General features: G+C 41.8%; 2 protein-coding genes across 3 annotated transcripts; both read right to left on the bottom strand.

The window, feature by feature from the left end:
* Positions 1–6,986: 6,986 nt before the first annotated feature.
* On the bottom strand, positions 6,987–59,144 carry LOC125459995 (forkhead box protein C2-like). 2 transcript variants are annotated; one of them, XM_048547012.2, is made up of 2 exons: positions 57,640–59,144; positions 6,987–7,064 (listed from the first exon to the last, which is right to left on the bottom strand). In XM_048547012.2, the coding sequence occupies exons 1-2, from the start codon at positions 58,948–58,950 to the stop codon at positions 7,059–7,061; spliced, it is 1,317 nt and encodes a 438-aa protein (XP_048402969.1). In that variant the 5' UTR covers positions 58,951–59,144; the 3' UTR covers positions 6,987–7,058. The 2 variants fall into 2 exon arrangements, with proteins under 2 accessions (XP_048402969.1, XP_048402968.1); XM_048547011.2 differs by lacking the exon at positions 6,987–7,064 and adding an exon at positions 56,294–56,408.
* LOC125459994 (forkhead box protein L1-like) lies at positions 47,712–50,157 on the bottom strand. The gene has a single exon (XM_048547010.1). It carries the CDS (start codon positions 49,764–49,766, stop codon positions 48,303–48,305), a length of 1,464 nt encoding a protein of 487 aa, XP_048402967.1. The 5' UTR covers positions 49,767–50,157; the 3' UTR covers positions 47,712–48,302.
* Positions 59,145–60,948: the final 1,804 nt, after the last annotated feature.

A 60,948-nucleotide genomic window follows, 5' to 3' on the forward strand; every position in this document is an offset into this window, starting at 1 on the left:
CCGAGTGGTAATGACATTGTACGGCTTTTTATTACTTCCAGACATAATTTACATCAGGTACTTTTGAAGCATAACTTATAGAAAATATAATTGGTAGGTTTATACAGATATTCTGCTTTAAAAAATTATAGGTAGGTATTATTTTTAAAAGTTGCAAATCAATCTGTGAAGTATTGGTTAAAACCAGCAGGTATTGGGTGTAATTTTCAAATTGGAGATGAGAGGAAACTTGGTTGTTGTAGATCAACCATTCATTACAAACTTGCCCAGTATTTCTTTCTAAGGAGGAAGTGGGATGTAGAAAAGCAGGGTCAATGATTTCCCCCCTGCCCCGTTATAAGTGAAAATAAACCCTTTTGCATCCTACCCAATTTAACTCGTTTTTCAATCTCTCAGTGGCAGCAAAAATTAGTGTTTTATCTGAAATTTTGGAGACAAAATGGGAGACAGTGAGGATTAGGGAATATTTGTCACAATGTTTGGATACCTCATCAATATTAGAAATGAAAAGAGGAATTAATCCCAAACCCAGCTCTATGCAAACTGACTGCAACAAATAAGCTCTCTCTGATACATTATTTTTCAATGTTAATGTTCGGTGAAGAAGTGTTGAAAATCACTGTTTTATCTACTATCCCAAAACATTTGAAGATGGACAGTGTATTTTCCTTCTTACTCCATGTGTCCTGTTTAAAGATCTATACTTATTTTTGTCTGATACAAGTACTTGTTTTCTAAAGTTGCAGAGATTGGCAAAAGTTGTCAGAAATGTGAAGTATATTAATTAACCAAGTTTCTAATTCAGTCAAAGAGGCTATGTGGGTCGTGATAGCTGCAGGTAGAGTTTGCTGAGTTCAGATTTGGTGAGAGAATCTTTTTGCTGGGCTATCATCCCAGTTGGATGAGTGTTGACTTTGCTGATAATTTTGTAATATATTTGAAGAAACAAAGGCACTTCCACTGCCCAATATTGGGAACACTGAACTTTAATAAGAAAAATACACCAACAGATGTTCTAAACAGCCTGGCATCTATTCAGCAATGAAAGAGTAGTCTTAAGCATTATTGCTATAAGGACATTCATCACTTATGCAGAATATAATGGTATGATTTATGAAGCATTAGATTTGTCGGTACGATGCCAACAAGCAAGAAATAGATTTTTAAAAATCTTTCAGGATAATTTTCATTTCACTGTAATTTTCCACAAAATTACATTGCATTAGGTGTGGTCAAATATATAATTTAGTTTGTTTTCATAACTTAGTCAAGAATAACAGCAAAAGAATTGAAATAATTGAAATAAGTTTCAGTGAAATATTTTGAATGACTGCGAAAAATGATAGAACGATTACATGCAATTATTTTTTTTAAAAAATCATTGGAATGTAGTCATTTAGGTTTTTGTTACTTTGAGACATGATTATTCCAATTCAGTCCTGGCTGGTCTTCCACATTCTATTCTCTGTAAACTCGAGGTCATTCAGAACTCTCCTGTTCATGTGTTCACTTACACCGAGTCCCATTCACTTCTCACCCCTCCACTCACTGACATAAATTGGTTCCCAGCCAATCAATGTTTTGGTTTTAAAATTCCCATCATTACTTTCAAATCCCTCCATGGCTTTAAATTTTTCAGTCTCTATAATTTCCTCTAATTCCCCCAATCCTCCAAGATATCTACCCTGATTTAATTTCGACCCTTTGCACATCTCCAATTTCAATTACTCCACAAATGGCTCCGTCATTTGCCTTAGTCTAAGCTCTGGAATTTCTCCCCTACATCGTCCATGTCTTCTCTTCACTTTCTTTCTTTAGGACGTAGTTCTTTGGCTGAGTTTTTGCTCACCATGCCAAAAAGCTCCTTACGTGGCTTGGTCTCTCAAATTTTTTTTTATAAAGTCCTGTGAAGCAACTTGGGAAATTTTATTATATTAAAGGTGCGATATAAGTTGATGAAATTGAAGCATGTCTAATGAGCTGGATGCAATGAAGGCCATTTGCGATTTTGTGTGATTGTGTAAAATGGGTAATGGTGAGTTGGGGGCTTGTTTGAATCTCTTCTGGTTATTATTAAAAATTGGGAGAAGTGTAAAATGGATTGCTGATTCTCTATCACTTTCCATCACCATTACATAGCCAAAATTAATCATGATTAATTTGATCACTGAAGGTTTAGTGCTAAAATTAGTGGTGAAGTATAATCAAAACACTTTAATCCTTTGTAACAATGAAAAAAGTTCTGGCAGATCTCTCAACCTGTAGGTGCAGTAGTATCCTTAAATGTGCACCAATGTAAAATGGTTTTGAGTAACTATTCACAGAAAGAGGGAAGAATAGCTCATGGCTCTAAGACTCTATGAAATGATCCTTGACCTCAGTAGGGTCAGCAGTTTTGCAACAGCTTGATTTTATCAAGTGTACAATAGCTCCTGCTTGGAGCTCTTCGTTGGATGTGTGGGTGCGGTTAGCTACCTCAGTTGGCTGGACAGCTGGTTTGTATTGCAGAGTGATGCCAACCCCATGGGTTCCAATTCCCACATTAGCCAAGGTTACCATGAAGGATTCTCCTTCTCAACCTCACTCTTCTCCTGAGGCATCGTGAACGTCAAGATATCTCTCCACCAGTCATCTCTCTCTAATGAGAGTGCAGCCTCTAAAACAGTGGCTACTTTACCAGTAGGTAAGTGCACCTTAAGTGCACTTGCCATATAAATGCAATATTGTGTTTGTGTTTTGATTCCCAGTCTGTCTTATAAGCGTTGCACTGAAATGAAACCTATCACCGAATTTAGTTAAAATACAGTAAAGTCCTACCAATGGCAAAACCATGTAAGCAAATTATATTGGATGCAATGGAGGTCTGCTTAAAACACAGGTGGTAACAGCAGCTCTAAAAATTTCCCACCTTATCACTGGTATATAAAGCATGGTTTTAGAATCAGAGCTGACAGTCAGAGCTATGAGAGAATTACTTTTCATGAGATACTGGGTGAAAATTCTTCATTGATGTTGCTGCTTGTTTAAATTCCCGCCAGGAAGGCTGTTGTAATGGTATATTGCACTCATCTGCTACCTGCCATCCCTTCACATTCACTGCAGTTCTTCGTCACTACCCAGTCATGCAGCTTGGTCAAACCCTTCTACTGCCCTTTAGAAGAGATCTATATTATCAAAGGCAGTTACAATGGATATTTTCTGTTCTGGATGTCACTTAGAGTTTGTTCTGCTTGTATAATTTCCATTACAACTCCATTGATCTTATGATCTGTCTTGGACTTTTGTTTTAGCATATGTCTACACATTTCAGAACCTCTATTTCCTTCTGTAAAGAGTTAAATATTTCTTGAATAATCTTTAAAATAAGAACCAAGGATGTGGAAATGAGAAACAAAAACAGAAACTGTTCTGAAGAAAGAGAGAGTAGGAACTGCAGATGCTGGAGAATCTGAGATAACAAGGTGTAGAGCTGGATGAGCACAGCAGGCCAAGCAGCATCAGAGGAGCAGGAAGGCTGATGTTCCAGGCCTAGACCTTTCTTCAGAAAATTTCTGAAGAAGGATCTAGGTCTGAAACGTCAAGCTTCCTGCTCCTCTGATGCTGCTTGGCCTGCTGTGCTCATCCTGTACTGAAGAAAGATCACTGGGCCTGAATGATTAACTCTACGTTCTTTCCACAGGTGTTGTCAGATCTGCAGAGTTTACCCAGCAATTTCTGTTTTCATTTCTTGAATAATCTACTCAGCAGTGTTTTAGGATTTAGTTTCAAAGGTCTCCATATCAGCTGTTATAGGAATGCTAGAAAAGGGGAGAAATAATGGATATTTCTTTTTCCACTTTTTTGATATTCTTCCCTATCTTTAGAGGTCACTTAAGTTAATGATGGGATAACATTTCTTGCAATTCTTTAAAATGTAGCTTTCAAACTGGAAAATAATTATTTCATTGCACTTCTTAAATCATGGTATTACTGAAAAATAATACAGTTTTAACCCTGTGTTCCGGTAAAGAATCATTGGACTCCAAACATTAATTCTTTCATCCCACAGATGCTGCCAGACCTGTTGAGTTTCCCAGGATTTTCTGTATTTTTTGTTTCATGTCTCCAGCATCTCAGTACTTTGTTTTATATTATAGCTTTACCCTACAGGTTTGGATTCAGTAAGAAAAAAATCTGGAATTAAAAGTCAACCTGTTGCTGATTATTGGAAAAACCCATCTGGCTCACTCATGTCCTTTAGGGAAGTAAGCTGCCAACCTTACCTGGTCTGGCCTACATGTGACTCCAAACCCACAGCAATGTGTTTGACTTTTAACTGCCTTCTAGAAAGTTAAGGATGGGCAAAAATACTGGCCAAGCCTGTGAATGAATGGAAAAAAGTATTGAACAACTTAAACTAAACATTAATTTCTTTATGGAATCGATATACTTCACATACTAATCGCACGTACTAACAAAATTTATTTAAGTGTAAAGCTTTTCAGCAAAATTACTACCTTTGCTATAAAATACGTGAACGCAATGTAATTTTGTGCAATCTCCAGCTATAATAAACATTCAGTGAGCATTTTTAGAATAATTGTAGCCTTATGTATGACCATATTGAAATGATATTTACTGCAATAGAGCTGAATATTTCTCACTATTCAAGATAGGATTCATCTAATTTCTCGAGACAGCAAAAGTGTTTACAATAATCAACCTCCCTACATTTACAGGTGACAATTTTATTCAATTTCTTTTTGAAGTCTTCAGCAACAAGAAGTAGATAAACATTTTAAGTTGTATCAGTTATCATTCTCAGCTGAGAATAATTATCTCTTTACCACTTACCAATCACTGACGACTGGTGTGGAATCCATTATGTGATTAAAAGTATTTATCAATGAATAATAGACTTTCCAAGGATTACTTTAGCACTGAGGGTGTATGGAATGCCTCTGTATTCTGCCTGAGATTCCAAAACCATCCACAGCGCAGTAATGCTATTTTTATTAAAATTAGAGCATTATATGTAATATTAAAACTGTGGTTGAGCTGAGCTTATGCAAGGGTGTAGGTCGCTATTGTCATTTCTATAACAGCACATGCATTGCATTTCATCCCATCCTGGATACAAGTTTTATACTGGTGTTGTTTGTCTGGTTGAGTGTCTGCATTGATTTTTATATAAAATGAATGAATACAATCATGTGACATCTGCAGTAATAAACTATTTGTTGAGAGTTAAGTTTCTCTTGTGGAAGACATTTCAATCATAAGACTCTGTTTAATTGACCTTGCTGTGTTTACTGTGGATAGTTTGTAAAAACACTGTTCATAAAGAAATGAAACATGCTTTTCTTCAACCTAGGATTTCCTCCAAGGAAACAGTACCATAAAATGTCAGAAGCTGGGCTTTACTCCAAGGGTTACTTTTAAGGCCAAAAAATATGATCCCTACTTACTGAGGGTCATTTCTGTCTATAAAATTATAAATACTTATTGCACTCTAAGGCGTAAAACTCAACACATTTTAGTTTTGCATTCATGCAGTTAGCAATTGCTGCCATGAGACAGATGGTCTGTTTTATGTATTCACATTTTTTTTCTGTCTGCTATGGTCTATATGGCACAGTTATACTTATACAGTAACCTTGTTGGAATTTTACTTCAACGCATGGTAGGTGTACCCCTTACTTATGAAAGGAACTGTGCAGTTGTAAACATTCAGCTGAATTGGTTGTTCAGAACATTGTACTTTTATATGCGTATATTAACACTTGAAACACTCAACACTTCATGCAACAGGAGATGCCCATGAGTGGATAACTGATGATAACTGATAACTCTTTTTCAACCTGGCTGTTTTAATATTGTTTAACTGCACTAAGTGTGAAGGAAACAGTTCACATTCAAGTCCTGAAGGTGTATAATTATTCTATTCTTTTAAAATGATCCTTAAAACCCACTTCTTTAATCAAGCTTTGATTACCTGTCTTAGTTTCATTCTTGATGTGCCTTGATATCAAATTTTGCCTGATTAACTCTTTAGTGCCCTGGAATATTTTGCTATGTTTAAGGTGTTAGATAAATGCAATTTTTTCGTAGGAGATAGTTAGGGTGGAATGTGCAATCCCTTCCTTGCACAAATTATATCCCTGCCTTTAATTATGACAAATTTTGATTTACTATGTGCTTTAAAGTAGTATTTTTCATTTTTTGTTGAAAACAACCCTTGTCTTTGCTCCTGCAAGAGATTATTTGTAAGTGTCTTACAACTATCATCAAATGTCCTTTATAGTTGGTGGCTTTGATTCCTGATTACTTCATGCCATTTAAGAAACAATTGCTAATTCAGCACTTTGACGCACAACAATGACTTGTATTGTAAATTCAAGTGAATTGAGAGAAGTCTGTTCAAGACACATTACTGGTTTGCTTTCTTAAGTTTGATTTGAAACACAGAAACATCCAAATATAACAAGGCTAACATTTTTTAGAATTAGATGTTTGGAATCCAAACTGCTGAAGACTGTATTTACATTTCAATCAGAAATCTAAAATAACAGCTTAAGAAATTCAATTGTCAGTTCTAAGCATGATCAAGAGTTAACATAAGTCAAAAATCTGTGGGTGGTGAAAATCTGAAACAAAGCTGAAATTGCTGGAGAAACTCAGCGGGTCTGGCAGTATCTGTCGCGCAAAATCAGGGCTAATATTTCGAGCCCAATGATCCTTCATTTAACAGTCAGATCAAGAGTTTTGCTTATCTGATTCAAATTTAACACACTTCAGCATTAATATTGATATTCTACCTTCATTACACATTAATTTCCTTACATAGATGTGAATGCTATAACACAAATATAACGGACTAACAAAGTGATCAAAGTTAAAATTGGACTTGTTTCACAAACACCTGAGATATATTTTAAAGATAATCTTTTTCTTCTCTCCATTCCTTTGTAAGCTATAGCCTCTGTCTTCTTTGATTATCTCTTCCATAGGTTCAGCACATAGATGTTGAGGAAACAAATTCATTTCCAATTCCACTATTGCTCTTATATTGGGCCCTTTCAGATCTGTGCGACAGAGAGAAAACTCCAGATCAATGCAGTAAAACCATTTTAATAATGAAGGTTCACTTACCTACTGGGCCACTAAGTTTTCATTGAGCAAGAATGAGCCTTTGACTAAAATTTTAAGAGTATACGAAGGACATTACATAGCGTGCAACCAAAAAACACATATATAAGATCCTGAGAGATTATCAAGACCCATAGGGCATAGATTTAGCGTGACTGGAGAAACAAGCAATGACGACAATAGGAAAATCTTACCTCACGCAGTAACTGCTTAGGGTCTGAAATTCAATATCTGGGAGTGTGGTGGTGGTACAATTAATTGAGGTTTTCTAAAAGGAAATAGGAAACATTTGCAGTGTTACAGGGAAATGCAGTAAGTGGGGTGTGGTGAGGGGTGGGCCTTGGGTGAATTGTTCCTTCAGAGGCCAACAGGCCAAATGGTCTCCAGCCATATTGAAACCATTCTATGATTCAACTAGAGGTACAGTATCCAGCTAAAACATAATCTGTTTGCTGCATGCAAGAAAAACAAAGGTAGAATTAGTTTGCTAGAGTACATTAGTATTAGACCATGCAACTATTTACAGGATGCCATTTCCTCTAACTTCGCAATTTACTGCCAGTACTAAGGAAATAGAATATGTAGCATCGATATGCAACGAGAAATGAGTCACTTGATCTTTGCTGAGTGTTGTTGAATTGGTTTCATCATTGCAAGCAATATATTTTCTTGGAACAACAGTTTGAAAGGGAGAAGTGGAAACAACAGGCTCAGAAACATATTTGCCTACATTGAGTCAGACTGCCTGAGTTCAACAGTCTTATAAGAAGACAATCAACTGCAGAAAGAGTCATCATGCCCTAAAAATGGTGGTGAAGTGAATAGAATAGATAAAAATGTGAAACTGTGTGAAATATTACATGAAGCAGATAGGAAATAAGTCTTACTTTTCCAACCTATGAATGAGAACTTAAAATTGTACACATTTCCATGTTCTTGTTAGGTTTTTGTTGTGCCATAAATTACATCATAATTTCATTTTGAATACAATTGTCAACTACTTGAAATGTAGAGTAAATGATTCCAAGCCAAAAAAACAGTTGCATTCCTGAGAGTTTTCTAAGCAAAATACACATCAATGTTTTGCAGAGCTGTCTTTAAGATCTGGGTGAGTGGGTAGCTCCCAGCTCATAAATCATAATTTTTATGTTTATACAGATGATTTGATCATATCCTAATCCATAAAAGGGCCCTAGATGAAGGCTGTATCATCATGCCTGAGAAGAAGAAACAGAATATAAAGGAGAAGTAAGAAATGAGCACACCACCAACATCACAAGCTCATCACTCAACACACATAAAGGCTGGGAACAAAAGCATTCATGATGCCCTCATTTTCATAGGCTCAATTCATAAGATTTTTTTTGACTTAACTGATTACCTATGGCCAGCTTTGTGATCATAGTTGTGTGCAATAGAATGCGAATTGGCTCAACAATTGGTCTTCAAGGTTTATTTTACTTCCATGAAATTTAAGATTATCCTGGTGAAAGGATAGGAGACATGGTTAGTAAGTTTGCAGATGGTGGTGCAATGGGCAGTGAATAACATTATCAAAGTGTACAATGGGTCCTTGATCAACCAGTCCAGTGGGCAGGTGGAGCTTAATGCAGATAAATGTAACATGTTGCATTTTGGTAAGACAAACTAGGGCAAGGCTTACCCAGTCAATGGTAAAGCTCGGGGAAGTGTGGTCAAACAAAGAGACCTAGGGGTGCAGGTACATAGTTCCTTGGCATGGCGTCACAGGTCAACAAGGTGGTGAAGAAGGCATTTGGCATGCTGGCCTTCATTGGTCAGAGCATTGAGTACAAGAGTTTGGACATCATGTTACAGCTGTAGAAGACATTTGTAGGACCACATTTGGTGTACCACATGCAACTCTGCTACAGGAAGGCTGTTATTAAACTGGAAAGAATGCAAAAAGGATTTGCAAGGATTTTACTGAGACTGGAAGGTTTGAGTTATAAGGAAAGGTTGAATTGGTCAAGACATTTTTCCCTGCAGCATGAGAGTCTGAGGGGTGACCATATAGAGGTTTATAAAATCATGAGCACAGATAGGGTGAATAGCTAAGGCCTTTGCCTCAGTGTAGGGGAGTTAAAAACTAGAGGGCATAAGTTTTACTTGAGATGGGAAGGATTTGAAAGGGATCTGAGGGGCAACCTTTTCACACAGAGGGTGGTGCATTTTTGGAATCAGCTGAAAAGAAAGTGGTAAAGGCACATACAATTAGAGCCTTTAAAAGACATTTGGATAGGTGCATGGGAATAGAAAAAGTTTAGAGGGACATGGGTCAAACGCAGGCAAAAGAGACTGTCAATTTAGAAAACCTTGTTGATACGCACGAGTTGGACTAAAGAGCCTATTTCCATGCTGTATACCTCTATTCCTCTGTGACTCTAAAACATTAATCTCAATTTCCTGTGATGGACACTACTATTGTTGGACAGAGTTACAATCATAACACAGTGTGGAGCTGGAGGAATACAACAAGCCGGGCAGCATCTGAGGAGCAGGAAAGCTGATGTTTCAGGTCGGTCCGCTCTTCAGAAATGGGGGAGGGGAAAGGGGCTCTGAAATAAATGGGGTTGGGAATGGTGATAGCAAGCTGATAGTGGAATGGATAGGTGGGAGAGAAGACAGGCAGATCAAGGAGGCCGGGATGAAGCTAGTAAAAGTGAATGTAGCTAGGTAGTGGTGGGGATTGGTCAGTGAGGTGGGAGGAATGGATAGCTAGGACAGAAGATGGACAGGCCAAGGAGGCAGGGATCAGGGTGCTGGTCTTTGAATGAGGTCGGTTCTGGGGAGATTTTGAAGCTCGTAAAGTCCACATTGAGACCAATGAGTTGTAGGGTTCCTCCAGTTTCTGGGTGGCATTGTTGTGACACTGGAGGAGGCCCAGGATGGACATGTCGTCCAAGGAGTGGGAGGGGTTCACTGTTGTTTGTCACTAACCAAGCGTAGGCGCACTACAAAGCAGTCTCAGACCCTCCATTTGTTCTCACCGATGTAGAGGAGGCCAGATCAGAAACAGCAGTAACAATAGACCACACTAGCAGATGTGCAGGTAAACATCTGTTTGATGTGGAAGGTTTTTTTGGGGCCTGGGTTGGAAGGCAGGGGAGAGGTGTCGGGGCAGGTGTAGCACTTCCTGCAGTTGCAGGGAAAGGTGCTGGAGCTAGTGGGGAGTGCGGAGTGGATGAGGGAGTCACAGACAGAGCAGTCCCCCTGGAAGGCAGATGAGGATGGGGAGGGAACTATGTCCTTCGTAGTGGGGTCAGATTGCAGGTGGCGGAAGTGGCGGAGAATGATACTTTGAATCTGGAGGTTATGGGGTGGTACGTGAGGACAAGGGGAATTCTGTCTTTGTTTTTATTGCAGGGAGGGGATGTGAGGGCTGAGGTGTGGGAAACACAAGAGGTGCGGTTGCGGGCATTTTCAACCACAGATTTGGGGGGGATGTTGAGGTCCTTGAAATACGAGGACATCTGGGATGCTCAAGAGTGGACACCTCACCTTGGGAACAGATGCAGGGAAGGCGGAGGAATTGTCAGCAGGGAATTGCATTCTTGCAGGAAGGTGGGTGATAGGAGGTGTAGTCCAGGTAGCTGAGGGAGTCAGTGGGCTTGAAATAGATATCAGTTTCGATTTTTACAATCATGTTGTGGCTGATGCATCTTTCTTCCAATGATGTACATATTTACCATAATATTCTTTATGCTAAAATAATGAATAAATGTGATGTTCATTTTTTTCTGTGTTACCATCCTTTTAATGTGTCACAATGTACATAGCATGTTTTAAATGTCATCTCCCTATAGATCCCAAAACTCCTATGAAAATGTGGCAGGTTAAATGATTAAGAAGTTCTAATAGTTTAATAAATTGCAACATATTATCAAATAAATTTGACAATTTTTGAACTACAAGTTCTCTGGTGAGAATCACAAAACTGTAAAGTCATGATGCTGGAGTATTTTGTGGAATTCACACAACATAAACAGTTGGAAAAATTCCAGATTGTTTGAAAATACTTCCAGCAATGTCAGGAAAACTCAATGCACCGTCCTAACTTAAAAAAAATGTTTTTTCTTATTTTCTTTTAGGTCTACTTCTTGTTGGAAAAAATGACCTCATATTTTTCACATCACAATGCAATCTTTTTGGAACGTCAGTGATGCTAAACTTGTACCTTTCTTTCCTAATTATTCACTCTGACCTCAGGAGGTGAAAAGGCACCAACTATTCTAGATAAACTACAAATAATAATCCCAAAAATATCCAAACGAACTTTCATGACTTGAGCACACTCATTGCAATTTCAAATCTGACCGATAATCTGTATCTCCCAGTCTCAGCCTTCCTGTGAAAACACTGGGAAGAATAAATGCAAAGGATTTTTTTGTGGATATGTTACACCAAGATTTCTCCATATTCTTTCAGGCAGAAATCTCAATATGCAATGGTCAGAGATAAGCCCATAACATTACAGCATTTATTCTTGAACTTTTAACTCTTTTGACTGCCAAGAGTTTTCGGACACTGTATTCTGACATAAATCTCTATTACTTCGAAATACAGCCATATACATAATTATCTAAGATAACAAAGTGTGGAGCTGGATGAACACAGCAGGCCAAGCAGCATCTCAGGAGCACAAAAGCTGGCGTTTCGGGCTTAGACCCTTCATCAGGGAGGGGGAATGGGGAGAGGGTTCTGGAATAAATAGGGAGAGAGGGGGAGGCGGACCGAAGATGGAGAGAAAAGAAGATAGGTGGAGAGGAGAGTATAGGTGGGGAGGTAGGGAGGGGATAGGTCAGTCCAGGGAAGACAGACAGGTCAAGGAGGCGGGATGAGGTTAGTAGGTAGGAAATGGAGGTCCGGCTTGAGGTGGGAGGAAGGGATGGGTGAGAGGAAGAACAGGTTAGGGAGGCGGAGACAGGCTGGGCTGGTTTTGGGCTGCAGTGGGGGGAGGGGACAAGCTGGGCGGGTTGTGTGATGCAGTGGGGGGAGCGGATGAACAGGGCTGGTTTGCAATGCGGTGGGGGAAGGGGAAATTTTGAAGCTTGTGAACCCTGCAGCCCAATGGTATCAACGTGGACTTCACAAGCTTCAAAATTTCCCCTTCCCCCACTGCATCCCAAAACCAGCCCAGCCTGTCTCTGCCTCCCTAACCTGTTCTTCCTCTCACCCACCGCTTCCTCCCACCCCAAGCCGCACCTCCATTTCCTACCTACTAACCTCATCCCACCTCCTTGACATGTCCATCTTCCCTGGACTGACCTATCTCCTCCCTACCTCCCCATCTATACTCTCCTCTCCACCTATCTTCTTTTCTCTCCATCTTCGGTCTGCCTCCCCCTCTCTCCCTATTTATTCCAGAACCCTCACCCCATACCCCTCTCTGATGAAGGGTCTAGGCCCAAAACATCAGCTTTTGTGCTCCTGAGATGCTGCTGGGCCTGCTGTGTTCATCCAGCTTCACACTTTATTATCTTGGATCCTCCAGCATCTGCAGTTCCCATTTTCTCTTATCACATTGGAAACCAGCTGTTGTCAGACTCCTTGATGAGATCTCAGAATAAATTTAGTGAGCCTGGGATTCATTCTGGTACACAGCCCCTAAATTATGTTTTTTTTAGAACCCCTACAATGTGGAAACAGGCCATTCGGCCCAACAAGTCCACACTGACCCTGAGAGCATTCTACACAGACCCAATCCCCCTATAACCCACCTAATCTACTCATTCCTGAACACTATCACCAATTTAGCATGGTCAATCCACCTACTGCACATCTTTGGACTGTAGGAGGAAACTGCAGCACCCAAAGCAAACCCCCGCAGACATGGGAAGAATGCGCAAACTCCTTACAGTCATCTGAGCGTGGAAGTGAACCCCCTCCCCGGCGCTGTGAAGCTGCAGTGTTAACCACTGAACCACAGTGCCACCCCAATATGTTGCCACTATTGCTTTGACCAACAGTTAATCTGACAATATAGGGGTCACTATGATGAGTGATAATGTCACGAGATGAATAATCCAGAAGCCCAAGCTAATGTTAGGGGAATATGAGTGTGAATTAAACCATTCGCAGATGATAAAATTTGAATTCAGTCGGATCTGGAAATAAAAGCTAGTCTAATGACAACTACATAACCACTGTCGATTATCGTAAAAAATGACTCTAAAGTCCTTTGGCAAGGAAATCTGGCACTTTTACCTGATCTGGTCTGGTTGTGAATCCAGACCCACAGCAATGTAGTTGACTCCTAACTGCCCTTTGAAACAGCACAAGCAAGCCACTCTGTCAAATTAACCCATTACAAAGTCTGAAGAAATGAATGAAATAGGAGGCACCCCCAATATCAACCGAGGGATCAGAATTAAGATTGGAAAGCAGTCTTATCAACCTGCAAATTCCTCCTTGCCAATCCCTTACTGAATACATCTAGGCCAAAATCAAGACAGCTCTCCATTAAATAAAAACTGAAAGAACTGGTGGTGCTGTAAACCAGGAACAAAAACAGAAGTCGCTGGAAAAGCTCGGCAGGTCTGGCATTGTTGATGAATTAAAAATCAGAGTGAACGTTTCAGGTCCGGTGACCCTTCCTCAGAGCTGGTGGTTGAGAGTGTGCATGTGACACCACGTGGCACTGAGTGTGGATCTCAATATGCGGTGAGAGCAGCTGTCCATGTAAGATTGAACATCACAGATATAATTGTGATCCTGGGAGGATTCAAAACATGAGTGTTGAAACTTCAGTTGGAATCCACGTGGGATGAGCCTGAGCCGGAGACAGTCGCTGAGGGATATGACATGGCTGTGGAAACAAGTTTTAGCAAATACCTGATCAAACACTAGGAGTGACAGTGAAGTTAATGTCGGTGGGCAAGAAGAAAGATTGGAATGGGAACCCCATTGGAGAGAAGAGCAGAACTTCTTCAAGGTGGGCATGCCTAGAAGAGATGTGGTAGCAAGTTAAATACTAAACAAAAACCGAAAGAATTGCAGATGCTATAAATCAGGAACAAAAACCGAAGTTGCTAGAAAAGCTCAGCAGGTCTGACAGATCTGTGCAGACAAAATCAGAGTTAATGTTTCGAGTCCGGTGACCCTTCCTCAAAAATGGTGGTCTGATTGGAGGGTTGAAAACTGAGGAATCCCAAGCCAGACAAAAAGCGTTTACTCTGATTTTGTCTTCATAAATGTTGCCAGACCTGCTGAGCTTTTCCAGCAACTTCTGTTTTTGTACAGCTCTCCACTGGTCAAGCAACAGTCTGGTGCAGTCATTCTCACCGAATCATGCTTTATGGACAATAATGACAACACTACCACCATCATTCCTGGGCAATCTACCATGGTTAATGGCACAGTGGTACACAGTCTGAAAGGAGTTGGCCAGTGAGCTGTTAGGATTGGCTCCAGAACCCATGAAATCTCATGGCATCAGATCAAACATAAGCGAGGAAATAAGGGCAAGTATGTATTCCATACAGCACATTGATGGGCCCCTTGTTGTTTGTATATACGTTATGGCTTGATGACTTAAAATTGGGAGGCATGATTGGGAAATTTACAGGTGACACAAAAATTAGCCAGTTAGTTGACAGTGAAAATAATTTTGGTCAACTGCTGGAAGATGTGAAAGGCTTTCACGAATGGGTAGAGAAGTGGCAAATGTAATTCAATCTAGAGAATTATAAGGCTATGCATTTCAGGAAGGCCAACAAAGCAGGGGAATGCACAATAAACAGTAGAGTATTGAGAAGGGTAGAGGAAGTGAGAGATCTCAGAGTCATAGGTCTCTGAAGGTGGTAGGGCTGGGAGATAAGGTGGTAAAAGATGCAGATGGAATGTTTTTCTTCATTGGGTGAGGTAGCAAATGCAAGAGCAGGGATTGAATGCTGAAACTATATAAGTCACTGGTGAGGCTAAAACTGTTCTGTTTTTATATAGTTCTGATCATCACATTACAGGAAAGTCATAATTGCTCTAGAGAGAGTACAGAGCTAGTTTGCTAGAGAATGAAAACTGCAGGAATGATTAAAGATTTGATTCACTCAGGTTGTTGCCCATAGCACACAAGAGGCTGAGGAGTGACTTAATCAAGGGGAACAAAATAATGAGCAACCTGGATGAAGCGCACAGTGAAGAACTGTTTCCCCTAGCAGAGAAGTCAATTACAAAGGGGGACACAGATTTCAGCTAATTATTACAAGGAAAAGGGGCAACTTAAGAAAAACCTTTGTTGCTCAGAGGGCCCTGAGTGTCTGGAATTTACTGCCCAGTTTGGTAGTTGAGGCAGGAGCCATCTATTGATTTTAAAGGAACCAGAATGTACATTTGAACTGTGGTAACCTGCAAGCGCACTGACCAAATACCAGTAAACTTGATAAGATTGAAAAGTAAGTTTAATTACCCATGCAGGTATGATTGGCTGAAAGAGCTGTTTCCGTGCTGTAACCTTTCTGCGGTTTTGAGAACCTCTTGATGATTACCATCCACCCCTTGTCTGATGATCAGTAATCCTCCATATGGGAAACAAATTGGAGGAAGCATTTGGATGCCAAGAGTTTAGCTCTCGGACTGTGTTCGTACTGACGACTGAAGAAACTAATCAGAGGGAAAAATCTACTGGGCTTCATCCTTACTAAACTGTCAACCATTGTTGATTCCTTGTTGAGGCAAAGTCTTGATTTTATGTTGAGGATACCTTCCGTCATGTTGTAAGGCATTACCTCCATGCTAAATATGAAGGACTTTGAACAGACCCAGCAGCTAAAAACTGGGCATCCATGAGTTGCAATCTTTAGCGGTAGAATTTTATTCAACTGCAATCTGTAACTTCTGGCATATCCCCAGTTCAGCTATTACCATCAAGGAGACCAAACTTTGTCCAATGAAGAGTGCAAAACAACATGACAGAAGCAGCAGCTGGTGGACTTAACGAATGAGTTGTCAACCTGGTGAAGCTGCAGCACAGAATGCGTGCATGAACTGATGGAAGCAGCACACCATAGACAGGGCTAAGTAATTCTCCAACCATTGGATCAAATCTAAACTCTGCAGTCCTGCCACATTCAATCATGATTGGTGATGGATAATTGAAGTAATAAGAGGAGGCACATGCTCCATAGATGTGCCGTTATCAACAATAGGGTATCCGACATATCTGTGCAAAAAACTAGGCTAAAGTATTTCAGTCCATTATCAGCCTGAAGTACCAAGTGCATAATCTGTCTTGACCTCCTCCCAAGGTCCCCAGTATCACATATGCCAGTTTTCAGCCAGTTCAATTCACTCCCTAAGATATCAAGGAATTATTGAAAGCATTGAATTTTTGGTAAAGACAATGGACTCTGACATCATTCTAGCAATAGCACTGAAGACTTGTGCTCCAGACCTTACATCACCAATAGACAAGTTGTTCCATTACTAACAATGTGAAAATTGCAGTTATGTCTTGCCCACAGAAAGCAGGACAAATCAGCCAAGGCAATTACTACCCCATCAGTCTATTCTCTATTGTCAGAGAAGTAATGAAAAAGGTCATTGATAGAGTTCATAAAGCAATAATCTACTCTTTGATGTTCAGTTTAGGTTCTAAAAGGGCCACTATGCTCCTGACCTCATTACAACCATGGTCCAAACATGAACCATAGAACTGAATTTCAGTGGTGAAGTGAGAATGACTACCCTTGATATCAAGGGAGCTTTTTAACTGAATATGGCATAAAGGAGCCCAAAGAAAACTGGAGTCAATGAGAATCGGAGGAATATTTTCTATTGGTTGGAGTCGTACCTGGAACAAACAAAAGTGGTTGTTGTTTTGGAACGTAAATCATTTCAATCCCAGGACATCTCTGCAGGAGTTCCTCTTGGATAAGTTCAACGTTCTATCATCTTCAGCTGCTCATCAATGATCTTCCCTCCATTATAAGCTCAGAAGTGGAGATGTTCGATGCTGATTGCCCAATGTTCAGCACCATTCAGCTGTTGAAACAGTCTTTGTTCATGTGCAGTAAGACATCAACATTATCCGATCTTGGCTGATAAATGGCAAGTATAATTGGCACCGCACAAGCCAAGAAATGATGATCTCCAACAAGAGACAATTTAAACATCATCCCTTGACATTCAATCACTGACATTATCATCACTGAATCCCCCACTATGAACATCCTGGATGTTACCAATGGTCAGAAACTGAGATGGAAATGTCATGTAAATACTGTGGCTAGGGCAGCATGTCAGAAGCTCAAGATTCCATAAGACCACAAGACTATAAGAAATATTAACAGGAGTAGGGCAATCATCACCTCAAGTCTGCTCCACCATTTGAAAAGATCACGGCTGATCTGACACTTCTCATGTCCACTTTCCTGCTGTTTTACCTTAACAACTGATTCCCCTACTGATCAAGAACTTAGCTAACTCAACCTTAAACATACTCGGACTTTTTCCCCACTGCTCTCTGTGACAAGGACTCACAACCATTTGAGAGAAGAAATTCTTCCGTATCCCAATCTTAAATTGGCACCCCTTTATTCTGAAATCATGCCATCTGCTGCTAGATGTCTCAAACATCCTCCCAGTATTTATATGTTAAGCCCCTGAAGAATCCTATATGTTTCGGTGAGATCGTCTCTGATTCTTCTAAATTCCAGTGAGTAGAGTCCCAACCAGTTTAGCTTTTGCTTATCAGACTTTGGCATGGATCATCCTAATGCAACTTTTCTAATCTGCCTCCGATGAAATGGTGTCTTTCCTCACTTAAGGGATCCAAAACTGCTCATAGTGTTCCAGATGTGGTCTCACCAGCACAGTTGCTATAAGACTTCACTATTGTTACACCTCAACTTCCTTGAAATAACAGTTAACATTCTATTCGCCTTCCTGATTATCTGCTGCTCCTATGTGCAAGCTTTCACAAGTACCCCTTGTGTATGCAGCTTTCTGCAGCTTTTCGGCATGTAAATAATATTTGGTTCTTTTGGTCTCCTCCCCAAAATGACCAACTTCACATTTTTCTACATTATACTCCATTTGCCAACTTTTTGTCCACTTATGTAACCCATCAATATCATTCTGTAAACTGCTTTTATTCCCTTCACAACTTGTACATAATTTTGTGTCATCTCCAAGCTTGGCTACAGTACATTCACTTCCTTCCTCCAAGTCATTAATACATATTGCAAACAATTGTCCAGCACTGATCCCTGTGGAGCCTCACTAGTTGCATGTCGCCAAACTTAAAAAGAATGCCTTATCCCTACTCATTGTTTTCCTGCCAAAGATTCTCTAATAAAAATTCTCTATCCATGCCAAAATACACCATCCAACATGCTGGGCTCTTACCTTGTGACTTAATGTTTTGTGAAGTTTGTTGTCAAATGTTTCTGGAAGCCCAAATACAACACATCTTTAGATTCCCCTTAGGCTCCCCTCTAGTCACTCTTGCCTATATGGGTGAGACTGCCACAAAAAATTCTAATTAGTCAGACACAATTTCCCTTTCACAAAGCTATGCTGACTCTGTTTGATTACATTATGGATTTCCAAATGTGCCGCAATTACTTCCTTATAATTGATTTCAGCAGTTTTCCGATAATAGATGTTAGGCTAATTGCACTATAATTATCTTTCTTTTGCCTCCCTCCCTTTTTGAATAGGTATGTCACATTGGCAATTTTCCAATCCTCTAACACTTCTCCAGATGCCATTAATTTTTGGAAAATTGCAGCCAATACATTCACTGCCTCTGTAGCCATTTCTTTTAGTGTCCTCAGATACAAGTCATCAGGATTAGTGGATGTATCCTTTAGATCCATTAATTTCTACTATTTCTCTAGTCATGGTACTCAATTCTCCCCCTGTATTCTCTAGGATTAATGAGATGCTTGAAGTATTTTTCACTGTGAAGCCTGATGCAAGATGTCTGTTTAATTCCTCTACTATTTCCTTGTTTCCCCATAATTCTGTGGCAAATAACTCAGCCTCTATGTTCCCAAAATCTATCAACATCTATGTGTGGAATTCTCTCCACTTGCCTGGATGGCTGCAGCTATCCAAAACTCAAGAGGCTTGACCACATCCATGACAAAGTAAACCATTTGAGTGCTCTGGATGTGAGTTTGCTCGCTGAGCTGGAAGGTTAGTTTTCAGACGTTTCGTCACCATTCTAGGTAACATCATCAGTGAGCCTCCGATGAAGTGCTGGTGTTATGTCCCACTTTCTATTTATCTGTTTAGGTTTCCTTGGGTTGGTGATGTCATTTCCTGTGTTGGTGATGTCATTTCCTGTTCTTTTTCTCAGGGGATGGTAGATTGGCACCAAATCAATGTGTTTGTTGATGGAGTTCCGGCTGGAATGCCATGCTTCTAGGAATTCTCCTGCGTGTCTCTGTTTGGCTTGTCCTAGGATGGATGTGTTGTCCCAATCAAAGTGGTGTCCTTCCTCATCTGTATGTAAGGATACGAGTGATAGTGGGTCATGTCGTTTTGTGGCTAGTTGATGTTCATGTATCCTGGTGGCTAGCTTTCTGCCAGTTTGCCCAATGTAGTGTTTGTCACAGTTCTTGCAAGGTATTTTGTAGATGACGTCGTTCTGCTTGTTGTCTGTATAGGGTCTTTTAAGTTCATTAGCTGCTGTTTTAGTGTGTTGGTGGGTTTGTGGGCTACCCTGATGCCAAGGGGTCCGAGTAGTCTGGCAGTCATTTCGGAAATGTCTTTGATGTAGGGGAGAGTGGTTATGGTTTCTGGGCCCGTTTTGTCTGTTTGTTTGGGTTTGTTGCTGAGAAATCGGCGGACTGTGTTCATTGGGTACCCGTTCTTTTTGAATAGGTGATTTCTTCTGCTCTTTGTCATTCCTCTGTGCTGCAGTGTGTGGTGGCTCATTGGAATAATGTTCTAATGCAGTTTCGTTTGTGGGTGTTGGGATGGTTGCTCCTGTAGCTCAGTATTTGGTCCATATGCGTTGTTTTCCTGTTGACGCTGGTTTGAAGTTTGAAATGACATCGCCAACACAGGAAATGACATCACCAACCCAAGGAAACCTAAACAGATAAATAGAAAGCAGGACATAACACCAGCGCTTCATCGGAGGCTCACTGATGATGTTACCTAGAATGGTGACGAAACGTCTGAACACTAACCTTCCAGCTCAGCGAGCAAACTCACATCCAGAACCACAACCTGTGCTATAAATCTTCTCAAAACTCGCATTTGAGTCCTGTCACATCTGGCCCTTTCAACATTCACTTTTATCATTGACACAGAATGGCAGCAGTGTGCACCTTCTCCCAGATGTATTGCTGTTACTAACCAAGACATTGTCAACAGCATCTTCCAACAGCACAACTCGACAACTTAGAAGGACAAGGGCAGCAGGTGCATAGAATGACCATCACTTGAAAATCTCCCTCCAAGCCCCACATCATCATGACTTGGAATAGCATTGCCATCACTTCACCGTCAACATCCTGGACTTCCCTTCCTAAAAGCACTGTGGATTCACCTGGAGCCTGAGGGCTGCAGCAAATCAAGACAACAGCTCATCATCGCCTTCTATAGAACGATTAAGGTTAGCCAATAAATCGAAACCTTCACACTGATGCAAGCATCCAATGACTGAAGAAAAAGAAATTGTAAATGTAGACTTACTAACTGTTAAAAAAGACAGTGATCTCATCACAGTTGTAATAGTTATTGAGCTAGAGCACAAATAGTTAAAATAGGAAATCAAATGTTGTGTATGTAGAAGGCATTAATGAATATATTACACTTGACAAACAGAATATCTTTCTTTAGCTCTGTACAACAATAATAATAGACCTGTACTTGAGATAGACATGAGATGACATTTGTTCTCTCAGAGCATCATGAGTCCATGGAACTCCCTTTGTCAGAACATAGTTGAGGCAGTATCATTGAATACATGTAAGGCAGATGTGAGTAGTTCATTTAGTAACAGGGAAGTCAGAGCATAATGGGGGTAGGTAAGAACATGGAACTAAGCTATGCTATTACTAAATAGTAGGGCAGTCTCAAGGGGCCAAATGGCCTCCTCCTGACCTAAGTTGAATGTTTACATGTTTATTTGTTGACAACTTCCCAATATTCCATGGTGCATTAGGGCCATGAGTTCTTCTAATGTAGGAAAATGGTCGTCATTGTGTTTGAAACAAATTCCCATTAAAAGCAACGTGATAATAGCCAGAGGGATATGTAAAAGTAGCTGCCATAGTTCCAGAGCTCCATAGGGCTGCTCTCTCATTTGAGAAAGATGGCTGATGATGAGGTAAACCTAAGGGTCACCATGTTTCAGGCAAAGGGTGAGGTGGAACCTCCATGGTGACCTTAACTAGTATGGAGAGAATTGATCCCAAGCTATTGATGTCACTCTCAAATCAGTTAGAGGTTCAAGTAGGTTACCAGGCAGTAGAACAAACACCTGATTAGACACATTTACAATCAATACACTTATTGTTATTAGATTACGAGTGCAACATTTGTTTTAATTTAGTCATTTAATTAGTCATCGCACTATATCCTGTGACAATGGGTAGATGGAACACAAAGCTTAGATCTTCCACTTCAAGCAGAGGAAAGAACTACTGAGATTATAACTTTTAGATTTTCCAAAAGCCCACATACAAGTGTTAGGAATTTCCCCTGTGAAACAAACTGAGATCAGCATGATAAGTGTGTAATTCTGAGGGAATTTCATCATTTGTGGAGGTGGTAACTCGTGCATTTTTGAGGTGTCAGACAATAATCTGGGACTTGTGACTTGCAAACTGATGCACTTGACATCATGCTCTTAGATTCATACATCGTTCTCCCTAATAAGTCAATGGGAAAAGTTTGACTAATAACACAAAAATGCTACATTTCTTATAGGCACCATCTTTAGACCAGTTTGTGTTGGCTTGCCAAAAAAGTAACTCATCACTTTGAAGTATTTTGATTGATAACTGTGTTGCTATATATAACTCACAGCAGCAGTGAGATCCAAAAGTATTCAGCGGCTGTGGGTATAATGGAAGCAGAGAAATGTTGCATAAAAGCCAGACATGGAAGATGATTTAAACAGTGCCTGTGGCTTAATACTGATTTGATCGTTGTTTTTTTTAAATGAAAAAGACAAATTAGAGTTGATTTGATCTTGAAAATAAGCAAATGCAAACAAAAGGATGAAGTTTAAAAAAAGAACATGCATACATTTACAATCTGTTTCCTTCTATAGTGTTGGTTTTAACAATTGTCAGTAAATATTTTCATTCTGTTGTAAAATAAAAGAGAATTGGTAAATGAACAGGCATCTGTAGGTGTAGCCATTCATGGAACTTTAACTTCTTCATTTTTACTTTGATAATTCTTTCAGTTCTTCAGAGGAAAATGGGCTGCAAAACTTCTCCATCACCCTCAACTCTGGCTCATTACAATCTCTTCTGCTCCAGCCAAGGTGGTGTTCTACTCATGAAAATCCTCTGCAATCATATTTCATCAGCTCTTCTCTAGACAGCCCTGTCTTATTTCTTTATCTGGCAGTGTCCAGTCCACTGCCACTCCAGCGTGGTGTATGTCCAGAAGGCAAAAGATAATGTTTTGCCTGTCTCAGCGATCTTCCTATCAAAATGTCCCTCAGACATCACTGACCAGTCTTGTGGTGGTGCTGCCCTTCCATGTGAGGTCCACGATTTTCTATAGCCAAATCTTGGGCTGAGTCATGTGTTGTGACCATGGATCATACACCTGAATTACCAATCGACAGAGCAATTTTTTAAGTCTAACGTGTTTTTTTAGAACTGAAGACTGATGCAACCAAAATGGCTGTCACTGCAAATTCAGTAACTGTTTGGAAAGGAACACTGAAATGTCACACTGGTATATTCATGGAATTTTCAAATGGAAAGACTGAAAAAGAATAGATAATGAGCAGATGATTACCCAATCCCCTCTCAGCAGGAAGCCATGTCCAGAAGATAAATTTGTGTTTTATTCTTCCAGAGATAAACCCAAAAACCATGGTTTTTAAGACTGGCTTTCAGCTCTAGTCTGTGTGTGATCATGTTCTGACATTCTAGTGTGTGGACTAGCATGTGCGGTGCAGGTAACAGTTGAGAATAGCCATTAAACAACCCTTCATTGCTGATTAATAAAAAGGGAGAGAAACTCTCTCATTCTAAAGTTGCAAGCCAGGATCAGAAGAAAAGAATTTCCATTGACCAGCAAAGCCAAGAATCTTAAAATCAATTGTCAAATCCCAAAGTGAATGCTATAAGTAAAATCCACTGTCATGGCTGCAACATTCCATCACCTACTCACCATAAAAGACCCAGATAGCGACCCAAAAACTTTTTTTCTGACTTATTTCATCTTCCTAATCTGTATATATGTTGCATTATATTTCTTCTTCTGTTTGGTAACTAACAAAGTCACTCTTTCCGTTAGGAGAAAATATCCTGGCTAAATTGATTCCTCTTGAGATGTATCAGAGATAATGGGAACTGCAGATGCTGGAGATTCCAAGATAATAAAATGTGAGGCTGGATGAACACAGCAGGCCAAGCAGCATCTCAGGAGCACAAAAGCTGACGTTTCGGGCCTAGACCCTTCATCAGAGAGGGGGATGGGGGGAGGGAACTGGAATAAATAGGGAGAGAGGGGGAGGCGGACCGAAGATGGAGTGCAATGGGAGAGAGATTCCCTGAGGTTGGTCCGGAGGGAGGAGGGTAACTTCTTCAGGTTAGGCATCCCTGGAAGAGGCTTCGCAGTGAGGTTAAAATAGTATCAGAGATAATGGGAACTGCAGATGCTGGAGATTCCAAGATAATAAAATGTGAGGCTGGATGAACACAGCAGGCCAAGCAGCATCTCAGGAGCACAAAAGCTGACGTTTCGGGCCTAGACCCTTCATCAGAGAGGGGGATGGGGGGAGGGAACTGGAATAAATAGGGAGAGAGGGGGAGGCGGACCGAAGATGGAGTGCAATGGGAGAGAGATTCCCTGAGGTTGGTCCGGAGGGAGGAGGGTAACTTCTTCAGGTTAGGCATCCCTGGAAGAGGCTTCGCAGTGAGGTTAAAATAGTATCAGAGATAATGGGAACTGCAGATGCTGGAGATTCCAAGATAATAAAATGTGAGGCTGGATGAACACAGCAGGCCAAGCAGCATCTCAGGAGCACAAAAGCTGACGTTTCGGGCCTAGACCCTTCATCAGAGAGGGGGATGGGGGGAGGGAACTGGAATAAATAGGGAGAGAGGGGGAGGCGGACCGAAGATGGAGTGCAATGGGAGAGAGATTCCCTGAGGTTGGTCCGGAGGGAGGAGGGTAACTTCTTCAGGTTAGGCATCCCTGGAAGAGGCTTCGCAGTGAGGTTAAAATAGTATCAGAGATAATGGGAACTGCAGATGCTGGAGATTCCAAGATAATAAAATGTGAGGCTGGATGAACACAGCAGGCCAAGCAGCATCTCAGGAGCACAAAAGCTGACGTTTCGGGCCTAGACCCTTCATCAGAGAGGGGGATGGGGGGAGGGAACTGGAATAAATAGGGAGAGAGGGGGAGGCGGACCGAAGATGGAGTGCAATGGGAGAGAGATTCCCTGATCCTCTGATACTATTTTAACCTCACTGCGAAGCCTCTTCCAGGGATGCCTAACCTGAAGAAGTTACCCTCCTCCCTCCGGACCAACCTCAGGGAATCTCTCTCCCATTGCACTCCATCTTCGGTCCGCCTCCCCCTCTCTCCCTATTTATTCCAGTTCCCTCCCCCCATCCCCCTCTCTGATGAAGGGTCTAGGCCCGAAACGTCAGCTTTTGTGCTCCTGAGATGCTGCTTGGCCTGCTGTGTTCATCCAGCCTCACATTTTTTTATCCTCTTGAGATGTAAATGCTTTTGGTCTAGGAGAAACCTATCTAAATGGAAGTGATACTGTTTAAATTGATCTTGATGTCAACCACCAAGGAGGTGGAAGTATAACCGTGGGAGCTAGTTTGTCGCTTCTTGCTAGGAAGTTTGATGATTTTGGGCATCCATCTGGAACTGCAACAAATTAGGAGTCTGACCCGGGGATTGGGGGGTTGTAATAAAAAAAACAGAAGAAGTTGAGAAGTACAGAAGACAATATTGTAAAGAAGAGCTGCTGCAAAAGAAACAAATGAAGATGGGTATGTTAAATGACAGGGAGGCACAAGAAGCAGCAAATCACATTGATTCCAAAGTACGACACAGGATTGAATGGGAAATCATAAGTTGCAAGAAGCAAAGCCACAGTGCAGTCAAGGCATTGAGAGCTGGATGCTATTGATGGTCACAGAACAGGAAGCAAGACGAATGGAACACTTTTGGAAGATCCTCAATCAACCAAATGCATCTCCACATTTGAATTTGGTGATAGCATCTTCTCCACATCACCACTCAATGATTTCTCTTTGGCCGCTGGTTCCTTTTATCTAAATACTAGGTTCACTGGCTGTTGATGGTCCTTCAGATCACTACAACGGGCTGAGATTTCTATTATATTCTAAGTTAGGAAACCTATCAACTTTACCATACCTGGCCTACATGAGTTTCCAGTTCCAAACCTATATTGTTTATTCATAACTTGCCTGCAAATCAGACTAGCAAGCCATTTAGTTACATCAACCTGCTCAATTGCATTGTGAGAGCATCTTGACCATGCAGGCTGCACTTATTAAGGAGGAAGGCCCACCACTTCTCAGAGCAAACTGGACATTCCGCTGCAAATTCTTCAACTCCAGACTCTCCAAGCCCTTTCCATCACCGTCAAGCACAATTGAGAGCTGCGCTGTACTGTCTACTTCCTTTCAAACATATAGCATCGGCAACATTTTAAGAAGCCCAACATAATCTCGATCAAACCATACATGCCTCCAATGATACATGTCAGGATAATTGTATGTACAGTCTATAACATGCACCTCTGGAATTGTCCGAGAATTCTTTGGCAGCCAAGTCCCATCACTTAAAAGGATAAGGTTAACAGGTGCTGGTTTGGAATACTACCACCATTCTTACATCATTCTCCAGTATTTCATTTTGACTGATACCCACATATGCAATGTTCCTACTTCTGGATAACAACCAAGAACAGGAGCACTGACAAGATTTGTTTCCTTCTGCCTTAGGGGTGCTGTAACATTTCTCCTTTCACTATGTGTTTCTGCTCTACCCAATGCAATTTCAAATGCGTCAACCCTGCTGAGTTCAGGCAACTCCATTCAAATGAAGGATTGAAGTAAGAATCTTCCCAGGTAGAAATAACAAAGTGTGGAGCTGGATGAACACAGCAGGCCAAGCAGCATCTTAGGAGCACAAAAGCTGACGTTTCGGGCCCAGACCCTTCATCTGATTAAAGGTCTAGGCCCGAAATGTCAGCTCTCGTGCTCCTAAGATGCTGCTTGGCCTGCTGTGTTCATCCAGCTCCACACTTTGTTATCTTGGATTCTCCAGCATCTGCAGTTCCTATTATCTCTGATCACAATCTTCCTAGTTAGTACGGCCCAGATTCCTATCATGAAGTGCACATAATAGGGAAATTCAAATGGGTTGTATCCACTCTTTCCAGTCATTTCCTTTGGCCAAATTCTCAAATACAATTTCTCATGAGTTGAAGATTTTGATCGGTTCTTGTTTGTATTACTTTGGTAAATGAAAATTATTTAGTTATAATCTTATCAGTTCTTATTTTGGGCCAAAGCAGTAATAAGGTCAGGAGCTGAATAGCCATGATAGAACCCAAACTGAGCATGGTTGAGTAGGATATTGCTGAGTAAATGCTTTTTGATGACAATATTGACGACGCCTCCCATCACTTTCTGATTATCAAGAGTAAGCTAACATCCCAGTTTAGGTTGGCATGGCTTAGTTACATCTGTTCTGCTTTTTGTGAATAGAACATACCTGGATAATTTTCCACACTGTCAGAAAGTGTTATAGTTGGAGTGGAATAGCTTGGCTAGGGGTTAGGCAGTTCTGAAGCATAAATCTTTAATAGTATTGCCAGCGTGCTGTCAGGGCATATAGTCTTCACACTATTCCTAAGCACAATTCTGTTTATTCATTCAAATATATAAAGATTTCTGCTTTCTTTATTCCAAAGTGGGCAAGATGGATGGCATAAACTAGAGTTGATTGTTTAAGTCCACTATGTTTAAGTGTAACTGCAGCAAAGTCAACTACATTTTGCAACCAAAATTAGTGACACTTAATGCAAATGAATGCACTTCAATAGATCTGGCAAGCAATTGTATGATGTTCTGTGGACTTGCCATATGTTTTTGTACTTCGGTACAGAGGTGTTAAAGTCTTTATTTTGAAGGATTTCTAATCCTTTAAAATGCTGCGTATGCAGGAAGGGTGATTTGTGTAAATGCCTGGTGTCTGTTCATGTGTTTGTTTATGTTGTCAGCACTGATTGGAGCAGCAGACCCTGAGATCACTCAATTATCTGCAAGTAACAACAGCAGCTCTGGTGGCCTCTGGAACTAATGCTGTTGATCATTTCAGTAATCCATACAGGCACACACCTCAGATGATTACAAGTACATTTTAAGACAGCAAATAAATCAAGCAAACCTGATGATAACATAAACCCTGAACATAAACTTCATATAGACATCAGAACAAATGTTATGTGGATGCTTTCAGCTTATTCTGTATTATTAGTTGATCCTTATCTAATGTGGACCATATTGAAACAGTGCTGTAGGTACTGAGGGAATGAGAATGATCATGAAAACAAAGAGATAACTACACAACACACAATGGATTGATGCAAAGTGAATTCAGCATTGCATTAATGCAGACTGTTGAGTTATTGAGTTGTGAAGTCAGATTGAATTTGAGCAACTGTGTGAGAAACCAGTCACATGTTGCTCTGAAGATATTCTATGTATGACCAGTTCAAAACAATTTCAGTGAGGATTGGAGGAAAATGAACAATAATTGACTATACAGCTTTTTGTAACTGTCAACAAGTGCCTGGGTTTTGATTGCCAGTGAGTTCTGCCCAGTGTTTAAAATCTCAATGTTTACAGTCAACACCTTAAGACGTCTGACATAATAGCAACTGTTGGTCTTCTTTTCTCCCCTACAATAGAGGTCCATGCAACATGTTTTAAAATACATAGATATACATGGTAGTTTTATTATGTGCAACTAGGGTATCAATAAGACAACATTGTATCCTCACTTAACTTCCAGCAAATCATTTAACACCATGCATCAGGCCATACTCCCTCTGGCTCAAGAGTGACAATACAATTGCCTGACTTCAGAAAACCGTACAGGGATTTGTCTGAGGAATGGCAGATTCCACAACCCTAACAGGCTATGATTTGTTGTAACTATCACCAAATGTGAAAATGACTTAATCACTCAATTTTCAATCAATGCACTGGAATGGATCACATGCAGAAATATATACTTAGAATTCATTACGATTTGAACAAATTGCTTTACCTTTGAACTTGCAATTTCTATGGTATGTATCGTATGAAGTATTGGTTCTGAAGTGGATACTTGTTCATGTTAAATTGGCTCCACCCTTTCTACTGATTTCACACGCAAGACAAAAGAGTTCTACTCTCGCTTTCAGAGGGAGCAGATATATTTGTACCAGCTCCATAAGATCCCGGTGAATAATGCCTGGCCAAATTAGTTTTACATATTGCTTTCATGCAATAAGCCTTCTTGTTATCTAAGAACAATGACTCTTCTGTAGATATTATACAATGGTGTCTTCCACCAATAATCGCTATATAGATCCAAGACAAAGCAAAAATAAAGGTATGTTTGTAGCAGTGAAGTCTCTCGAACAACCTGCGCACTGGTAGAAGTGGTGAATATCACAAGGTCCAGGACAGAAAAACAAATTAACATAAGCCCCTTATAACAAAGTGTGAAGCTGGATGAACACAGCAGGCCCAGCAGCATCTCAGGAGCACAAAAGCTGACGTTTCGGGCCTAGACCCATCATCAGAGAGGGGGATGAGGTGAGGGTTCTGGAATATATAGGGAGAGAGGGGGAGCGGACCGAAGATGGAGAGAAAAGAAGATACGTGGAGAGGAGAGTATAGGTGGGTAAGTAGGGAGGGGATAGGTCAGTCCAGGGAAGACGGACAGGTCAAGGAGGTGGGATGAGGTTAGTAGGTAAGAAATGGAGGTGCGGCTTGGGGTGGGAGGAAGGGATGGGTGAGGGGAAGAACAGGTTAGGGAGGCAGAGACAGGCTGGGCTGGTTTTGGGATGCAGTGGGGGGAGGGGAAGAGCTGGGCTGGTTGTGTGGTGCAGTTGGGGGATGGGACGAACTGGGCTGGTTTTGGGATGCGGTGGGGGGAGATTTTGAAGCTGGTGAAGTCCACATTGATACCATTGGGCTGCAGAGTTCCCAAGCAGAATATGAGTTGCTGTTCCTGCAACCTTCAGGTGGCATCATTGTGGCACTACAGCAGGCCCATGATGGACATGACATCTAAAGAATGGGAGGGCGAGTGGAAATGTTTTGCGACTGGGAGGTGCAGTTGTTTATTGCGAACCGAGTGGAGGTGTTCTGCAAAGTGGTCCCCAAGCCTCCACTTGATTTCCGCAATGTAGAGGAAGCCGCACCGGGTACAATGGATACAGTATACCACATTGGCAGATGTGCATGTGAACCTCTGCTTAATATGGAAAGTCATCTTAGGGCCTGATGGGGGTGATGGAGGAGGTGTGGGGGCAAGTGTAGCATTTCCTGCTGTTGCAGGGGAAGGTGCCGGGTGTGGTGGAGTTGGACGGCAGTGTGGAGCGAACAAGGGAGTCACGGAGAGAGTGGTCTCTCCGGAAAGCAGACAAGGGTGGGGATGGAAAAATGTCTTGGGTGGTGGGGTCGGATTGTAGATGGCAGAAGTGTCAGAGGATGATGCGTTGTATCTGGAGGTTGGTGGGGTGGTGTGAGAACGAGGGGGATCCTCTTTGGGCGGTTGTGGCGGGGGCGGGGTAAGAGGGATGTGATGCCGGAAATGCGGGAGACACGGTCAAGGGCGTTCTCGACCACTGTAGGGGGAAAGTTGCTGTCCTTGAAGAACTTGGACATCCGGGATGTGCGGGAGTGGAATGCCGCATGGGCCCTAGCTATGCCTGCCTCTTTGTAGGTTATGTGGAACAGTCCCTCTTCCGCACCTACACAGGCCCCAAACCCCACGTCTTCTTCCGTTACATTGATGACTGTATCGGTGCCGCCTCTTGCTCCCCAGAGGAGCTTGAACAGTTCATCCACTTCACCAACGCCTTCCACCCCAACCTCAAATTCACCTGGGCCATCTCCAGCACATCCCTCACCTTCCTGGACCTCTCAGTCTCCATCTCAGGCAACCAGCTTGTAACTGATGTCCATTTCAAGCCCACCGACTCCCACAGCTACCTAGAATACATCTCCTCCCACCCACCCTCCTGCAAAAATTCCATCCCCTATTCCCAATTTCTCCGCTTCCGCCGCATCTGCTCCCACGATGAGGCATTCCACTCCCGCACATCCCAGATGTCCACGTACTTCAAGTACCGCAACTTTCCCCCCACAGTGGTCGAGAACGCCCTTGACCGTGTCTCCCGCATTTCCGGCATCACATCCCTCTTACCCCTGCCCCCACCACAACCGCCCAAAGAGGATTCCCCCTCGTTCTCACACACCACCCCACCAACCTCCGGATACAACGCATCATCCTCTGACACTTCTGCCATCTACAATCCGACCCCACCACCCAAGACATTTTTCCATCCCCACCCTTGTCTGCTTTCCGGAGAGACCACTCTCTCCGTGACTCCCTTGTTCGCTCCACACTGCCCTCCAACTCCACCACACCCGGCACCTTCCCCTGCAACCGCAGGAAATGCTACACTTGCCCCCAAACCTCCTCCCGCACACCCATCCCAGGCCCCAAGATGACTTCCCATGTTAAGCAGAGGTTCACCTGCACATCTGCCAATGTGGTATACTGCATCCATTGTACCCGGTGGGGCTTCCTCTACATTGGGGAAACCAAGCGGAGGCTTGGGGACCGCTTTGCAGAATACATCCGCTCGGTTCGCAATAAACAATTGCACCTCCCAGTGGCGAACCATTTCAACTCGCCCTCCCATTCTTTAGATGACATGTCCATCATGGGCCTCCTGCAGTGCCACAATGATGCCACCCAAAGGTTGCAGGAACAGCAACTCATATTCCGCTTGGGAATCCTGCAGCCCAATGGTATCAATGTGGACTTCACCAGCTTCAAAATCTTCCCTTCCCCCACCACATCCCAAAACCAGCCCAGTTTGTCCCCTCCCCCCACTGCACCACACAACCAGCCCAGCTCTTCCCCTCCCTCCACTGCATCCCAAAACCAGCCCAGCCTGTCTCTGCCTCCCTAACCTGTTCTTCCTCTCACCCATCCCTTCCTCCCACCCCAAGCCGCACCTCCATTTCTTACCTACTAACCTCATCCCACCTCCTTGACCAGTCCGTCTTCCCTGGACTGACCTATCCCCTCCCTACCTCCCCACCTATACTCTCCTCTCCACGTATCTTCTTTTCTCTCCATCTTTGGTCTGCCTCCCCCTCTCTCCCTATATATTCCAGAACCCTCACCATATCCCCCTCTCTACTGATGGGTCTAGGCCCGAAACGTCAGCTTTTGTTCTCCTGAGATGCTGCTGGGCCTGCTGTGTTCATCCAGCTCCACGCTTTGTTGTCTTGGATTCTCCAGCATCTGCAGTTCCCATTATCACAGGCCAACACATTCATCCAGCTTCACACTTTGTTATATTGGATTCTCCAGCACCTGCAGTTCACATTACCTCTGAACATAAGCCCCTTAACTGTTTTACAAAATTACAGCAGCTTCCAAGTATAAGTGAACTATTAATTATTTGTCAATGCATTGAACTAAACTATGCACAATATAGGGGACTCATGAACTACTAAATAGGAACTATTGCCTATAATAATAAATGCACAAGTCTGAATTGGACTTCAAGGGATTCCCACAATTCACTGTGGCAACATCATAAGCCAGTGTAATCAGTCAATGGAATGCCCTTATAAAACCTTACTGGAATAAATAAATGCAATTACACATTTCTCGCTAACATTTATTGATGTACCATAGAAAGCATTCTGTCTGCATGCATCATAGTTTGGTGTAGCAACCACTCCACCCAGGACCATTAAAAACTACAGAAAGTTGTGAACACAGTCCAGACCATCATGCAAGCCAACCTTCTGTCCATTGACTCCATTAATACTCATCACTGCCTCGAAAACGCAGTGAATATCATCAAAGATCCCTCCCATCTGGTTAAAAATCACTTCCTACCTCTTCCATCAGGCAAAAGGCACAAAAGTCTAAACACATTTAGCAACAGGTTCAAGAATAGCTTCTTCCACTGATTTGAGACTTCTGAAGAGTGCTCAAATTTCAATTTAATGTTGATTTTGCTTTTTGCCTTTTTTATAGTCTTGTTCATTCAAGCACCCTGTGATCTTTGTACACTGTGCCTGTACTGCGCACAAACTAAAACTTTTCTTTTGCACCTAGGCACAAATGACAATAATAAATCAAATCAAAGCTTTTGGTCAATTTTAATCCCCAGAATTTTGACAGTGGGGGATTTCGTGATGGTATTGCTACTGAATGTCATGCAGCAATGGTTAGATTCTCTCTTATCAGAGATAGTCACTGCTTAGCACTTGTGTGATGTGAATGTTACTCATCTTGCTTACATTGTTACCCAATGTCAAGAACACACACAGTATGTCCTTGGTGATATCGAAAAAAGAATGGTAGGTGGAGCATTTGAGAAACTCATTATCTTTTAAATTAAGCCATAAATCCATTAATCCCTGCAAGAATCATCAGAACAAGCCGGTGGCACCTCAGGTTAATATCTCATTCAAAGTACAGCAGCATTGGAATAGTCAATTTAGTTAACTGAAACATCCATTTAGATTACATTTGTAACTCTTGGATTGGAACTGAGCTCTCAAACTTCCAACTCGAAGGTAAAGGTGTAAAATCCTTTGATAATGGGAACTGCAGATGCTGGAGAATCCAAGATGACAAAGTGTGGAGCTGGATGAACACAGCAGGCCAAGCAGCATCTCAGGAGCACAAAAGCTGACGTTTCAGGCCTAGACCCTTCATCAGAGAGGGGTATAGGCCTGAAACGTCAGCTTTTGTGCTCCTGAGATGCTGCTTGGCCTGCTGTGTTCATCCAGCTCCACACTTTGTCATTGTGTAAAAACCTTTGTTGGGACAATAAATAAATTCAAGAGAATTTACACAATACCTGTAGTTGAATCGAGCTAGTCATTATGTTTCAACCAACCTTTCTTTATCCATTTGCTCATAATACAATATTTCAGCTCCAGAATTGTGTCACTTCCTGATTTTGGGAAAGATTAGAAAAAGCTGTTTCCTGATTGGCAGGTTTAGACCAAGGAAGTGTTACTTTTAAGAAGCAAAAAAGGCAAGTGATTTGATTTGCTTTGATTTATGACTGTCATTTGTACTGAGATACAGTGAAAAGCATTGTCTTACATGCTTTACAGGCAGATCGTTCTATACAAACAGATGAGAGTAACAGAACAATGTGCAGGATACAATCTACAGCTGCCAAGAAGGTGCAGCAAGAGTCAATATTACATTAAAGAGGTACATTCAGAAGTCTGATAACAGCAGGGAAAAAGCTGGTGTTCTTGAACCTCTTCTTTCACGTATACAAACTTTTATATCTTCTGCCTGACAGAAGAGGGTGGAAGAGAGTGTAACCAGGGTGAGAAGGGTGTCTTTAATTATGCTGGTTGCTTTCCCGCTGCAGCAGGAAGTATAGATGAAGTCAATGGATGGGAGACTGGTTTGCGTTCTAGGTATGCAGTTAATGTTTACAACAAGACTTTGAAAGATTGCAGATGGAAAGCTTTGCAGTTTGCATGCATGTGAGGTTTTGATTTTATCCTTTGTAGAAAGTTATGGACATTTCATTCTTTATATATTGCATGCTTGAATTTGTTTTTGAAGTTTGGGTGCTCTGCATTCCTGTGTGCAGAGCTACATATTTTTTCTCTCCATATGTATCAATCTTTTTATAAAAATAGGGCTTTAATTTTTGTTTGTCAGAGTTGCACACTTATAGATGCGTACATCTCAAATTATTTGCATTTGCAGTTCTATGTGATCATGTATCACCCTTTGTGTTATGGTCACCCAGCTCAAAAGGATTGGATACCCTCAAATTACAAAGCCTGCTTTCAGCCTTTGTGCTGAACTTCCTCTGTCCTGTGGAGATGGCATCAGCAATGCAGGAACCTGGAAAATGTGGAGCTACCATGTTAAGTTGGATCTCTGATAAATTCCCAGGTCCAAGAAACTTTCCCAAAGTGGACAGGGAACCAGGTCAGTTAGCTGTGCTGGTTGCTCTGTAAATTGTTAATGATTATAATTAAGGCCCCATTGGTCAGCACTGGCATTTTACAGATATCAGAACAAGCCTCTCTCCACTTCCTCCATTCCCTCCCAAATACATGTATGCACACAACTGCTGTGAGCAAAAATCATCAGCTGTATCAAGGCAGCTTCCTAATTTCATGCCATATTCCACCAAAACAAGGGCTCCATGAACAAATGATGATTGGTGAGGTTGAAAGACCATAACCCCATTTCCGAATAATCCTGTGGGACATTTAGACCTCCAGTTTAACCCTGGTTACACTCTCTTCCACCCTCTTCTGTCAGGCAGAAGATATAAAAATTTGTATACGTGAAAGAAGAGGTTCAAGAACACCAGCTTTTTCCCTGCTGTGATTGAAATTTGCCAACTTCAATCGATCTTTTGTGTGCAGATTACAATGATTGCCTGTCCCATTCAGGCATTCTCTACAATTCCTGCCAGCAATGGTATTGCCCTTTTCTGCCATTGGGCCATCAGCCTGACACCTCTACAGACCTTCTGAGCAGAACAGAGAGCAACCAGAAAGCTGCTTTCCAGACAGTTGATACAGCTGATGATTTTTGCTCACAGCAGTTGTGTGCATACATGTATTTGGGAGGGAATGGAGGAAGTGGAGAGAGGCTTGTTCTGATATCTGTAAAATGCCAGTGCTGACCAATGGGGCCTTAATTATAATCATTAACAATTTACAGAGCAAATCAGGCCAACGGAGATATTGGCCCGCTTGAAATTTCTTATGGGATACCCACCAAAAATTCAGCCATTTGTTGCCACAGAATTTTAGGCAAGATTAAAAATTATTGAAATATTCCATTTCGGGATGTGGAGGAAGTGGCATCTTCTGTTTGCACCACATGTGTTTTTATTCATGATCATTTACTGCAGTAGTTCACTTTGTTGTCAGAGTTACTTTACTCCATATTAAAGGCCTCCTGGGTATACACTGCCAGCATCTCACAGTCTCTTCCTTTTTTTTGAGTTATCTACACCAGCACAAACTACTTGCTCACAGAATATAGTCTGAGAGGTACTGTTAAGGCCAACCAATTCAGGAGAGATGTTAGGCAGCACTTCTACACACAAGCTTGGACCTCTCTTGCAAAACCTGCTGTGGGCATTGGATCATTTGTTGATTTTAAATCTGAGATAAATAAATTTTTGTTCATCAAAGGTATTAAGGGAATATGGGCCAAAAGTAGGTTTACACAGTTAGACCACAGATCAGCCATGATCTCATTGAATGGCAGAACTGGATCAAGGGGCAGATTGGCCTACTGCTGCTCCAATGTAATATTATAATGAGCGAGCGTTTGGTAGGTATTTTCAATTAATTTACCAGCATTCCGTGATGAGATCACTGTCTGTTTCCAAAGCAGCTTTGTCCACAGCTTTATTGTCCAAACCAGACATGCAAAATATAAAATGATTCAAAACTTCCCACAATCAAAATACAAAACCATGACTTGATGTAGAAATCAATTTGTGACCTAACCCATAATCCACTCACTCCAGTGGTACCTTTAAATTATTTTGCCCTGTATAATATATAGTTCTTAGTTTAGTTCTTAGAAACCCACCATCAGTAACTCTTCCAATTCTTCTGAGATCCCACTTTGCAATTTTTCTATTTCTGGGAGGAATGAAGCCAGCCAAACAATTGCTTAAAGACTGGAAGGCATACTCAGAGGAAAAAATTGTCTTTGTCATTTTCATACTAGGTACAGTTCTGAGATTACACTTGAAGTTCACTATCAACTGCAGATGGGTTGATGGATTTTGATTTGAATTGACCAGGAAGAGAAAGAAAAGATAATGTGAAGGGAAAGGTTTGTATCCTGATTTTACAAATTGTAGTAAGTTTAAAATCTTTGGAATTTTCTTACACTTTAATGTCAAAGATGAACATAGATAGCTTTAGGACTCATAGACCCATACAGTCATCGTGTCATACAGAGTGGAAACAGGCCCTTTGGTCCTACACTTGGTTGCTGACCAGGTTTCCCAAACTAAACTAGCCCCATTAGCCTTATTGGCCCATATCTTTCTAATTTTTTTCCAATTCAAATTTGACAAACAATGGTAAAAGTGCTATACTCCTTGTTTCAACTATTTGCAGAACCAAGCTTCTAAATCTGTTTAATTTCACAGTAGGAATAAGCTGAAGAGATAGAAATTCAAACTAGTCTCCAAAGAATCACTTAAAATACATATGCAGCACTCACAGAGCTGGTCTAGGGAACTTGAGAGAAGCCTGCAGCTGTCTAAATGATATTAATGGGGCCAGTAAATAACTAAAACAAAACAAATGACCCACACAAGTGATATGTCACAATAAAGCGTACAGAGCATAAGGGAATTTTATTTTATCTACTGAGTAATCGCTATGATTTTAGAGTTATTTCTGATTTCAGTACAATTCAAATATCTGTGCCAAACAGTTAGAGAAGGACCTTAAGGCATTGATCTTCATGCCCAAGTATTGGATTTTGATGACATAATTTAATTCACCACAGTAGTATATCTAACTCAAAGAATGATAATCTGCAACCAATGACTGCAATTCAAGATCATAATGCTAAAGTATTGTTTGATCTAAAGTTTCAGAGGTGGCTAAAGATGTGTCAGTGTTGAGGCTACTATTGCACTGTGCCATTCCTGTAACCAAAGGGACAACCATTTAACCAATCACTTAAGCTGAACTCAACACATGTTTTATTGCATGCAAGAACATGATTTTTTTAAAGTGACACAGCAAACAGGAATTTATTGACTGAACAGCTTGCAGATGCCATATAAATACTGCGGTTGCAAGAGCAGGTCAGAAGTTAGGAATGCTAAGACCATAAGACCATACAACATAGAAGCTGAAGTAGGCTAATTGGCCCATCGAGTCCAATCTGTCATTCAATGCAATCATGGCTTATCTGGTAATCCTCAATTCCACTTTCCTGCCTTATCACTTTAGCCACTGTTTCCCTTAATGATTAGAAATCTGTCTATCTCAGTCTTAAATACACTTTACCACCCAGCCTTGAGAGCCCTCTGCAGCAAAGGATAACTCACTGTCACAAGTAGCTCACCGCCTGACTCCTCAAAGCTCATCCACCATCTACAACGCACAAATCAACAACATTCAAGAGACTCAACACCATACAGGATAAAGCAGCCCTTTTGATAATCAACACTTATCCACAAGCTTTCATTTCCTTCAGTACCATTGCTCAATGGCAGCAAGATACATCATCTGCAAAATGCACTGCAGAAGTTAGCAAGGGTCCTTCAAAAGCACTTTCCAAATCTGTAACCACTGCAATCGAGAAGGACAAGGGCAACAGATACATTGGAAATCCACCACCTAAACTTCTGTTCAAGCCACTCACTATGCTGAATTGGAAATATAACACTGTTCCTTCAGGGTGCCTGGGTCAAAATCCTAGGTTCTCTTCTTAACGTCATTGTGGGTCTACCTACACCAAATGAACAAAAGCACTTCAACAGGGTGGCTCAACACCACCTCATCAATGTCAGCTAATGATCATAAGTAAATGCTGGTGCAGCCAGCAATGCCACTTCCCATGAATGAATAAAAGGACTCTTAACAACCTGACTCTTCAGAAGAGACTAGAGTTGACACAATTTGGTAAGCACTGTTTCTTCTAGAGATAGAAGTTGAATTCAGAACAGTGTTCTCCAGTGTGCTCATTTTCACTTAGTTAAATTTGGCTAGACTATCAATCTTTGAAATGGCTTAAAAAAATTTAAGTCCCATTTTACTATTGTGATGATTCAGCAAGATGGCAAAAGCTTTATGCACATTTCAAAGAAAAGTATAGGATCCATTCATGACATTTGCAGCAATATTCCTCCTGTGCTTTTTCCATAAAAATACATTAACTCACCTTGCATTTTATGGTTGTTAGTGGTATGTTTTGAGTAGTGACTAGGTGCTTTATATGCTGCTATGTTAGTTCACTGTACTTCAAAGTTATTAATCATATGAAATCTTTTCAGGTACTTCACTGACATGTTATTTAAAATATGCATTATTTTAAATTTTTTCAAAATATTTCAAAATGAACCTCTCTCTCAGTCTCAGCAAAACAAAAGGACTGATCATTGACTTCAGAAAGAAAGGAGAACATGCTCCCATTTACATCAACAGAGCAGAGAATAAGGTGGTTGACAGCATCAAGTTTCTATGAATAACAATAACTGACAACTTGTCCTGGAGTTCTCGCATAGATGCAACAGTCAAGAAGGCACAACAATAAAATGTGAGGCTGGATGAACACAGCAGGCCCAGCAGCGTTTCAGAAGCACAAAAGCTGACGTTTCGGGCCTAGACCCTTCATCAGAGATGGGGATGGGGTGAGGGTTCTGGAATAAATAGGGAGAGAGGGGGAGGCGGACCGAAGATGGAGAGAAAAGAAGATAGGTAGAGAGGAGAGTATAGGTGGGGAGGTGGGGAGGGGATAGGTCAGTCCATGGAAGATGGACAGGTCAAGGAGGTGGGATGAGGTTAGTAGGTAGGAGATGGAGGTGCGGCTTGGGGTGGGAGGAAGGGATGGGTGAGAGGAAGAACAGGTTAGGGAAGCAGAGACAGGTTGGACTGGTTTTGGGATGCAGTGGGTGGAGGGGAAGAGCTGGGCTGGTTGTATGGTGCAGTGGGGGGAGGGGACAAACTGGGCTGGTTTTGGGATGCGGTGGGGGAAGGGGAGATTTTGAAGGTGGTGAAGTCCACATTGATACCATTGGGCTGCAGGGTTCCAGAGCGGAATATGAGTTGCTGTTCCTGCAACCTTCAGGTGGCATCATTGTGGCACTACAGCAGGCCCATGATGGACATGTAATCTAAACAATGGGAGCGGGAGTGGAAATGGTTTGCGACTGGGAGGTGCAGTTGTTTATTGCGAACTGAGCGGAGGTGTTCTGCAAAGCGGTCCCCAAGCCTCCGCTTGGTTTCCCCAATGTAGAGGAAGCCACACCGGGTACAATGGATGCAGTACACCACATTGGCAGATGTGCAGGTGAACCTCTGCTTAATAGGGAAAGTCATCTTGGGGCCTGGGACAGGGGTGAGGGAAGTGGTGTGGGGGCAAGTGAGCATTTCCTGCGGTTGCATGGGAAAGTGCCGGGTGTGGTGGATTTAGAGAGCAGTGTGGAGCGAACAAGGGAGTCACGGAGAGAGTGGTCTCTCCGGAAAGCAGACAAGGGTGGGGATGGAAAAATGTCTTGGGTGGTGGGGTCGGATTGTAGATGGCGGAAGTGTCGGAGGATGATGCGTTGTATCCGGAGGTTGGTGGGGTGGTGTGTGAGAACGAGGGTGATCCTCTTTGGGCGGTTGAGGCGGAGGCGGGGTGTGAGGGATGTGTTGCAGGAAATGCGGGAGACGTGGTCAAGGGCGTTCTCGACCACTGTGGGGGGAAAGTTGCGGTACTTGAAGTACGTGGACATCTGGGATGTGCGGGAGTGGAATGCCTCATCGTGGGAGCAGATGCGGCGGAGGCGGAGGAATTGGGAATAGGGGATGGAATTTTTGCAGGAGGATGGGTGGGAGGAGGTGTATTCTAGGTAGCTGTGGGAGTCGGTGGGCTTGAAATGGACATCAGTTACAAGCTGGTTGCCTGAGATGGAGACTGAGAGGTCCAGGAAGGTGAGGGATGTGCTGGAGATGGCCCAGGTGAACTGAAGGTTGGGGTGGAAGGTGTTGGTGACCTTCCACCCCAACCTTCAGTTCACCTGGGCCATCTCCAGCACATCCCTCACCTTCCTGGACCTCTCAGTCTCCATCTCAGGCAACCAGCATGTAACTGATGTCCATTTCAAGCCCACCGACTCCCACAACTACCTAGAATACACCTCCTCCCACCCATCCTCCTGCAAAAATTCCATTCCCTATTCCCAATTCCTCCGCCTCCGCCGCATCTGCTCCCACGGTGAGGCATTCCACTCCCGCACATCACAGATGTCCAAGTTCTTCAAGGACCGCAACTCTCCCCCCACAGTGGTCGAGAACACCCTTGACTGCGTCTCCCGCATTTCCCGCAACACATCCCTCACACCCCGCTCCTGCCTCAGCCGCCCAAAGAGGATCACCCTCGTTCTCACACACCACCCCACCAACCTCCGGATGATACAACGCATCATCCTCCGACACTTCTGCCATCTACAATCCGACCCCAACACCCAAGACATTTTTCCATCCCCACCCTTGTCTGCCTTCCGGAGAGACCACTCTCTCCGTGACTCCCTTGTTCGCTCCACACTGCCCTCCAATCCCACCACACCCGGCACCTTCCCCTGCAACCGCAGGAAATGCTACACTTGCCCCCACACCTCCTCCCTCACCCCCATCCCAGGCCCTAAGGTGACTTTCCATATTAAGCAGACGTTCACCTGCACATCTGCCAATGTGGTATACTGCATCCATTGTACCCGGTGTGGCTTCCTCTACATTGGGGAAACCAAGCGGAGGCTTGGGGACCGCTTTGGAGAACACCTCCGCTCGGTTCGCAATAAACAACTGCACCTCCCAGTCGCAAACCATTTCCGCTCCCCCTCCCATTCTTTAGATGATATGTCCATCATGGGCCTCCTGCAGTGCCACAATGATGCCACCTGAAGGTTGCAGGAACAGTAACTCATATTCCGCTTGGGAACCCTGCAGCCAATGGTATCAATGTGGACTTCACCAGCTTCAAAATCTCCCCTTCTCCCACCGCACCCCAAAACCAGCCCAGTTCATCCACTCCCCCCACTGCACCACACAACCAGCCCAGCTCTTCCCCTCCACCCACTGCATCCCAAAACCAGTCCAACCTGTCTCTGCTTCCCTAACCTGTTCTTCCTCTCACCCATCCCTTCCTCCCACCCCAAGCCGCACCTCCATCTCCTACCTACTAACCTCATCCCACCTCCTTGACCTGTCCGTCTTCCCTGGACTGACCTATCCCCTCCCCACCTCCCCACCTATACTCTCCTCTCTACCTATCCTCTTTTCTCTCCATCTTCCGTCCGCCTCCCCCTCTCTCCCTATTTATTCCAGAACCCTCACCCCATCCCCCTCTCTGATGAAGGGTCTAGGCCCGAAACGTCAGCTTTTGTGCTCCTGAGATGCTGCTGGGCTGCTGTGTTCATCCAGCCTCACATTTTATTGTCTTGGATTCTCCAGCATCTGCAGTTCCCATTATCAAGGCACAACAATACCTCTTTTTCCTCAGGTGGCTTGAGAAATTCAGTATGTCGATAAGAATCCTCACCAACTTTACAGATTCTCCATAGAAACCATGTTATCTGGTTGAATAATGGCCTGGTATGGCAACTGCTATGCCCAGGAATGTAAGAAACTACAGAAGGAAGCCAAGGCCACCATGGAAGCCAACCTTCCATTCCTAGACTCCAATTCCACATCTCATTGCAGCAGAAAGGCTGCCAACATTGTCAAAGACCCCTCCCACCCTGTAATGCTCTCTGATGACCTTTTCCATCAGGTAGAAGATACAGGAGCTTGAACATCCATCAACAGGTTCTAGAACTGCCTCATCTCTGTCGTTATTAGACTGATGAATGGACTCTCTAACTTCAAATAATATTGATCTGTTAATGTTGATCTTGCTTTGTGCACCTCCTATGCAATGTAATCTGCATGCCTCACTCTGTCTAAGCTCCCTGTGTTCTGTATGTCCTTACCAACTATGATCTCTTTGCAAACAAAGCTTTTCGCTGTACTTAGGTACATGTGACTACATTTAATCAATCAAATCAAATAGTTTTGAACATTTCATCACACTTTAGAATAAAACGTATAATTACACTATCTTAAATTCAGAAAACATACTGTGGTTGCAACCATCATCAGCCAGTTGAGTAATGTATAATCACTTAAATGGCTATAAATGTCAAGCATATTTCAAGTTCTTACTCGCATTTATGTTGTAACAATCTTTCTTTACCTGCATTGTTTTCTAAATGCCAATCTTGGGTTGGGGATAACAAAGTTTCATCTGAGTCAGGAAGAGCATTTTGAGTTCAAACCCTGCTCCAAAATGTGCAACACTGTTTGTTAGAGCTGTCAGCTTTCAGAAAAACTGTTCAACTGAAGCTCTGCGTTTCCTCAGGTGGATGTGGAAGACCCATGACTCTAGCCAAAGGAAACCATTCTCCTGGAGTTCTGACTAGTGTCTTTCCCTGGGCCAACATCACTTGAATACATTATCTAGACTTTATTATCTAATTGTCTTGTATACATTCGCTACTGCATTTTCCGATGTTGCAACAGAAACTACATTTCAAAAGTGCTTAATTGGTTGAAGCAATTTGGAACAGTCTGGGAGAATGGAAGTATTGATATATAGACTTGCAAGTCTAATTTTGGATTCTATAGTGAAGAACAGACATGATTGAGCACTTAGAGAAATTTGCACAGTGTAGAGGCAGCCAGTGTAAAATCCAATAAATAGGTTATGCTTATTATGTTTATGAGAAACCGTAGTATTATACAGAAGAATGTCTATGGATGCAGTGTGCATGGACTTCTGGAAGGCCCTCAAAAAGTTTCCACATAAGATATTGTCACGAAAAATGAAAACTCAAACGTTTGAAAGTTTATTATTGAAACAGTTAGAAGATTGGTTATGTAGAAGACAGAGTCTAGAGGTAATGAATAAGTACCAAATTGGAAAAAAATTGGGTGTCATTGTTGCACAAGTTTCTGTGCTCAGGCTGTAAATAATTCATTATTTTTATTGATGACTTAGATGGTAAAGAAGAATGATAAATACATGAGTTTGTTGTTAATATGAAGTTAGGTGACATAGTAAGTAGTGTAGATGGGACAAAATAATTGCAAAGGAACATTTGTTAATTTAATATGAGCACTTTCAATGCACCTAAATGTGAGTACTTTGTGCTAAAACATAAAATCTGGGTTTTCTTAACACGATGAAAATCTAGAAACAGTGGCAGTTCAAGGGCTGCACATCAATAAAATGTACAGATTTTTAAAAAATGACAGGGGCCATTAGATGGTAATGTTCCTAATTAGAAGGTAAGGATATAAAAGTACATATTAACATATACATAAATTTTCAGAAGAAGGGTCCAGACCCGAAATATCAGCTTTCCTGCTCCTCCAATACTATTTGGCCTGCTGTGTTCATCCAGCCTTACACCGTGTTACCTCAAAATATAAAGGTGGATGCTTTGCTACACCTGGTCAAAGGTCTGGTTAGATCACATCTGAAGATCTGTCTTTAATTCTAGGAAAGGCAACTTAAAAATGATTTATTGGCCTTAGAAGTGCAGCACTGATTCACCAGAATGTTGCCAAGGCACCAAAGATTAAAATATGGGGAAAGATCACAAAAATAGAATTATATTTTTGTATAAATATAATTATTGCAAGTAATTCAGAGATTTTGCATTTTGAAAGAATTGATTGGAAATCTTCTTGCTGATAAAGGACAAGGGACAATATCTTACAAATCAGAGCCAGGCCATTCAGGAGATGAGGTAAAATAGTTGATCCAACTCAATCAGTAGTTTTAAATCACACATCAATTGGCTTTTCCGAGCAAAAGGTACCAAGGAAGATGGAACCAAAGTGATTGGGTGAAGTTGATATATAAAAATAAGCCACAATTCATTGAGCAGTAGGATATTGAGGAGCTGAAAGGCCAGTTCTTAATTTTATGTTCCTACATATTTCTTTAATGGCACTGATAAATTAACTACTTAGAAAATTTGTTTTTACTCTCTTTTTCACCTGTTCCTGCAGTTGCTACTCGCAGGTCACTATCAAAGTAGTATAGTTTCTATCTGTTTGCTGTTGGCCATCACAGTAACCTTTACAATTAATTGAAAATGCTATTTTTCTGCTATACTTAACATTCACAGCATATTGGTTTTGAATTTACAAAATAACTAGAGAATTAGTGTAGTCTCATGGATTACTGATATGTGGAATATAAATTCCTGGTACAGTAACCCCAAGCAGGGGTTAAAGTAGGATGGGGTAAAATTGCTCCCAGCAATAACTTTAGAGAAAGCTAATCGTAAGTTAGAAATCATTTGTTATTCATGCTAACTCTGATGGTAATAGTATCAATGAGAGGCATTTCACATTGTTGATATTTTAATATGGAACAATTAAATTTTTGCTGTACCTGATTCGGAAATGCCTGATGATGACACTGGATAGATGTTACATTTCTCAGCTCTGAAATTCTTAACAAAATATTGAAATAAGTATCAATTTAAATCATGAAAATTAATTCTGCAATTTCAACCACAAAATAATTCTCTTGCCATGCTTAATTTATAATGGTGCTCCTTTATCCAATGCCACTGGGTAAAATGTCTATTCCTTTCACCACTAGCATCACCTACTAGTGGATAAGGTTGATTAAAGGCTTGCCTCAGGCTTATTTTCCACATTGTGGTTCCTTAGCTAATCGTTTTGTAGAACAATGCAGCCCATAATCCAAAATAAGAATGTCATTTTCAGTGACAAATTATTTTACCTAGTGACCTTAAGTGGAATATTGTGAGGCTTTTGTTCTCTTGCTCGCAATGCCAATTCAATGAAGATTATTGCCCCTGAAATCAGGAGCAAGACACAGGACAAAACATTTTTTTACATGTGAGTCAATATACAGGTAGGATCACATTTTATTTCTATTACCGTATGCATTCAAAGAAATATGCAGTTGTTATGGTAGGAATTGTATGTTGATTATTAAACTCCAAATAACTACATTTGCTCTGGATGTGAATCAGTCAAATTATTTGATTTGAAATCAGTATGTCCAGCTAATTAGTCTCCTTAAGAATAGTAGTTTTAATCTGACTCATGCACATCAATACATACGAGAACACGGAGAGGTGCCTAAATATACACGCAGTGGAAATAGCCAAGAGCTTTCAAAGCGCAATGAAACACGAGGCCTATGCGGCTCACAAAGGTCATAGCCAGTGCTGTACATATTTATGTTCATTGTATAGTCATCTTGAGATTTACTGTGTAACGTGTACTTTGAAGTGCACTGTATAGAATTATTTGGAAAGGAACTGTTCTGTGCATGAGAGCATTTGATTAAAAAAATTCTCTAAACAGGAAATACTTGCAAACGTCTTGGTTCTTTGCAGCAATCTGATGAAGTTTATTTACGTTTATGCACATTCCTCAAGTGCACCCCACATACATATAAAAACAAGAATCCTGGGAGGGGGACCGAAAACCAAGAGGTTTATTTCTTTCGTCTTAGGTTACATTAAAACAAACCATTTTCACACAGGCTCAGTAGGGACAGTGGTATTACCCAGAACTTCCAACGAGCTGATACTTTGGAGATAGTTTGAAGTTTACTTTGCCAATGTCTGATCTCGCCAGATCAGTGCCTTTGTTTACAGGTCAGTCTCGAGACACCTGAAAATGTTACTTTGAGGACTGCAACACGCGGTCTCTCTCTTCATCTCTCGGAAGCAAAATCTTGACTACATTAAAATAACTTTAATATCATTCTGCTTTCATTTCTGTCTAAAATTTGTAAATAATGCAATCCGTTGCTCCGATTGCCTCGGCCCCGTTGGTAGTGGACAAGTATTGTCTTTCTGTTAAAATTGAGCATAAAAATAGCCGGTGATAATACTTTATTACAATTCAGATTTTAAAAATCGCTAGTTATTGAGAATTACTTCGATGTGAAACTGTATTCGTGGTCATTCTTTTAAGTTACTTCAATAAAGAAAAGATCAATCGTTTTACCTTACGGCATACGTGCGATACCCAATTTTATTATAAATGTGAGCTAAACATTCACTTAGACCCGGATTTTCTTATTTTTCCCGCCCTGTTTATTTGATAGCAATTGGCATTAGAAATGATAAAATATGATGTAATAGAAAATTGTCACTTTTCCTAAATCTAAAGAAAATGTTTTCTTTCAGAGCGACGCTGAGTATTTTAAATCTCTTGCTTCAGACAGGTGTCCTCTCGGCACCTTTAAGTTAAAACAAAAGGTGAAAGCACAGCACCTCCTGGTATGACCTGTGTTATGAAAGTTACACGGGAGTGGAAAGATTGCAGACTCCAACGTGCAGAGAGTAGCGTTTCCACAGAAAACCTTCAAACTCTCCCGAGCTGTGGGAATTCGGTGCTGTTTTGAAAGGGAGCTTTGTTCAGACGCGGGACCTCCGTCAAGTGTTGGATCTTTTTCCTACTCCCATTCCGCTTGTACACTCTCCAGTCCGGCTCTGACTCTCCTAACACGCCCGCTTTTTTAAAAGTTTTTTTTAAAGGATGTCGCTTTGAGGAGAAAAGAATAATTTCGATGTATGTTTTCTAACCTTAACAGCGAAGGGCCCTGTAACATATTTTTAAATGGATTGGGTAATTCAATTAACTATTAGAGGGGAATTCCGCCTACCAAAATAAACAGCTGTCGGTCTTCTATGAGCCCTGGTGCTTGAATTACCATTAGCAATGATATTATAGTCACTATCTTTAAACACAACTAGTTTAGATTATAGAACGATTGTCGCCTTAACATCTTAGCACCTCCTTGGCACAATAAAGTTTAGCGCGGCTGGCGTTTGGTGTAATCGCCCAACTTGTGGTGTGGAATCGTTAGAAACATTTTCTCAAGACACCTAAGCTTGTTGCTGCAGAATCAGAGAATGCCTTGTTCTGTGCGACAGTCGTACAAATTACCCGAGTGAACAGGATTACACTTGAGTCTGCACTTTTCCCCATTCTGTTACAAAACTATGGAAACCTCGGCAGCCGCTAATTCGCGCAGAAAGTGACGGCGCTTCCAAAAGTAAATGACATCATCGGGTTCGGCTCAAGCGGTTTCACCTGGTATGAACAAGGGCCAGGTGCTGTGTTCCCGTTCCCGTTATTCAATACGTTGTTGAAACATCTCGGTTTGATGGGGAGAGGGGTGAAAAACCAAACAAAGCGGCATAGATAACACAACTTGTCGAAATGAAATAACAAGTGATACGCTATTCAATCGAAATAGTTCAACAGATATTTTATTCTATATTACATATCAGCAAAACAGTGTAGTCAACAGAAGTTACACTAGACGTCAAAAGTCCTCTGCAAGAAATGAAGCGTTCTTTAGCGTGCGGGATGGTAAGGGAATAAAACTAAACTTGATTGTACGGAATAAAGACATTGTTTTCGCCCAGATATACATGAATACAGCTGGGGTCTATCTCATATAATGGTTGATATCAGGATGTGCTGGCTTAAGCAAGCGGAACGTTTACTGGTGAGCTAATGGGATTTGTATCATCTAAAAGCTCTGGATGCAGCAACTAAAACGATACCCCGTTTAACTCGACTTAGTTTCAATGTATATGAAACCCCCTCTGAGGCATGATCAGGCGCCACATAAATGGAGAGATCCCTCTCATCGGTTTATAAAAAATCCCCGCCCAAGAGATGATAATAGGGGGTTCATTGCCATGGGTCTGTTTTAACTGCTGGAAACAATTAACCCATCGCTTCTCATAAAATTAATCTACCTACACACTGTAGGTATTTAAATATTCAATTCACAAAAAGTTCAATAAAAACGTTGTCATCCGACAGATGTTTGAGGCTTCGGTCAAATATTTGTTGTCGTACCATAGAAGGTGATCAGGTGATTTATGATAAATTACTGATCTATTTAAAATTGAAACATGTTTCTGAACAGGTTAAGGGAAGGTACGAGTAAAAAGGAAAACCGATTTGATAATATTTACCAGGTAAGTGATGTGAATCAAACGGCAAAGAAGTGTTTAAAGCGGCGTAGACTTTAGTCGAGGTATCTAAAAGCGAATTGCCGAAACATCTATTGGGTAGGTGTGTTAAATTCATTTTTGAAGTTGAATTTTTACCAAGCTGGTCACTTTCACAACTGGTGTCGCTGTGATGGCTTTCTCTGGATAGGATACTTTCTATGCTAAAACTCTTGGACCGTGCACTGTGTGAGTTGGAGCTATTACCAGCTTTCTGTCCTCTGTTCTGATGGCTGCTGTTTCCAACCACTGAGGGGGAGCTCAGTGCTTGATTTCCGGGGGTTCTCACAACCCGGGCTGAGTTGATACCCCGAGGTGATGGCTGAGAACTAGAAGATGGTTCGGCCGGCGTAGGCGAGTCTGCCTTCGTCGCTCTTCCTGGCATCTCCTCACCTTGGTTCCCCTTCATGCAAGGGCCTGTGGATCCATCTTGCCCTGGCAAGGCCGTGAATCCAAATGCACCAGAGGCAGCGGTTGGAGGAGGGAAGGACACGGCAGGCGGAAGAGCTGGTGAGGAAGAGTTGGTCCACACACGACGTTGGACTGGATGGGTCACCGCCTGGTCAATAGACTCCGCAGCAGGCGGATAAAGAAAAGTTACTTCGTCACACCTCAGTGCCTTGACATTTTTGCCCCCGATGCTTGACGGTGCCAACTCAGGATGGCAATCATTTTGTTTCTTTCCGCCGCTTTGAGTTCTCAAATTTCCTGAACGCGCTCTGTCTGACGAATCGCCGGCTTGTTTGAAGTTCTCCGGGTCAGATGAGTTGGGTCTTGGTTTGATGTCATGGTCAAATCCAGGCTTGGGAGACTCGTCAGCCTTCGTGCACTCTTCACCAGTTTCTGATTTGGCCCTCTTCCTCTCCATCTGCTCCTGAGCTCCTTGGGACTTGGCCTTTCTTTTTCTCCGTCTGTAGTTGCCATTTTCAAACATGTCCGTGCATCTCGGATCCAGGGTCCAGTAACTCCCCTTTCCAGGTTTGCCCTTCTCCCTGGGGACTTTGACAAAGCAGTCGTTCAGTGAGAGGTTGTGCCTGATGGAGTTTTGCCATCCTTGCTTGTTGTCATGGTAAAATGGGAAGCGCTCCATGATGAATTGGTAGATGCCGTTCAAAGTCACTCTCTGTTCAGGGACACTTTTGATCGCCATGGCAATCAGGGCAATGTAACTGTATGGAGGCTTTTGAGGAGGCTCGTGCCTGGCCATCACGTTATTTCCACTGAATCCCAAGGAAGGGAACATCCTACTGTCCCCTCCATATAGGTACACTGAAGAACTACTGTTCAGGCCCATTGTAGATCCTGACCCTCTGAGTTGCTGCAACTGATTGCTATAGATATGGTTCATAGCTGTTCCCGGCGTCGCCTGAGCAAAACTATTCTTTTTTTTCTCTCTGCCTCTTCTTTTCTTTCAAACTTCCAAAAGAAATCACAGTTTACAACAAAAAAAATGTGGACTTGCAGGAGTCCACCACAGACCCTGTGTGCTACAGTTCAGCAAATGTGAGTACTGCCTCTCTTAAGATTGTTCCCACTTTGTCCCTTCGTCATGGCTTAAAATGTTAAATAATTGTTGTAAGTTGCTATTTTATGTTGACTTTGCACTGGAAAATAAATTGTCTATGATAAACAGTCGTTTTATTCTCAGCCCACCCACATTAATTAAATTTCATTGCAAAAAAAAGCCTAAGACTTCTCCACGTGTCTTCGAGGTACCAGCCAATCGCTTGCTTGGTTGTTCGTTCATTTGTTTATAGAATTAGTCTGTTGATAAGTCTGCCCACCCAAGTTGAATCAAGCTGTGTTTATTTGGAAAAATTTCCGGGCACCCAATACATAAACGCACTGATCTGATGTTTGAAATATCACGTCCACCGCTGATTCTCTAAGCACACAAACACAGTTACCAACAAAATCCAAAAAGACTCAAACTTCTGCAACATATGCATACTTCTTTTAATCTGTGCGAATCTATCACGACTTCAGATATTCCTCAATCACGGTGACTTTAAACGGATGGTGGCACTTTCATTGTTTTTTTGTGTGTGCTTTTTGCTGTTGTTGTACGCAGCTGGTCATTTTTTGTGCAACCATCTGCAAGGCACAGGTTGGGCCGGAGGCTGTCAGGAAGAGGACTTACGAAGAAGGCAAATTCCAAGCGACAGAATTCCATAAAAGGGGAACTTGGCAAAGAGTGACAAAAAAGTCTCTTTCGTGGACCACTTGCATTGTTAATGTATGCCTCTTGCTTTATGTTCTATACTTTTCCTGTTTACAGCAAGAATGGGGATTATAACAACTTTACAAGTAATCACAGCTGTCCAGTGCTTACATAGAACGCTAGTCGCTTCGGACTTGAAAACGTTTGTTCATTGAGTGAATATAACTGTGCCAATTGTGCAAAGATGAATTGTGAAGTGTGTTGCAATAGCTTTGATGGAGAAACACTTTCTTTTCTGTCACTCGAGTCGTGTGAAACATCGAAACGCGATCAGAAGTGAGAGTGCGAATGCACGGTTTGAAATTTGGCCAGAATTTGGAGCAAGGGTTTTCAAAGTAGTGCTGAAGCAATGATTTGCTTGGCAGATGCGAAGCAATTTCAGACCGTCAAAAGTCACCCCGGATATCTCTGTGAAGTGAGTGGAATTGGATGAGGAGGGGCTATTAGTAAATATGAGACAGTGCAAGGGCAAAACAAAACCCAAGGGAGTCTCATGAAACAAATCCTGAAATTCAAATAGGTGGCTGTGTACTTAAGTTGCCTGTTTTTTTCAGTCTAGTTCAGGCTAGGTAACTCCCCCACACTTCCATGCTTGCCTCCAGAAAAAGGATGTTGCAATGCTTCTTGCTAGCAAATGATAACGGTAACTTTATGCCTTGAAATGGCATTTTTATTTTCATTTATTTATGGTAAGTTCAACAACTGCATGTTTTGTCCTTCTGGCATGAAGATGTTAAAAAAAACACAGTATGTGTACATCCTGTTAACCTCTTCGGGGCTGGAGTAACTTTTTTTGCCATTTTCCAAAAATAGAACGTTAGACGCTTGTGTTTCGTTCAGTCAAAATAAAACACCAAATGCAGACATCCTGTTAACCCACAACTACAGACTTCTCTCTGCCTGAAGTTTACACATGAGATGTTTTCAGTTTATTCTGAATCCTCTTTTCCTCAATCTGGTCGCTAATAGTTGCAAAATCGTCCTGATAATTTTTTTTAAAAACAAATAAACGAACTGATTTCTGTCTAAATATTAAGACGTTTTGCGATATTAAGACGGTAAGGACTCCAGCTTAAATAAATGAGTTATTCAGCTCTTTTTTTGCAACTTTTGTTTATAATGTGAAAATAAACCTTTAATTTTGATCAACTTCAGTACTTGATACACTTGTTCACATGAGTTTGTGTTAAAGGAACCTTTGCGACAAGTTCACTGCTTATCTTTCCCTGTCCGGCCCAATACCTTAGAGTGTGGCTTTCACAGCGGGACTGAATTATCCGAGTTTAATTACATGGTCTACTGAGGTAACACTGAAAGTCGTCCACCCTTCGTATTGTTCACCGAAAAAAAATAAACGAAATGTTTTGTTTGCCCATTTATTTTAAAGTCTTTGGTTGAAGGAACGTCTCATCCAAGAGAAATCTAGGCAAGAAAAATAAAAAAAATGACATGGAGGATGTCCAATCCCAGTAGGGAAAGGAATTATCACGTGCGAAGGGTGATCTTGCTGCCTTAGTCCAGCACTTGATGTTTTCATGGCAAGGATGCTCCTTAGTGTAATTATTCACATTGCAACAACCCTTCAGAAGCTTTCATTTCAGCTTCACACGCTGCAATCTACGCACATCAAGGATAGGCTTGAATGATGAAGTGAGTGAGGGTTGTGCTTGTCATTTCAGTAATTAACTTCAAATTGAAATCTGAGAAGCAATAATGACTTTCGCAGAGATTCGGCGGCTGGATAAACGCTGACAGGTTTCGATCTGACTACGTTAACCGGCCCGACCCGATCCAGCCAGGACGAATTGTTGGCCATGAGAAGCCCACAAAGTATCAGTAATAGATTTAAAAGAGTATCATTTTCAAATAACACTGAACAGATCCCTACGGTCAAAATTATTTCCTGATAAACGATATTTAAACCATCTGATTGCAATAAGATCGACTGCCATAACGTTAAGTATTCGCATTGCGCTCTCCAAATTCAGTCCAGATTTTTTTTCACCACGACGTGAACGGCTGTACATTTCGTGGTGCATTATACAAGATCGCGTTTGCAATCTGAAGAACTGTGAACATGACCCGCGTTGTTTTATTTACGCTAAATCAGTCACTGCACCTCAATCAGTGGTTACATAGGAGGTGCTTTCAGCTACGTGGCAAGTATCTTACATATATATGTCTGAGCGCTGTAATTAAGAAAGTAATGCGCACCGTTCGGTGAGTAATTATTATTAAAACTATTTGACTCGTTGCTGTTATATCACACCCTTCGTATCAAAAGTTGCAATGTTTAATCGCCTTATTTTTCCCCGGAAAAGCTGACAAACGTTATATGAGACTGGAAATAAATTCAGTTTTGCTTTCGTAACTTGAGTGAACCATAGGATGGTACAGCACAGGAGACAATTCGGAACGTCATGTCTGTGAGGTCTGTTTGAAAAAAAATGCCTTAATTAGCCCCTCTATCCGGCTTTCTCCCCATAGCCCCATAAATATTACCCTTCGACCAATCAGCCAATTCCCTTATGAAACTTATTTTTGATTTGCTTCCACCACCCTATCAAGCAGCATATTTCAGGTCATCACAATGTTAATGTACGTTAAATAAAATGCTTTCCCCATCCGCCCTTTGATTGTTTAGCCAATGCGCATAAAACTGTGTCCTTTGCCACTGCTTGTGCCATGGGAAAGTTCTCTGTCAAAACAAGAAAAAAACTGCAAGGTTTTGAGCATCTTTATCAAATCTCCCTTTGACCCTCTCTGCCCTTAGGACAACAATCCAGGTTCTCCTGCCTTTTCAACAAATAATCACCAGCCTTTGCCAAATTGCTGACAGAAATTATTCAGCCCTGTACAGTTTTAATATTATCAACCGAACTGCAGCTTTGGGTCCGTTTCCCGAAGGGAAGCGGAATGGCATTGTACTGTGTGAACATGAACTAAATTATATTCTTCGCTGTCGGCCAAAGATCAAGAAAATGCCACTTTGTACCCACATGTGTTTCAGTATTCGAAACGATTAAAATCGGAAATAAACGAGTAAGGTAATGTCAGTAGAAAGACATGTTACCATCCCAGACCATAAATTATACTGAATGTCTGGCGCACTATAGCAAGTAATCAGGGTTAAAGCCTTTAATACTCCTAAATTGTATTTGGTCAGCTTATAAATTAAATGGTTCGCGTCAATTTCAAACACATTAAACAAATATAAGTATTGTATATATAAACAAATACAGGGTGCGCCTCTCAATGATCACTTATTTTGTTTTGAAAAGAAAAACAGTTTTACTTTTAAATGTCCTGGTCTGGTTTTGGTTTATTGTGAACCTGAGGAATACAGGGTTCGATTGCATTTCCATATGTTCCGACCCCCGCCCCCTCCCGGTTAAAGAATACGGTGCAATATATACAATTACACTGGCTTTTGTTTTCGGCTGTTATCTCGGTCATGAACTATACCAGCCCTACAGGCAGCTGACCGACCAATCAACGCCGCATGAAGAATAGGTCCGCAGTCTGTAGAAAACCCGAACTGTTACAGTGCTTTACGCAAACCTTGTTTATCCCATGCGAGAACCGTGCCTAGGGGATAAACCTTCAATCAGTGGCCGTACGATAACTGCCATTTACTCACGGACTCCCACTATCTCAGTCAATTCATTGCTTTACAAACGAGACAAAGTATTATTCCAATTCCTAAACGGGGCTGGAACTAGTTAACAAATCGTCTTTATTTTTTAAATCTAAAGAAAGATAGCTTACATGGATGTGTTTGAATTACAGGTAGATGGGAACCGTGCCAATTTTACAAGAGAATGTCCAATGTCTAATTTTATCAGCAAACCCCTTCGGCTTATGGTTTCTATGTTGAATTTGAAAGAAAAAGAGAAGCCGTCTCCTGTACCTACGTAACAATTGGCCACTAATGATCCTGAGAACGAGTTTTTTTTTAATTTTTAAAACGGGAAGAGACATTTGCTGTTTATTCAAGTAAATAATGTAAGGGGTAAATTTATCCTGGGAAACAGTCAGTAGAAGCGGGCCCAAGTATTCTGTTGACAATTTACTGTAGGATTCTAGATAATAGTTTGTTCCATTTAGAGGATTTAAATGAGAGGATCACCTTTAGGTGGTAAATAGACAGTTTACTAATTCAGCCTCAGTGCCTGTTGTTATTCAGAGCTGAATCTACGCAAGCGATAAGCCTATAACATTTACAGGCTTGTTCTATCTAAACGTAAAATCCTTATTCCGCTTGTATTGAGCACTGAGTCAAAGTTCATCCTGCATGTTCTTTCTCTTTAAAAAAATCGTCCTTTTAAAACTTTGCCAGGTTGCTTAATATATTCAACGTAGTCACGCTGGGTTCAGTGTGGTAGCGTGCGAAATTTGAAAAATTATATTAAAAATAATAACGCCAGCACAAAATTGATCTCAGATTGTCGGAAAAATGCACGCGATTTCCATGCCTGGTTCTTGGCATGAAACCGCATACACAGCTTTTTTTTTTACAGAAACAGAGGAGTCATTTCATTCCAAATTTGCACTGGACATTTTAGTTTATTTGGATCATGCAAATCAATGGGATCCCAAAGCGCCAGACAGACTTCCGTTCTGATTACCCAACGCCAGATGTTTGCGCATTCTATTCGCAGCTGACTTTCAACTAGATATTGTTAATGACAGGTGCAGCTATCTACCGAGGCCAGGAGGCTGTGCCTGAGAAGATAGAGCGACCCGATTTGAGACAGAACCCGCATGTATGCTCAGAAACACGCTCATTCTTTTATTCACATGGCTTGCCTCTTGGTCAATTATAATTCAACTCGGGCTTGCTTGGTGCACTTTCCAGTAACTTATATCAGGTCCAAACCTGCCAAGGCTAGCTTACAATGGAGTCTACCGGAGGAATATTTGGCTACAAGCCTTAAGAGTTGCTACATGACAGCAAGTCAGAGCACCACAGACCAGTAACTGTCGTTATAAAATACGCCACCATAAATAAATATTGAATCAAAGACTATGTCCAGAAAACATTGTGCGTGTAATTGATATTAAATTTCACAGATCAATCGGAATTCTGTAAATTTCACTTGTCAAAATAAGTTACATTCTTTTCACTTAAATCCAATACTTCAAGTGGAATTAATGCTTCAGGGGGATAGTGGCAGGCTCTTTGAGGCCTATTCAGGAAGCATATCTGCAAAGTAAAATTATACCGGCCTGGTTTCAGCTTTGTTGTGAGTTTCTGCCAATCGTAATCAGGTTTTAGCATTTAGGCGGAGATGAGCTTTTCTGCTGCAAGCCCCGTTCTTTCAGTCAACTGAAACTGGTGTTTGGTGGGTTTTGTACATCTGATGAATGAATTTAAAATTGATGACTAAGTCTGTCAGTGAATGGACCTGCACCGTCTCAAATTTCTAAGTTCTAAGGCTTCGGGAACGTAAATATAGTTCAGGACTTTTAACTTTGCAAATCTTATGCTTTGTAATTGATAAATATTTTTAAGAGGGGGCAGCACATCCCATACAGGAGCATCTAGGAATCGGCATATTTATTAAAGTTCTAAAGGTTTATTTTATCGAAGCAAAATAAAACTAATTATTTGGATCAAACAGTAATCAAAAGTGCATTTCATAGGGGTACGACATTGTCCTGTAAATTATGGGCTCAGACATTACGTAGAGTTCACATAGTCGCCTCAGATCCTTGACATGTCTGCTGTAGACTTGTTCTCAGTTACATTCATGGGTTTTAGTCAACCTAAAAACAAAAATCATTTTTAATCCTGGGCACCTATTTGACAGCCTCGAAACTTTATAGCTCTCAGTAAAATAATGGTGTGATGTGGTCAACTCTCTATCGCCCGTGCGATCTGTTACCGCTCTGGTAAGCTAATCGACAGTCAATAACACAGACAGAGTAGAAGTATGCACGGTAATTATCAGAATTCTGCATAAACCAGACAAAAGGCCAATATCGAGCCAGCATGCAATCAACCAGGAAAAAAATCCACTACGCCACATTAACTTAAGGCAAAAAAAATCAACGCTGATTTATTTTGGGTTTTTTTAAAAGATAAATACAGAAATTAAGATGAACTGAACTTAGAAAGGAAATGATCTTAAAAGGATCAACTACAGACCGGAGGAGTCAGGGTCGGCAATACAGAACTGTCATTATTTTTAAAAAAAGAGATTTCGTGTTTTAGAAAAATACTATGCATCCAATAAATTAGTTCTTCGGCTTTAAACGGAGCAAATATATCGAAGTTAAGAACGTAATAAAAATTACACTGTACACGGCACATAGCTATAAAACTGAGGTTGAATAACAGTTACGCTTTGGCACTTTACAATGGCTGGGGAACAGTTTTTTTTAAAAAAAATCCAGTGAACTGAACTTTAAAATATATTAAATGGCTCTGTAACGTAGCCTCCATAGAAAATCGTACAATTTACATCATCTATAACGTCGCATCAACATCGGACAAAATGTCAGGAGAGAGAAAAAAAGATCTTAGCTGTGGAAAATGGAACGTGACTGAATTAAACAACAACTGCAGAAACAGAACACACAAAAGGCATCGTTAGATTCTTGGTCCATTAAACAGTTTAGACCCTACATTTGGCAGTTGCCACTTTGCTAAACTTTCGTTATTCAAGTAGGTTTCCCTTATGTTAAGAATGTTAAACAAAATCTGTGTCTTAAGTTTTTTGATTCCTCATACACACTTTCTAACAACAAGTCGTCAACACGTTTGGCCACACACCGTAGTTTGGACTGTCACAGTCAGCAATTTTATGTGCAGTCTTAAGTTTTTTTTGCGGTTTTGTTTTCATCTCCCAATACACAATCTTTTACTTTAAATGAGAAGATAGAGAGGTTGGTTGCTAAATCAATACTTATTGCAGTCGTAGGCGTATGGCCCTGAATGCCGGTATACTGACGGTGTTGATCGGTAAGGGATTTGACAGCTTGTATTCCCGCTCACCTGATGGTCATTGAGTGCTGAGCTCTCAATGCCGAGTCGGTGGGAGTTAAACATCTCCCGTACATTGGGGAAAGTCTGCTGCTGGCTGGCGAACGTGTGGCCCGGGAGGTGGTTGAGATCTGCTCCGTGGTTGAGGTACCAGGAAGCGGCTTGTCCCGCCGGCGCCCCCGCCTGCTGAGGGTGACTCGGGCTGAGGACACCTTCCGGCGCTGTGCTCAGATTCATGGCGTTCAGGGAGGAGCTGCCGGAGTGGTCTGAGATAGCATCCTCCAGGCTGGTTGGTACCAGCATGTGGCTGCTCCTGTCCCCCGCGTACAGGCTCATGGTTCTCATACTGCAATGGTAACTTCCACTGGAGTCCATATTGTGGGTGCATCCTGGGCTGTACACGGCTTGCTGCGTTGGAGGGTAGTTCACCGGCAGTGAGGAGCCCATACCAGTCCTGCTGGAGCTCACAGCCACGGGGCTGAGGTCCCCTGGAGGAGATGTCCTCAATGTCATGATATTTTCCACGCTGAAGCCGGAGAGGTTGCTGTTGGTTGTGTTGTGATCCGGGATGGAGTTCTCTGTAGACACGGACGGCGTGGAGGCCACGCTCCTTGGGCTGTCCTGGATCAAGCTGCCATTGTCCGGGCTCTCCAAGCTCTCGACCTTGGTGATGACAGGCATACAGGGCGAGCCCGCTTCGTTCTTGACCACCACCTTCTTCTCGGGGCAGGTGTCGGTCTGCGAGGCGACGTGCTGACCCCCTTTCGCCTCCTTCTGCTGCCGGTCGCGTTCCTCCTTGTCCCTGACCGCGTCTTTCTTCTTGAACCTCCGCCTCCTCCGCAAGAAGCTGCCGTTCTCGAACATGTTGTACGAGTCCGGGTCCAGCGTCCAGTAGCTGCCCTTACCCGGCTTTTTGTCGTCACGGGGCACCTTGACGAAGCACTCGTTCAGGGACAAGTTGTGGCGGATGCTGTTCTGCCAGCCCTGTTTATTCTCGCGGTAGAATGGAAAGCGGTCCATGATAAACTGATAGATCCCATTGAGAGTAATTTTCTTATCAGGCGCGTTTTGGATGGCCATGGTGATCAGGGCGATGTAGCTGTAAGGAGGCTTGACTAGGTCTTTAGGTACCGGCTGCTGGTGATGGTGATAGGGTCCATACGATCTCGCCATGCCTGTTGCGTACTGCTCGTGGCCCGGGTACATAGTCATCGGGGTGGGCATGCTGCCGTAAGTGCCGGCGGCTCGATAATAGTTTTGATCGCTGAGGTAAGGCACGACTCCCAGAGCATTGGGGTCTGACACTGGGTAACGCGCCTGCATCGCCGGGGAGTGAGACTGATTTTTGGTTTTACTTTTCGGCTCAGAATGCTGCTTGGACCGAGTATTTGAGAAATTATCTTTATTGGTTGAAGGGGTGGATCCGTTCTCTCTCTCTCTCTCTCTCTATTTTTTTAGAAAAAAATGCTGAAGGTCCCCTTGATTAAGAGCGCGCCCGCAGATAGTCCTAAAAGCTTTTGGGGGAAGTTTCAACAACTTTCAGAAGAGAGAAGCTTTTACGGCAGGCAGGCTCCGCCCCTTCCCCAAACTTTGGGCCAATCGGAATGCGAGCTGCGGGGCGTTATTACATGGCAATACACGTAGGTGGCGTCTCGTAAAAGGGAAACAGGTTTTACTGATATTGGGGTGGGGAGAGGTAGGGGGCTACCAAGATTCAGTATTGTCAATACTTTTATGTGTTATACAGTATTGGTACATCAACCTTAGTCAGGCGGTCATATAAAGACACGAGCTTTTATTTTGGACTAAACCCCTTTAGCTATTGCTCTGGGCCTCACATAGCCTGCAATTGCCCCTTTCTAACGAAAATCTCAGAATTGACTTTTTTTCGCATGAAATACAGCCTGTTGTGTGTGAGTTTGAAAAAAAAACCTTCATACTCAAATTAATTCTTGGCAGATTTTCAAGTGATGTTTTTCGCCCCTCAATAACCAATTTGGGGCGACGGTTTAATTAATTCCATCCCTTCCCACCGTCTCGCCCCATCCCCCCCCCCCCCCCCCCCCACAACCCACACTTTCCCATGCCCATTTAACGGTCCTGTTAGCAATTAACCCGGCTGCGTTACTTAACGAAGGAATTCCTCCGACAAGGTGCCGATACTGAAATTCCGTCCTCACGTAGCCAAGTCAAAAGGTTTTATTTTGTCTGGTTTTTTTTTACTTTATTACTGCACAATCCGAATTAAACATTCGAAAAATATATTTATGTAAAGGTTGCCTTCAAACATCCTTTAGTGACATTGAAAGCAGCATGTGGTTGCAATGTAACCAGCCCTTCTCCCCTAAACGGATACACCAATGAGTACACGAAAATCTGACCTTACTAAATGGGTGGAAACTATATTCTGACTGTTTTTAAAATCAAATCATTAACATGAGAAATGCTATTCGAATGATACATTGCATTGCGAACAAAGCAAATATATTCTACTTCATAACGAACTGCTATTTCTAAATGTGGAGGAAATAAGGTCTTCTTTTGATTAATGAGTTTGTATTATTAAAGTCTCTAGACCGTTGCTAAACGCGATTTATATTTATTCCCTGGTCCACGAGGATTGTACATGGAATTCGATTACATCCTTCACCCAAAAACTCATGAGAGGAGTCTCCTGGGTCTCCCCGCTAGTGAGCTCAAACTCAAATCGTCGGGGAATAATCTCCAGAAATTATCAATGCCCTCATTTATTTTCATGCATCCGATGCTGATTATTTTTGTGTTGTGTCTGTCTCATTGATTATTTAACTTTACACTTCAAACCGACATAAATCAGATTATCCATCTGGGGTAATAATTACACCGATAAGTGACAAACGTCCTGTGGTTCCCCTGAAATCTGGCGGACTTTGATAACAGCTTTTCTTTCTCTCTATCGGGTTATTTTTATTGTTGTTATCTACAACTTCTACCCCCACCCCGCCCCATGTGTCCACCCTCCACCGCCACCATCTCACGACGTACAAAACAGATTTTCGGAATTGTTTGCTGTTAACGCTTTTCAGCAAGTTTCAAAAATAAGAAATTAAGTTAAAAAGAAAACAAGTGTTTACAGTATTGAGTCAGTCAGCGAATCTCATTTGCAATGCAGCAAACAAGTGTGTTCATTCTAAATTACTTTTTGAAACAATAATCGGGATGAAATTAAATGTGTGAGGGCATTCGGGCTTGGCACCAGATAAACAACAAGTGCTCTTCAAATTGCTGAGCACTAATTTATGCATCTGGTTACTAGTTCATTTCTAAGGTTGTTCCATACAT

Source organism: Stegostoma tigrinum, chromosome 16 (assembly GCF_030684315.1).
Source record: "Stegostoma tigrinum isolate sSteTig4 chromosome 16, sSteTig4.hap1, whole genome shotgun sequence".
In the NCBI taxonomy this organism is placed as follows: domain Eukaryota; kingdom Metazoa; phylum Chordata; class Chondrichthyes; order Orectolobiformes; family Stegostomatidae; genus Stegostoma; species Stegostoma tigrinum.

What these genes read in the sequence shown, in the direction of transcription:
- LOC125459995 (XM_048547011.2), bottom strand. Translation starts at nt 58,950, where the DNA reads ATGCAGGCGCGTTACCCAGTGTCAGACCCCAATGCTCTGGGAGTCGTG.
- LOC125459994 (XM_048547010.1), bottom strand. Translation starts at nt 49,766, where the DNA reads ATGAACCATATCTATAGCAATCAGTTGCAGCAACTCAGAGGGTCAGGA.